The sequence below is a fragment of the Rana temporaria genome, chromosome 1 (assembly GCF_905171775.1).
Source record: "Rana temporaria chromosome 1, aRanTem1.1, whole genome shotgun sequence".
Lineage (NCBI taxonomy): Eukaryota > Metazoa > Chordata > Amphibia > Anura > Ranidae > Rana > Rana temporaria.
The window spans coordinates 105,243,179-105,315,267 of NC_053489.1; the positions used below are offsets into that span (position 1 = coordinate 105,243,179).

The 72,089-nt window shown below is 39.1% G+C and overlaps 1 protein-coding gene across 2 annotated transcripts; it reads left to right on the top strand.

The window, feature by feature from the left end:
* The first annotated feature begins 4,710 nt into the window (after positions 1-4,710).
* ZNF366 (zinc finger protein 366) lies at positions 4,711-34,833 on the top strand. 2 transcript variants are annotated; one of them, XM_040341461.1, is made up of 5 exons: positions 4,711-4,892; positions 13,054-14,335; positions 17,803-17,994; positions 30,189-30,363; positions 34,225-34,833. In XM_040341461.1, exons 2-5 carry the CDS (start codon positions 13,061-13,063, stop codon positions 34,695-34,697), a joined length of 2,115 nt encoding a protein of 704 aa, XP_040197395.1. In that variant the 5' UTR covers positions 4,711-4,892; positions 13,054-13,060; the 3' UTR covers positions 34,698-34,833. The 2 variants fall into 2 exon arrangements, with proteins under 2 accessions (XP_040197395.1, XP_040197396.1); XM_040341462.1 differs by lacking the exon at positions 17,803-17,994.
* The last annotated feature ends 37,256 nt before the right edge of the window (positions 34,834-72,089 follow it).

Here is a 72,089-nt window from a genome sequence, read left to right on the forward strand (position 1 = left end):
AAGCTCCAGCCTTAGAGCCGTAAAAACGGCAGACGTTAAACGCTCAAAAATGCAAAAAAAAAACGCGCAAAAATGCTAAAAACCGCTACCGTCGCGTTTTTGAGCTTGAGCTAAAAAAAAAAAAAAAAAAAAACAGGCGTTTTTAAGCTGTAAAAAAAGGCTAAAGAAAGTGGCTGTAAAAACATCCATGGAAATGAAGCCTTACTCTGAAATTTGTTATAAAAGGTAGGCAGGGCAATGGGGAGAAAAGGTTAGGATAGATTTAATTGTCAGTTAGTTAGCATTTCTTCTACTTCAGCTCTTAGCTGATCCAATGAATAGGCAGTTGGCGAAAGGATGGATATCAGAGTATGGTCGGAATTGGGGTTCATTTGGAACAGAAGCTAGTCACTAGTGGTATATCACAAGGCTCTGTGCTAGGTCCTAATCTGTTTATTCTGTTTGTACGTGATATACATTATCTCACAAAGTGAGTACACCTCTCACATTTTTGTAAATATTTTATTATATCTTTTCATGTGTACATTTTTTGTCCCCATAAAATAACTCAACACACAGCCATTAATGTCTAAACCGCTGGCAACAAAAGTGAGTACACCCCTAGGTGAAAATGTCCAAATTGGGCCCAAAGTGTCAATATTTGTGAGGCCACCATTATTTTCCAGCACTGCCTTAACCCATTTAGGCATGGAGTTCACCAGCGCTTCACAGGTTGCCACTGGAGTCCTCTTCCACTCCTCCATGACAACATCACGCAGCTGGTGTATGTTAGAGACCTTGCGCTCCTATCCTTCCGTTTGAGCATGCCTCACAGATGCTCATTAGGGTTTAGGTCTGGAGACATGCTTGGCCAGTCCATCACCTTTACCCTCAGCTTCTTTAGCAAGGCAGTGGTCATCTTGGAGGTGTGTTTGGGGTCATTATGTTGGAATACTGCCCTGCGGCCCAGTCTCCAGAGGGAGGGGAATCATGCTCTGCTTCAGTATGTAACAGTACATGTTGGCATTCATGGTTGTCTCAATGAACTGTAGATCCCCAGTACTGGCAGCACTCATGCAGCCCCAGACAATGACACTCCCACCACCATGCTTGACTGTAGGCAAGACACACATGTCTTTGTACTCCTCACCTGGTGGCCGCCACACACGCTTGACACCATCTGTACCAAATAAATGTATCTTGATCTCATCAGACCACAGGACATGGTTCCAGTAATCCATGTCTGTAGTCAGCCTGTCTTCAACAAACTGTTTGCGGGCTTTCTTGTGCATCATCTTTAGAAGAGGCTTCCTTCTGGGATGACAGCCATGCAGACCAATTTTATGCAGTGTGCGGAGTATGGTCGGAGCACTGACAGGCTGACCCCCCCATCCCTTCAACCTCTGCAGCAATGCTGGCAGCACTCATACGTTTATTTCCAAAAGACAACCTCTGGATATTTGACGCTGAGCACGTGCACTCCACTTTTTTGGTCGACCATGGTGAGGCCTATTTTGAGTGGAACTTGTCTTGTTAAACCTCTGTATGGTCTTGGCCACCCTGCTGCAGCTCAGAGAGTTTTTTGCCATGAGGTGCCATGTTGAACTTTCAGTGACCATTATTAGAAAATGGCTAATTGGGTCCAATTTTGAAAAAATTTCCACTTAGGGGTGTAATCACTTTTGTTGCCAGCAGTTTAGACATTAATGGCTGTGTGTTGAGTTATTTTAAGGGGACAGCAAATTTACACTGTTATACAAGCTGTACACTCGCTACTTTACATTATAGCAAAGTTTTATTTCTTCAGTGTTGTCACATGAAAAGATATAATAAACTATTTACAAAAATGTGAGGGGTGTACTCACTTTTGTGAGATACTGAAGGTTTGGTGGTTAAGGTTAGTCTTTTTCTGATGACACAAAGGTGTGTAATAAGGTTGATATTCCTTAAAGGGTTTGTAAAGGAATTTTTTTGTTATCTTAATAGCTTCCTTTACCTTAATGCAGTGCTGTTTTCATGTCCTCATTGTTTGTTTTTGATCTCAAGTTGCTGTAATTCTTCTCTGATCTCCACACTTCCTGGTTGTCTGTTTCCTGATAACCACAGTACTGGGAGCTTTCTCTCTGTGGTCACTAATCAAGGATTATGATAGGGATGGAAGCATATGTTGGTTCATCATATGCCTCATTCAAAGTCCCAACCCAATCCTCCTTTCATTATTTTAATAACTGTACTGCAGTTTCCGCTGATTTGACAAATATTCCAGCAATGCCAAATTATGTTCCATATTAAGGACACCTTCAGGAATATCAACCTTATTGCACACCTTTGTGTCATCAGAAAAAGACTTACCTTAACCTCCCTGGCGGTATGATTCTGTCTGAAAAAACATGCTGAAAGCGGTACAATTATTTGCAAGGAAATTTGGCTTTTTATATTGTAGGCCTGTGATTTTTAGGAATAACTCACTTAAATCTGACCAAACAAGAATCTAATAGGCATCTCGGGTATGACATTTTTTTAAAAACAAAATTTAAAATTATAATATAATAAATAATTATAAATAATTATAGAAAGTAATAATATAATAAAAATAAAAATTATTCAATAATGTAATCAACTCAAAATCACTGACATTTTCTCAGTTGCAGAATTGTTGCTGTCATTATTTTTGCTATCGCACAATTCTGCAAGTGATTATAATTTATTATCGCTGTTTTCTAGCTGATCTAAAACCATTTTTGACATAAAAAGACACTTTTGGTTGCTATGGACAATCTACAGTTTTCAGGCAGAAAAAAAGGTTTTTATTATATAAAATGACATGCAGGGCACTGGGCAGACCACTAGGGACAAGGGGGGGTGTTTTTTTTTACATACAGTACTGTAATCTATAAGATTACAGTATACTGTATGTAATGTGTTTGTTTACTTTTTTGAATTTGGCGCCGATCTCCGCTCCCGTGCGTCGTAACGTCGCAGGGAATGGAGATCGGCGGCACAGGAGGACGCTGTGTGAATCGAGCGAGGTCCCGCTCGCTCACACAGCGTGGTGACATCGCTGGATCCAGGAGAACGTAAGCCAGAGCACGCTGCAGGCTCTGCACATCTACCCCGAGCGTGACTCGGGGATACCGATCGCAGCAAGAAAAACCCACCCCGAGTCACGCTCGGGTTACCGCCAGGGAGGTTAACCACCGAACCTTCAGTATCTCACAAAAGTGAGTACACCCCTCACATTTTTGTAAATATTTTATTATATCTTTTCATGTGACAACACATCTCATTCAAAGTCCCAAACCCCCCTCCTTTATCCAGTTATTAAAATAATTCCCCTAGGCAAAAAAGGATCTTCTGAATAATACAATACAGTCTATATACATGGGATACAATGTTGACCATAACTAAATAAAAAAAATATTTTGTGGTGCTTATTTCAGACCATTGCAAAATGAGCAATCACTGAGGCCTGGTAGTGAGGACAGCAAAAAGAATTCCAGGGTTTCACTAGTGGTATAACAATCTGAAAGAAGATGGTACTCATTCCCCTTAATTGATCCTTAGTTGGACCTCATTTTTAATACTGTGTCCAGTTCTGTAGCCCTCACTTACAAAAAGATTTTTATAGGATGGAAAGAGTTCATAGACATGCAACAAAAATGGTGAAAGGTGGTCTGAGGGATGAAACACATCAGAAGAGACTACAGGAACTTAATATGTACAGTCTGAAGAAAAGAAGGGAAAGAACGTGACCCAAATTAGTCGGAAGAAAGTTCAAAACGAATCTTAGAAATAACTATTTTACCAAAAGAGTAGGCGATGCTTGGAACAAACCTCTGGAGGTAGTGAGTCAGTCAACATCAAGTGAATAATAGGCAATAGCGTGGTCTGGTTACAAGCCGGGTCAGGAGCCTATTGGTGCAATAGAAGCCAATGGAGAAGACAAAAGTAGAGGTCAAGGACAAGCCGTCGTCAGAGCAGACAGAGTCCAGAGAGTGGTCAGACAAGCTGGGTCAGCAACTGGAATCAGGATAGAGGATAACAGGAGCACAGGATGCAGGGGAAGACTGAAAGACAAAGCATCTCTGAAGCTGAGCACTGGCTGAGTTTAAATCTGATTGGCGCCAACATCAGTCACAGGTGCACGCGTGATGGCTCGTGTGCGAGCGCAAGTTTTAGCCTGTGCACAGACAGCAAAGTAATAGAGAGATGAGCTTATCACAGTGCTGCTTCTCTATTCCCTGTCCATTAAATGGTTGGGACAGGGCCAGGATGACATGGGCTCAGAAGAAGTGGGTTGATTGATGCTGGCCATCAGACTGAGGACATCTAGCAGCAGAAAAATAATACTTCAGGGAAAATCTCTGGATTGATGCTAAATAATGTAGCAAAAGTTGCAATATTTTTGGCTTGGACAGGTTACTATACATGATTTGGGTTTGCAATCCATAGTGTTTGTTAGTTTTAAGGACAGTGGCAGGGTTTCGAAAGAAATGACCTTTAAATCCAAGGATTCCCACAATATAGTTGTAACGTCTGCTTGTCTTTGTGCTTGTTCCTCAGTACTAAGGACTGGAATGTCACTGGAATTTCTTTTCAGTTCTCTTCTTCTGCCAAAAATTTTTTTAGAAGAAAAAGATGTCTATCTGATGTTTCCTTATTTTTTTGCAGGAAAACATAGGGTTGTTGACTTCCTCTCCCCTCCCTTCCTTCCTTCTTTGCGAAGGTACTCATCTGAGAAAAAGGAGAACCAAATGATTGTTCCTGTTCTCTTTCTTAAGTCACTTTAATGCACTGTCCATAGTACACTCAGTGCTAAACCTCACAGACAGGGAGAGCAAAAGGACACGAGATACATAAGAGGGCATTCAGAAAGCCAGGGAGAAGAAACGGCCCTCCCTTCTCAGTGATCAGTAAGTAGATTTCCTGCTTACTTTCTAATGACATCAAGATGATAAGTGATAGATAAACACTATACAAATATATATATATATATATATATATATATATATATATATATATATATATATTGTATATAATAGTTCTATGTATTATTGTTTGTGCAAATATTATTTTTACACTACATTTACATTAACTTTACATTACTGTGTATAGCACATTTCATGTCACATATAATAAATGTTAATTTGTTCCAATGTGCTTCTTACATTTTTAAAACCTCAGTGTGGTCTCAGGTTATGGATGATGTTAACTTTCTGCAAAGGTTTGTCCATGTTTGTGGCTTAATTAAAAAAAAAAAACACAAAAGAAAAAATGTCTAATTCGCATAGCAAGCAATAAGGCTTTATCTTTTACTATCTAATGTGTGCTGAAAAAGATATAACAATTGAAAATGATTAATTGCTATGGGCAATGGCTAAATTTTTTGTTCACGCTTTAATTAACTACTCTTCTAGGTACTTAATGATAACTAAGCTGGAGCTGTTGGTGGAGACATAGTAAATGGTGACATTGGAAAAAGAATATTCCAGCAATTGAGTTGATTTACTAAATCCAAATGGGTTGTTCATTTTGCAAGGGAATTTACCTTTAGCTTAGTGAATGTGGTAAAAATCTAGTTTGCTAAGAATTCACAATCATGTGCAAGCTGAATAAAATAAAAGCACATTATTGGATGATGGACGTCAGCAGACCTTTACCTCATTCATTAAGCCAAGTGAGATTTTGCTTGCAAAGTGCGCAGCCAATTTGTCTTTTAAATCAACCCAATCTTCAACTCTAAGGCCCCGTACACACGACCGAGTTTCTCGGCAGAATTCAGCCAGAAACTCGGTTCAGAGCTGAATTCTGCCGAGAAACCCGGCCGTGTGTACACTTTCGGCCGAGGAAGCCGACGAGGACCTCGGCGAGGAAATAGAGAACATGTTCTCTATTTCCTCGTTGTTCAATGGCAAAAGTCGGCCCGCCGAGTACCTCGGCGGCTTCCACACTGAACTCGACGAGGAACTCGATGTGTTTGGCACGTCGAGTTCCTCGGTCGTGTGTACGGGACCTTACACCACATCACAAACAATCTGCACAGGTAATGTGGGCAGCATTGGATCATTGAGTAGAATAAGGTAACCCATGGGAAACAAGCTTTCACTAAGAAAGTGTTGTGTGTGTTTGTGTGTAGCGTAAGCGTTTAATAAATCGATACATTAATCTAGTTATTGTCTTTTTTTTTTTTCTAAAACGATTAAACTATTTTATTTTTTAAATAAGCATAACATATGATATGCCTATGCTAAAAATTCCCAGACATCTGCATTCAGAGAACCGAGTCTGTGGCTGGTGCATAGCAGGTACTCATTCAGTTACAATTGGAAACATTTAGTAAAGGAACAGAGAATACAAATTTTGTAAATTGTTCACATAGCTTAGTGAATAAAGTGAAGCTGTGCTCATTTCAAACACGCAATCACGGTTAAGCAAAAAAAAAAAATGCACATAATTGTGTATTCAAAGTTAATGCAGCTTCAGCTTACTAAGCTAAATTAACACACTGTTTGCAAAACAAACATTTACTATGCTAAATCTGGCCATACACAATTCAAAATTTAGCTAGTTCAGCAGGGACTGGTGAACTTCGATCCTTGTATGGGCACTGAGGTTGTACAAAAGTTGATCTACCACCTAAAAATAATGTATTGGCTGCCTAATTAAACAGCCTCTTCTCATTTAGAAAATTCAACCTAATAACTGGCCATACATGGGCATAGATGATCAAACTTTCTAAACCCAGTTCACTGTCCTTCTGCCTTTAAAGGGGCCAGAATGGGGCATCAATGAAATTAAACAATACCCAGGCTTGATGGTCAGTGGAAGTAAAAGATGATCTAGCGCCTGACGTCAGTGAAGGGAAGGAAAAATGCCACATTGTTGGTGCCAAGGGAAGGATCAGTGCCCTATCGTTGGTGTCAGTGGGAGGAATAGTGCTCCACCATTGGAGTCAGTGAGAGGAACAGTGTCTCATGATTAGTATCAGTAGGAGAAATAGTGCCCCATCATTAGAGTCAGTTGAGAAATAATGCCTGTTCCTTGGAGTCAGTAGGAGGAATATTGCTCCATTGTTGGTGTTAGTGGAGGACATTATTTTTATTGGTATCAATGGGATGAATTTTGCCTGTCACTGGTGTCAGTGGGAGTAATTGTGCCCCTCATTGTGTCAGTTGGAAAATGGTATCCCTTAGCAGGTGTGAGTGGGAGATATTGTGCCCCATTGCTGGTGTCAGTGAGAGAACATATGCCCCATTTTTTGTGTCAGTAGGAGGAATAGTGTTCCCAGTTATGCAAGCAAAGGGCTGCAGTTTGAGCCACTGTTCTAAACCTGCCACCTTATCTACATTTTAAAATTCCATAGAGGGCCATGTGATTTAATTACCCCCTGTGAGACATCTCTCCAAAGTTTCCACTTTTTTTTTATTAGAATTTTTTTTTTTAGGGTTCATTATTGATTGTAATAAACAAGCACAGTTAGACAATTCTCATAAAAAATAAATCCTTCTTGTGCTACATGTTAAATAGTCATAGTGCATATAAAAAAAGTAACTGAAAGACAAAGATCTAGTTACATTTTTCACCATTCTGCATCTACCTATCTATTCCATTCTGCGTAGATCTATCTATCTTTCTACCTATCTACTTTTTCTGCCTACAAATACAACGTAGAAAACACCTTTTCGGGAATAACATATCACAATTAGATAATGCACAGCGAAGAAAAAGAAAAAAAAACATTTGGCTAAAGGTAATAAAATATATGAACCTATATTTGACAAGTGGAAGGTGACATTTTAGTGTTACTTTTTTCTTATGCCATAAAATACAGTGTTAATGTGACCTACATCTGGACACCTGTCATAGCACTTCCTACAGCTGCTGCACTGCTGTGTTTGGCAAATAGTATTTTAGAATTTTGGCAGATCTCTGCTTGCACGTTGAGCAGCTCTAAGAAACAGTTTGATGAAAATACGTGAGATAGCACAACGCATGTACATAAAAAAGACCTGTTTGCACAATTATCAAAAAGCTATACCAAAAAACATAGACAATTATATTTAATAAACTGCAACAGAATTACAATCTCAAATAGCAGTTTGATAAAAGATCACCAGAAGGCCTTACAGGATTTGTGTGCTTCTGCCTATGGTACCATTTGAATCTCTGATTCCAAGTATTTTCTTATAAGGTCATTTTCTTTTAATATTAATAATGATTGGGTGCCCTTTCCATACAGTCAAAGATGTTTATGAAAAGAGAACTAAGACGTAAACCAAAACGGATTAGGGAATATAGTGTTTTACTACATTCTTGAAGAAAGTGTAAATGTTTCAGAAAATTTATCAGAACAGAAGAAATGCAAATATGAATATCAATAATTATATGAACAAATGGCACCAAAGCTTAATTTTTGGACTGATGGGGGAAATAATATATGTGGGAATAATAATAATAATAATAATAATATAATAATTTATGTGGGAATATATATTTTGCAAAAGCCTCATCAAATGAAAACAGTTTTCTGTTTTCTCACATTTGATTAGTTATTATAGGTTACAGTACAGCAATGTTCACATCTGTGCGGTGTGATTTTTCCGTATTACATTTTTATGAGAGTTACACGCGCATTTTTAGGTGTGCTGCCATTAAACTGTATTAGAACACGTGTTTTTATGGAAGTGCATCAAAGATGACGCGCTTTATTGAAAGGGGCATTCTAATAGAGTTTAATGGCAGTGTACCTAAAAACGTGTGGAAAATGGCCATAGGCATGCAACATGGAAAAACCACACGAGTAAATGTGAACAGCTTCATTTCACCTTATCCTTAACTTTTACACTGCCTCAATCAATATACAGTATCAGCTGACATATAAAGGTCCAAAAAGCACATGTTCCAACATCATGTAGTTTTATTGCCATACTTGCAATGCCTAGAGTTTTCCACAGGCAGGTGAATTTAAAGAAAAATTACAATATCAATATCAGGAGAACTTTTATTTTTTTTAAACATATACTGTATGTTATTAGTGGGAAAAAAATATTCTTATCTCACATATAACAAAAATAGACTTTTCACTCTGCAATAGCCTTTTCCCTTAGTTTAGTGAATGTGGTTAAAATGTACATTCCAAAGAATGCAAGGATAAGAATATATATATATTTTTGCTTGCACATAATTGGATGATGGAAGTTAAGTAGAGATTCACCTCATTCTCTAAGCTAAGGAAACATAACCTTACAAAGTTAAATTCCGTCGCAAAGTGAACGGCCTGTTTGCCTTCAGTGAATCAACCATTTGGTTGCTGCAGCTATCTAACACTTCTGGGTGTGCCAGATTGCATGTCCCCCACTAGGCAATATTCTCCCGCTGATCCCTATGTCACTACTGTGTCCGCCTGAAGTGTTAAGTATCAGCACTGTCCGCAACTCTTTGAGAGTGTGAAGTACTGTCTTCCAGAGAAGTTAGAAAAAAGATTCTTCATTTATAGAGGACTACATTTTTCCACCTGGCAAAGGGATTCCCAACAGGTGCATTTTAGACAACAGCAGGGTAAAGCGTATACATTTTTTTTTTAGACTCATAAGTTGCAAGAAAAACAGCCACACTGCAAAAACATATATATATATATTATACATCAAACTGTAAAATCAATACTTCCATAAATATCAAGCAAGTCACCATACATTAATTCTGCAATTATTATATTACACAATACTCAGGTGGAGAGCATCTCCATTGGCATTCAGTATTAATAACTAACACAGAGATAAAACCGGTCCAAAATTTGCAGAGTAAATTCTAGACCGAGTCCTCCAGACATCAGATATGCATACTTACATCAAGCCAAGCTGGTGCAAAGTAAATATGCAAAAATATTAAATTAATTACATTTTTGGAGTACATTTTTGGAGTTCAGTTTTAAAAATGTTTATTAATGAACGTGTAGGAAGGAACCAGGGAATTTAACATATAAGCAGATTATATAAGGTTCTCACAGATATTAAGAATGCTTTTTTGGTGAAATTATAATTACCGGTAAACGCATTTTTATGCCATAAACCAGCATGCATTTTTTTTCTTGTATAATTAACGGGATAGCCATGCCAAGTGGAACAATGTTCCAATACGTTTCAGCACTCATTAATAAAGTTTCCATCCCAAGAACTTAATGTTACTTTCATTTCCTGTTGCTCATCTGAGGCTTCCTGGACCTCAAACTATTTATGCAGCTTGAAAATAAAGGCATGTGGCCAAAACCAAATACAAAACCTCTAATATGTATTTTCTTTTACCTGGAATCTAAACTGGCACAAAACACTGGAACATGAACCTGATTTGTGAGCGTGAGACTCTGGGGTTTGCAAATTAACATAACATGAACATAAGTAATGTAAAATAAATATTAAAAACTATTATCTGCAAGCTTTTTTTTTAAGGTAACTTTTTTGTACAGTATATAAAACATACACGTATACATAGAAAACAAAGTTGCAAACTTTTTGATATCTGATAGGCAGCATCAATTTGTCAAATAATTTTCAAATATGCATACCTGCAATGCATTTTATGTGGGAAGGTTCTTGACAATATGTAGTTGCATTTTTGAACTATACACCCACAGCATGAACATAAACCCAACAAATTAATTAATGTCAAGGCAGTGAAAAGTTAAGTCTTTGAGGCAAAATCAACTTGTGGGTAGCTAGCTCTTACCAAACCAGCGGTTCAGGTAGCATTGTTCTGCAGTGGTTGTCATTTGCAGTCATTGCCCCTCCCATGTTACATTAGCAATACAGGTCTGTGACATTTACTGTTTGTTTGGTTTGTATTTATTATAAGGCCCCGTTTGTCTTTTTATAGCTTTTTTGACATTTTGGTTAAAAAAAAAAGAAGAAAATTTGCTTTTTGGGTTTCAATACTGTAACCATTTTCTTCTCTTTGTCCCCAGATGAAAATGTTCTATGTTCGCAGCATACTTTTTTTTATTTTAAGTTCTTGTATTCTGACAATCAGATTCCCCCACTGTCACAATACGCTGATCAGCACTGCAGCCGATTGGGTGCATGTGCCGATTAAAATTAATATTTACCAGTTCTGATGGAGTTAATCTAATGATTGTTTCCTTTCGAATGGGAATGGCCATAGATGAATTTAAATCTCGACTGAAATGCCAAATTTCAATCCATCTAGCCAGCTTTCGACAAGTGTCCCCATCAGAACACCTCCTTTCATGTTCTAGAACAACTCAAATGATTGAAATTCCTTTATTCTCAGCCCAGGTGACAGTGGTTACTAGGAGACACAGCAGTAAAAACTCAGACAAGTTTTGTAGCCCTTTGCTATGCTATCCTTTTTATCATGTTCTATAACAACTCAAAATATTGGATTTCCTTCCAAAACTAGAATAATTTTAAATATTCCACACACAAGGCAACCAGTCAGAATCCATTTTTTAGCAATTTCTTATTGGAAGACAAGCCCATAAAAGCTGTAATTGTTGGAATGCCATAGGGTTGGTGGCAGTAGCTCATCATTCTCTAGCCTGTTTTATAATGAAGGTCTGTGGACATCTTTTCTTCTCATCTAAAAACTTTATAAATCTAATTGGCCTCTTTTGGGTAACATTTTCACGTTTGCCTATTCATTGTAAGGCATATATGGCAGTCTGAACGCACATAATTTAGAATATATAATGGTCACAAGGGGTTGGTACAATACCAGAAGAGATTAGGGAGTTTACAAGAGTGCATCATAATGCATTTTGCTTTGTATAAGCTACATTTTATCATATTGTAAAGAGCAGTGCACTATATTTCTCTGTATGACTCAATAATCTAAAGAATACAACATTATACTGTAGACTTCATCTCTTTTCTCCCATGACTGTGTTGTATAACATTGGCAGCAGACTCAGCCTTATGCCGCGTACATACGATCAGAAATTCCGACAAGAAAAGTCCGATGTGAGCTTTTTGGTTCCTATCAGAAATTCTGATCGTCTGTATGCAATTCCAATGCGCAAAAAAACACACATTCTCAGAATCAAGCAGAAGAGCCAAACTGCCTATTGAACTTCATTGTTCTCAGCTCGTCGTACATGTTGTATGTCACCACGTTCTTGACAGTCGGAATTTCCGACAAGATTTGTGTGACCGTGTGTATGCAACACAAGTTTGAGCCAACATTGCGTCTGGAAAAATAACACGGTTTTCTTGTCGGAATTTACGATCATGTGTACGCGGCATTAGAGTATATGTCAACCCCATCTCCCTGCGCCATTGGGATCATTATAGTGCTCTGTGTCTAGGAGTGAACACATGCACAATACTGTAAAGCCAGCTGGCTGGCAAAAGAGTGAAATGCTGCCCAACGTAGGCTCAGTACTTTGGTGAGCAAGGGGCAATGGGTTTTGGTTACTTTTAAGTTCACATATATAAAAAGGAAATGTATAGGTTGTAAATGCTAGTAGCCTATTTCCCTTGCTAATCATCTGGCTCTATCTCAGAAATGCTTGAATCTAACATTATCAGGTGTTCAGCAATTGCATCCTGTGTTTCAGGTTTACTTTAAAGGATGTCTATTTACTCTTGCACTGTACATTATATTTTGGACTTAACAATAGGCAGCTCCAAGTGTTAAATTTCTGGTATTTCTACTTGCCTTTGCCATTTCTTGAATTTTCTGGAGTATTTCATTTTATAGCCTACTATCTTGATTGACCTAAATTACCAAATTTGTGCTGATACAAATTTGTTGTTGCTATTTTATGTAATAGCAGTGGAATCTTTCCTTATTTATATAAAATGGGATTGATTTACTAAAGCCAATTAAGCTTTGACAAAAAAATCTAGAAGCTGTGCGGAAATTTTTTGCACTCTCCGGTGTTAGTAAATCAACCCCAGTGTGTGTTTGTATATATATATATATATATATATATATATATATATATATATATATATATATATAATACACATACACACGTACAGATTACGTATAATATATTTGAGTGACTCAAATGTCCTGTAGTTACATATTCATCATATGTTTGTATATTTTTCTCTGCAGTTGAACAATGCAGAAAGACTCGTATGCCATAAAGGACTATACTTCATGTTTCAGACAACCAATGCCTTCTTTTCTAAAATGTAGTAGACTGTCTCCTTTAATTGAGGAATACAAGCCCCACTTTCCACATTACCAGTATGACCACCCAGTGGACAACCTGCATCGTTTTCATGAAGCTTTCGCAAGTGGGTCACACAGAAGAAAGAGTGCTCCTTCCAAAATGCCCAATGATATTGACGCCAAAGACATTAATGACCAAGTAGAGTCAAGCAATGAAGACAAGCATTTTCTTTCATCTCCTATTCATTTACTTTGTCATTTACCTCCTTTGTCAACTTATGATGCCAAAATGATTGAGTTGTCAAACATTGGTCTACAGTACTGCAGAACAATGGATCCCTTCTGGCCAAACTCTTTAAAACAAGAATCTATTAGGACTAATATAATGTGGCCACCTGGACACCTGTATTTACACCCATCATATCCCTATTTTCACAAACACTATCCTGAAACAATGTTCCCTTTTCAAGTACCCACCCAAAGCTTTCACATGTATCGAAGCCTTAACACTGGTCTCCCAGACAAAGGAGTCATAAGTAAAACCCAAATTGATGAAAGTGAGGACCCTATGCAAACGGTTGAGAGAGTAGACATCAACATTCAAATTGACGACAGTTTCTATGTGGAGGTTGGAGATCAGAAACGTTGGAAATGCCCTATGTGTGAAAAGTCATATACATCGAAATACAACCTGGTGACGCACATTTTGGGACACAATGGCATTAAGCCCCATTCTTGTGCCCATTGTGGCAAGCTGTTCAAACAACTGAGCCACCTGCATACTCACATGCTAACTCATCAGGGCACCAGGCCCCACAAGTGCCAAGTCTGTAATAAAGCTTTCACCCAAACCAGTCATCTAAAGCGACATATGATGCAGCACAGTGATGTGAAGCCATACAACTGTAGGATATGTGGCAGGGGGTTTGCTTACCCAAGTGAACTTAAAGTTCATGAAGCAAAACACAAGAGCGGCAGAGAGAACATTTGTGTGGAGTGTGGACTAGACTTCCCCACACTTGTACAGCTTAAAAGACATTTGACGGTACATCGTGGCCCTGTGCAGTATAACTGTACTGAGTGTGATAAGACATTCCAGTACCCAAGCCAACTTCAGAATCATATGATGAAGCACAAGGACATCCGGCCCTATATCTGCTCCGAGTGTGGCATGGAATTTGTACAGCCGCATCATCTCAAACAACATTCCCTGACTCATAAGGTCAGTTACACGCATGACTATTTGTAACGCTGACAAAGATCTTCTTCTATCACTTGTCACTCTAAATGCACTTTTAGCACCATTTGCAGTTTCACTTGTATTGGGCTTATTACCTGAAGTTTAACAGACCTGACACCACAAATTGGGGTTTCACGTTTCACGGAAAGCAAAATCCATTAATGTAAACCATGAAGTGGAACTCTTGCCAAAACTGTTTTCGTACTGCTTTTCGATACAGTGGCAGAGGGTAAAAAACTCTAAGTTTTTTTTTCTGTTTAATTAAAAACAACACTTTTGCCAGCTTTCGTTTGCTCTGTGCAAAGTCGTTCCAAATGCACCTAACTTTAAAAGCTAGTTATAAATTGGGGCAGTTGCCATTTTTGTTGGGATTTTTTTCTATCTGTGTTCCCATTGGGGGATTTTCTCCTCATTTCCTGTTTTGGTAACCATACAGGATCTGAAGGAAATCTCCTCACCGGGGACATAGCCATCAATTATTAAAAGCTGTTGTAACCCCTACTCACATGATTAAAATTCTTGCTTCTGTTGCTCTCCTTGTCTTTTTTGAAGTAGATATCTCACTTCCCTTGTGGTGTCTGAGACAGGAAGTGTGAGTTGTCCCCATGAGGACATAGATGGCAATAGATTTTTTAGGCTTTCTTTACTCTTCCTAAAACTTTTAAAATCATTTAAATAGTTTCACTTTGAGGAGCTAAAGCCCAATATACTGTATGTTGACTGTTAAAAGTATAAATGTAGCTATAAAAATACTACAAACTTCTCAGTTTGATTAAAGTTGGAAAAACTGTTTGCTTATTCAGTCCATCCAAACCTAGTATTTTAGATATTTGTGGATGTTAAAGAGTCAACCACTGGCTTTGTAATAATTTGGTGGCCTCTTTCTGAAGATGCCAACATTTTTCCTCCCCCTACACCCTTTGTTTTTTTTGTTTGTTTTTGTTTTTCAGCCAGTGGGCTAAACGAAAAGAAAAATAACATATTCCTCCATCCACACAAGGTGGTTGAAGATATCCCCCTCTCCAGTTTATTATATTCTGACAGTACAACAGCCACTGATTGACAAAAGTTTTCCAACATTCCAGTTCGACAGAAGAACATGTGGATTGAAATTCATCTGGTGCCTACTTCACCCGCAACATTTCGATCCATCTATGGCCAGATTTACTCTGATGCATATTTTATTAATGTTAAAGGAAAACCATTAAGAGTCAGGCCCCGTACCCACGACCGAGTTTCTCGGCAGAATTCAGCCAGAAACTTGATCGGAGCCGTATTCTGCCGAGAAACCCGGTCGTGTGTACACTTTTGGCTGAGGAAACCGACGAGGAACTTGTCGAGCCAAATAGAGAACATGTTCTCTATTTCCTCGTTAGTCAATGAGGAAACTTGGCTCGCCAAGATCCTCGGCGGCTTCACAAGGAACTCGACGAGCAAAACGATGTGTTTTGCCCGTCGAGTTTCTCGGACGTGTGTACGGGGCCTAAGGGTCATGTAACAATAGCAACATTGGTAGCAGTTACAAACCTCTTGGTTTATTTTTCCAGTGATTTGTAATTAGCGCACATCAGCAACTGTAAGGCCGCGAACACACGGGCAGCGGGACATCGGTTCGATTTTAAAGCATGTTTTAAAATTTTGGACCGAAGGACAACAGACCGATGGGCTATACACACGATCGGTTTGGACCGATGAAACTGAACCTCGGTCCATTCTCATCCGTTTTGTCCGACCGTGTGTACGCGGCCTCACTGCTACAAATGATTTGTGAGACAATATCACTAGAGTCTGCTCTTGATAATTTTAGTAGATACTAAAGCTGGCATTTCTGCAGATAGCTTCAACACTACACAAAGTCAAACACTTAGCAACTGAGCTAAAAATTATGGCAACACAGGTTTTTCATTGACTTCATCAATTTTTTTTTTTTTAAGTGCTAAGGAGAGCAGCTCTATAGCAGCTACCAATCACTGGTAGCACAATCTGCTACCAAAATCAATTGTGTGTCATGATACTAATGATATCAGATTGGCATAGAAAGCACAGACTTTAATGGCACCACAAACACATAAACTGTTTAAAATGTACATATTTTATTCACCATAATACAGCACAAACAAAACAAGGTTAAAAATGTCATGCTCATTTGCATAATATGCACAAACAATTCTGGTACACGTTACAGCCCTGATAAAGAATATGCCCCCCCAATTAGGGTAATAGATGAGAAATGTACTATACCCTAAACACTACACTCTCGAGGTCAGGGGGGGGGTGTGGCATCATTCAGGGGTGATGGGGTCCAGCTTACGGTCCTGCTCAACATGTTTTGCGACAAATGTGCTTTCTCAGGAGCTTATTCAAATTCTTCTATATGAATAAAGATTGAAAAAGCAACATCATATAAAAAAAAGTCATTCATAAAACTACATAAACAATTTAATCAACAAAAGGCCATTAAAACACTTACAATCTATGTATGTAATGAAATCCTAAGGCAGGTGGAAAGTAGCGGATAAGGTGGAGCAGCCCTCTGGGTCCCAAAGAAAGGTGGATATTGGGGTACATCTAAACGCACCAGAAAATTTGGGGTAGAAGAGGTAAGTATAGGACATAAAGGTGTTAAGAGGTCCAAGCAATAAAAACAATCCCGCTTACATAATGTCCAATATATAATTCCTTGTTGTGGATATAATGGAGTAAATTCAATCACAAAGTGGGTGGGATCCTAGGAGTAATAATACAAGTCATGGCCATAAGAGCTAGCACTGGAATCATTACACATCATAAAACAGAATGTACAGTTTATATCAGACACCAGGAAGCGCAGCCTATGGGGTAGCCTCCAAGTACTAGGGATATATACAGATAACCATATTCACCTGAAAAGTATGTTTTTTCAATCTTTATTCATATAGAAGAATTTTAATAATCTAAGGAGGTGCAAAATGTACATTTTTCATCTATTACCCTAATCGGGGGTATATTCTTTATCAGGGCTGTAATGTGTACCAGAAATGTTTTGGTATATTATAACATTTTTAACCTTGATTTGTTTGTGATGTATTATGTTGAATAATATATGTACACTGTAACAGTTTGTGTTTGTGGTGCCATAAAAGTCCATTATTTCTATGGCAATCAGATATCTTCGAAATTAGGACGAGACACAGATTACCTATTTATGTCCACAGCGCTATCCTATGTTGACAAAAAAAAGAACTCTTCATGATACTAATGGCCATGCTGGGTGACTAAATCTGGAAATTCAAGCACAGATGTCTTTTCTATGCAATCTCCAGTGTATAAGAAGCCAATGAGTAAGTGAACCGGCCAGCATCTATCCAAACTTACAATCAAACATCATTAATGACTGTTCAACAAATAACTACCATAATAATCTAGGAAATGCCATATAAACGATATTCATATGTTATTTCTGAACGTAGGGTGTGAAAGAGCACAAGTGTGGGATCTGTGGTAGAGAATTCACCCTTCTGGCCAACATGAAGAGGCACATTCTAATCCACACCAACATCCGAGCCTACCAGTGTCACCTCTGCTTCAAAAGCTTTGTCCAGAAACAGACTCTGAAGGCACACATGATTGTCCACTCCGATATCAAACCATTCAAGTGCAAGGTGAGAGAGTGTGTTTATCCTCTCTATTCATTACAAGGCATTTATGGTTACGAACAATGCCAAATGGAAATTTTAAGATTATTAAGTCAAATGAAAATGTACTCTGTGTACATTTTCAATTGGTGGCATAGTGTACTGTACATTTATAGTTCACCCACTCTATAACAAGGATCAAACTTCTAGCAGTGTAGAGAGACAGTTTGGCCAATTATTTTAGTTGTCGATTCTAGGTATACTGATGCAGAGTGAGGAAACTGTAACTTTTAGCCTATCCAACCCCAGTCTTGGTATGGCTTGTGTGGCTATGTTTTATCCTGATAATGTTATACCAAGGCTACAGTAGAAAGAGGGACAGCTGAAATGACACAGTTGGCCAGGGGGGGCAGGAAGTTAAAATAAGGCTCTGCTCATACATCTCACTGCTAGAGCTGTCTTTGTCCATCACGTTTCCCCTAAAAGGGACACAAGTGTAGAAAGGCTATCTAATCCAAAGTTAAAGCGGAGCTCCACCCTATTTTTAAACATTTGTTTAATCAAATAGCATACTCTAATGCAGTACAAAACGGACATTTTTATTTATTTTTTCTGTGACAGTACCTTTGATTACAGCACCTGTCACTCGGCTTCCTGTCCTCTCTTCTGCGGGTATTCTGCGGGTAGGGCGTCATATCCTTCACCCGCACTGTGTCCTGGGAGCTTTTCTCATTGCTCCCAGGAGTCATTGCAGATCCTCGCCGCCATCTTGCTACACCCCACACTCCTGCACAGTAATGGTAGAGTGAGAAGGGGCAAGTGGACATCTTGTTACACCCACCAGAGTTTTAGATTTCACAGTTATTTTCGACACAAAACGGAGCTTATATGCTAAAATACAGTATCCGTTTTGTGTTTAAAATAACTGAAGTCTAAAACTCTGGTGGGTGTAACAATATGTCCGCTTGCCCCCTTCTCACTATCATTACTGTGCAGGAGTGTGGGGTGTAGCAAGATGTCGGCGACGGAACTGAGCATGTGCGGGAACGAGAGGCAGTGAATGCTGGGAGTTCAGCATTCACCAAAACAAGGAAGTAAGTGCTTGTGGGTTTCTCATGCCCACAAGCAAAATAGAAACGGCTTTCCTGACAAAATAAAAGTTATCATTCCAGACTAAATCGCTGTGCGGAAGATTAGAAACGGCAGAGAAGTGGGTAACTCATTTGATATGCTTTCAATAATATAGTACCAAAAAAAAAAAAAAAGGGGGGGGTCCGCTTTAAGCATAACAGCATTTTTAGGGTAGTGGAGAAGGTTAGGGTGTTCTTATCTTCTATTAATATTTTATAAATGTTGCTCTTATATTAGTATGAAAAATGAAGCAATGAGCCATTCATTTTTAATATCCAAGTTCAGAGGGCAAAGGTGTAGTGCAGTTAGAGTTATCAGCCATCCTGTTTTGAAAAGGATAGCCTGGTGTTTGGCCTTGCTGTCCAGTGGTAATGTCTTGTGACATACCCAGACTGGTACTTCACAATAGAAGAGAGGAGCCATAAGCCATTCTATCCAGTTCAAGATGACTGAAGGAATCACAGAATGTGTATGAAAAAATACAGGTGTCAAAGAAAATTATAATGTTGTTGTGCCTATATTATTAGATTTTTTCCATTTTATGTGTTTTACTATTTCTACAACAACCCTATTTTATAAATGAATGTTTAATATGGGGTGCGCCCATAGCCAATTGTGTCACAGATAGACTTATGCACAATAGAAAATTTTGTTTAGTTTAGTATCACTTTCATTCGTAAAATACATAATTTCGTTCTGTGATATGTTACGTTAATTCGTTTTCGGATAATGCGTTATTTACGTAGTGTCGATATTCGTTATACCGAATAGATTAGTTTTGTATATATATCGATTTGATTCGATATTTATGTATGTATATATAGTATCTCACAAAAGTGATTACACCCCTCACATTATTGTAAATATTTTATTATATCTTTTTATGTGACAACACTGAAGAAATTACACTTTGCTACAATGTAAAGCAGTGAGTGTACAGCTTGTATAACAGTGTAAATTTGCTGTCCCCTCAAAATAACTCAACACACAGCCATTCATGTCTAAACCACTGGCAACAATAGTGAGTACGCCCCTAAGTGAAAATTGTCCAAAGTGTCAATATTTTGTGTGGCCACCATTATTTTCCAGCACTGCCTTAACCCTCTTGGGCATAAAGTTTACCAGAGCTTCACAGATTGCCACTGGAGTCTTCTTCCTTCCCTCCATGACGACATCACGGAGCTAGTGGAGGTTAGAGACCTTGCGCTCCTCCACCTTCCGTTTGAGGATTCCCCACAGTTGCTAAGTAGGGTTTAGGTCTGAAGCCATACTTGGCCAGTCCCTCACCTTTACCCTCAGCTTCTTTAGCAAGGCCGTGGTTATCTTGTAGGTGTGTTTGAGGTTGTTATCATGTTGTAATACTGCCCAGTCCCCAGAGGGAGGGGATCATGCTCTGCTTCAGTATGTCACAGTACATGTTGGCATTCATGGTTCCCTCAATGAATTGTAGCTCCCCAGTGCGGGCAGCACTTATGCAGCCCCAGACCATGACACTCCCACCACCATGCTTGACTGTAGGCAAGACACACTTGTCTTTGTACTCCTCACCTGGTTGCCGCCACACACGCTTAACACCATCTGAACCAAATAAGTTTAAATTGTCTCATCAGACCACAGGACATGGTTCCAGTAATCAAGAGAAAAGAAAACAAAGGCGCACCAGCCTAGTGTATTACTGTTAAAAGATTTTAATAGAATTAAAATATATACAGGGCCTACTCACAAGTGTAGAAGAAAGAATCGCAGTAAAGCTTAATCGACATTAGCTGCAGTAAGAAGACCTCGAACCACACTCCGATCAGTAATGGAGAAAGTGAAGGGGGTCACCGCCGTCTGACGCATTTCAAAGCTCTAAGCCTCTTCATCAGAGCCCAGCAGTGAAGACATCCCTCAAAAGACCTCCCTTATATACACAACATGACCATGCACCAAGTCATGCACACGAGTCATGAGGAACCTCCCAGACTCCTCCCGCTGTATGTGGGTGGTCTTGCATACCTACCACTAAACATAGTTGTACATGAAATAATCTAAAATAAAAAATACATAAAAAATATATAATATAAAATAAATAGCAATGATGATCCAGTAATCCATGTCCTTAGTTTTAGTCTGCTTGTCTTCAGCAAACTTTTTGCAGGCTTTCTTGCGCATCATCTTTAGAAGAGGCTTGCTTCTGGGTCGACAGCCATGCAGACCAATTTGATGCAGTGTGTTGCGTATGGTCTGAGCACTGACAGGCTTACCCCCCCCACCCCTTCAACCTCTGCAGCAATGCTGGCAGCACTCATACGTCTATTTCTCAAAGTCTCTGGATATGACACTAAGTCACCTGACAGGTGACCTGACACCTGTGTGAACCAGCACTGATGCCGGGTACACACGAGAGGATTTATCCGCGGAAACGGTCCTCCGGACCGTATCCGCGGATAAATCCTCTGGCGGATTTTGATCTCCTGGTTGTACTAACCAGGAGATCAAAATCCCCGCGGAATTCCGTCCGCGGTGACGTGTCGCGCCGTCGCCGCGATGATGACGCGGCGACGTGCATGACGCTGTCATATAAGGATATCCACGCATGCGTCGAATCATTACGACGCATGCGAGGGAGGGAATCGGACGGATCGATCCGGTGAGTCTGTACAGACCACCGGATCGATCCGCTGAAGCCGATTCCAGCGGATAGATTTCTTAGCATGTTAAGAAATTTTTATCCGCTGGAAATCGGTCGGCCCGAAAAAAATCAGCGGAAAAATATCCGCTGGGTTGTACCCACCAGCGGATCTATCCGCTGGAACTGATCCGCAGATCAATTCCAGCGGATAGATCCTCTCGTGTGTACGGGGCCTAAGACTTACTCTGAGTTGATCTTTTGTTTCATTAGATCTTTAACAAATGAACGAATCATGTCAAATCCATTTGTTATTTTCGCTATAAGTTCTTTCGTATTAGTTGAAATTCTTTATTTTTTCGTTGGACATTCAGAATGTCCGAAAGATGCAAAATTTGGCTGAATTTCGATTTGTTATGAAACAAATTGCACATGTATAGTCACAGAGCATTATAGGATTTCTAAATAAAGAGCATAGCTGCATCTGTTTTCCTTCAGACTGTCTCTGTGACTGACTCTTCAAATGACTATTAAAACAGAGCAGTAAGGGAATGAGGGATAAGTCATTTATTCCGCTGTAACTTTAAGCTTGAGCTATTGAGCTTTGCAAACAACAGACTTTTTTCTTGTACAAAGGGTTTTATTGAAAAAAAAATGCACATCATAAAAAAGTACAAAAACAGCGATAAAGAAAGGACTAACAGGTATAAAACTTCAGGCATCAGGAACGTTAAATTGGGACACTGAAATCCAAGCCAGCCATTAGAGGACCAAGGGCAAGCATAAGTGACCAGCGAGAGGAAGTCCACTCCACTGAAGTCCTGGTAAAGAGGCATTATACTGGTCTGGGATTATAAACTGGAACCCATGACCAACAGACTTTTTTCAATGGAGCAGCCAACAATTAACATGTAAAAGTTTGCCTAAGGCCTCATTCACACTATGGACCGTTCAGGTCCGCCTGTCAGTTTTGACGGCGGACCTGAACGGCAGCTCCATGCATCCCTATGGAGCGTCGGATGTCAGCGGAGACATGTCCGCTGACATCCGACCCTATCCGATCCGCTAAAAACAGACGTATGGGGGCCACGTCCCCATCCGTCCATGCGGATCGGATCAGGTAAGATCTGATGAAAACGGACATGCTGTCCGTTTTCATCAGATCGCTCCATAGGGAGACAGCGGTGCCCGACAAGCCCCTCCCCGCTCAGTGAGCAGAGAGGAGCTTGTCATCCGTCGGCTCAGCAGAGATCTGTGGACTGATCTCCCGCTGAGCCGACGGGAGCAGGCGGACTCCGTAGCGACGGAGTCCGCCTGTGTGAATGATGCCTAATACTCCACCTGATGGATGGAAATAATTACTTATAAACAATAGCACAAAATACACGATTAAAAAAAGGAAAACATATTTGTAAACATTTGTTAGTCCTATGAAAACATATTTAATTTTTTTTAGTTCTAAACATATTAGGGAAAACAGAAAAGATACATGTAGGTGGATTCAGGTACATTGCCGCATCTTTGCGGCGGCGTAGCGTATCGTATTTACACTACGCCGCCGTAGGTTAGCTAGGCAAGTACTGTATTCACAAAGTACTTGCCTGCTAAGTTACGGCGGCGTAGCGTAAATGCGGCCGGCGTAAGCGCGCCTAATTCAAATTAGGCTGAGGGGGCGTGTTTTATGGTAATGGGGGGTGACCTGACGTGATTGACGTTTTTTACGAACGGCGCATGTGCCGTCCGTGTACATATCCCAGTGTGCATTGCGGCAAAGTACGCCGCAAGGACGTATTGGTTTCGACGTGGACGTAAATTACGTCCAGCCCTATTCACGGACGACTTACGCAAACAATGTAAAATTTTCAAATTTCAACGGCCATACTTAACATTACTAGTCCAGCTATTTGATGGAATAACTTTACGCCTAAAAATGCCTTACGTAAACGGCGTATCTATACTGCGACGGGCGCGCGTACGTTCGTGAATAGGCGTATCTAGTGATTTACATTTTCTACGCCGACCGCAATGGAAGCGCCACCTAGCGGCCAGCCTAAATATTGCACCCTAAGATACGACGGCGCAAGCCGTCGTATCTTAGATAGGTTTAAGTGTATCTCAGTTTGAGAATACACTTAAACTTAGGACGGCGCAGATTCCGAGTTAGGTCGGCGTATCTACTGATACGCCGGCTTAACTCTATGTGAATCTAGCTAATGGACTTTAAACTGATTACCACAATCAGATTTTAATTGATGCTCATTTTCTGCTTGCCTGGCATAGAGTGCCTCCTACTGGACTAACTCTATTACATGTAGATAATACTTGATTGTCTGTCTGTTTTCAAGTACTACATACATGAGTCATCCTTTTCAGGCCAATAAATTATTACACAGTGAAAGGGATTTTTTTCTTCCTGTTTCTCATTAAGACCAGCTTGTGCACTAGCACTGCCGGTGCTCCCCAATGCTTTGTGAATATAAATGATTAGAAGGAAACACTGAGGGGACATGAACAGGCTTTAGTTCCCACATTACACTTGTCTGGTGAGATGTTAACACTTGATTTGTCAGACTCTGCATGCGTCGCTTTCATCTTCAATAATGGAAAAAGAACAAATAAAATGTGTTTTGGCTTTGATATACCCCCTGCCAACATGGCAGAGAACTCAAAGTGATCTAGGTGGCGCTGACTCTCTTTATCTGGCCTGTGTTCAGTAGGATTAAGGCAATGACCAGATAGCAGCATTCTGGCATACAGCTCCTCCTCAGGAGAAGGAAGGATATAAGTGCCTGAACTGCCTTCATAACAATAGTTCACATGTCCCCTGAGACTGGTTTGCAAAGAGATTTCATCTTGCTTTCTCTTATACATCTCAAGGCTTCCTGTTTTCTCACGGTCCTTTTTGGACAATTTACAGTCATTCTTATTCTGGTTTTCTCTATCTGGCTCTCTGAGGAAAGAAACACCCCTCTTATAAGGGAAGACGGCTCAGCAGCGGCCTTTGTAGCTCTCTGCGGGCCTCTGGTTTCCATTGCTTGGATCTCATACTGAATGTGAGATGCCAAAGGAAGAACGATGCTGTGCGGAACATTTATGTTAGTTGTAAGCCATTGTTTTACATAACATTTTTTGCAAGTATTTCAGTTTTGTATGTTATTTAGTCCTTTTTTTTTTTTTTACATACACAGTGCAATGATCAGACCAAATTGTGGATAGCCATATAATTCTAACTGTCTGGAAGATTCAAATGTATCAGTGCAGGCTATATAGAGCTGCTGTTTAGTTGTACATCCACAAGTCAAATTCCCAAACAGAGACAAGAGATGTTTTAAATTAATGGAATACTTGAACTGCAGGGTGTCTTGTCATCCATAGCCAAGAAAATGTTAGCTTTAAATGAAAAACATGAAAAATATAACAGTGATTACAAATGCAGAATTTAAGCTTCTCAGAGCAAAAAGCATCAATGTTATGAACAGTTTCACTAATACTAATGCATCTGTGGTATCACACGCTAAAAAAAACCTTAGCAGATCAGAACCAGCCTGACAGAGTTTGAGCGTCTTTGGGCGTCTGAAGATCCAGAGCCCCATTTGATCTCGGTACTATACCGGCTGTTGGAGGACGCTTCTCCTAATCCCCGTCCTTACTTTGTTAGAGAATGGGAGAGGGACCTACAGACTGACCTTACGGATGACCAACTTTACCACCTATACCGCCTGACTCACAAGAGCTCAGTTGATGCCAAAACCCAAGAAAATAATTATAAGTTACTGACGCGTTGGTACAGGGTGCCGGCCTCATTGGCTAGAGTCTTCCCTAATGTATCTGATAGGTGCTGGAGGGGGTGTGGACAGAGGGGCACACTCCTCCATATTTGGTGGGAGTGCCCGGTGCTTCGCCAGTTCTGGGATATGGTTGCCAAACATGTGTCTGAGGGCCTGGGCATGGATATCCCGGCCCAACCCAAACATTTCCTGCTCCATGTCCCCTCCATCTCCCTGTCACGGTATAAACGTAGTGCTCTCCCCCACCTCCTCAATGCGGCAAAACGACTTATCCCGATTCATTGGAAAAGCTCACACATTCCCAGTGAGCAAGACTGGTTGGGGAAGGTGAGGGAGATCATGGAAGCGGAGGATTGGCTGGCCACTTGCAGGGACACCCATGAAAAATTCGAGGTCATCTGGGCAGAGTGGAAGGCCCACGTACATGACACGGCTTTGCTCTCCTCCAGTCTGGATGAGGCTCTACTTGTGTTGGCTGACCCCTCCTTTGGGGAACTTGTCCGGGCGCATCGTCAGTCTGTCTCCTGAGACCCCAGGTTAATGGGGGTCCTTTAAGTCAGCGAGTATGGTGAGTGCTGGTCCATCTGTCTTCTCAGTTCTCTTCTCTCCACTCTTTCTGTCCCTTTTTTCTGACTTTCACTCTGTTCCTCTATTCCCTGCCCCTTTCCCCCCTCCCAACTGTTTAATGCATAAATATTTGTTTACTATTGGGACCATCGATGCAACCCCCAACCTGTTTGACTAGTCCCGTTATCTCAGGTCTGTTATAATTGGCATGAAGTAAAGGGAGCCACCTTGTTGCCTGGGGGGGGGGGAGGAGACACGAGGATACACACCCTCCCCCGTTATTTTGGGGGAGACCTGCCCATGAGGATCGAATGTCTCGGGCGGGCGGTGGGTCCTCCTGTCCCTGCTTTATGGCGGGCTATTTCTCCCGGTTTAATGTTTGCCTGAGCTCGGACCAGATGCACTCTCCCTTAGAGTCCCTTCTCTTCCCCTTCCCTTCTCCCTCCCTCTTGCCCACTATCCCAGATCCCTCCCCTCCTTTACCGTTACCCCCTACTCTGGTTATTGTTATTATTTTGTATTGGCTTTCTGTCTGATTGATAATGCCGCATTGTACAACTGTCAATACCTTTTTGAAAAATGAAAATAAATATTTTACAAAAAAAAAAAACCTTAGCTTTGGCCAGACCATTAACTGTATTTTCAATTGAGAAATGCCTTTGAAAGAGTGAATTGCCCATAAAACTGGCACTTAAATTGGATGTTTAGGCATTACACCAATTAACCCCCTGACCTGCCCCGTGTCCTCTAGAGCAGTGGTCATCAACCCGTTCCTCAGGGCCCACTAACAGGCCAGGTTTGTAAGGTAATTGAAATACATCACAGGTGATATCATTTGCTGCTCAGTGATTGCAGTATTCTAGTCTGCATCTCCCCAAGCTAATACATAAAATCTGGCCTGTTAGTGGGCCCTGAGGACAGGGTTGATGACCGCTGCTCTAGAGCATGTCCTGGCATTATACAAATTGATTTTACCTTGATTCTGGTAGTGAGAAAAATCTTTCACTACTCCCTGTGACATAATTACCAAGGACAGCTACCAGGAGCTCATTTTCTATTGATATAGTCATGCACCTTAGAACCACATTTCCCAAGAGCCCTTGTCCTACACACAGTAGGAAAAGGGCTCTTGAGAGTCAGGGCTAGGAAAGAGGTCAACATGTAGGTGGGGTGGTGCAGCATGGCGCAGCTGCAATAATTCACACAGTCAGGTGCAATAATAAACTTGTATTGAAGCAATGCAGCAACAGTTCACAACAAACCTGGTTGTAAGACAGCCCAACTAGGTCCACTCATGTTTACAGCAACATAAACAGAGAAGGTCCCAGCTGAAATGACAGCATCTGTAGAGAGGGCTTAATTTGGCCCGGCCATTACGTGCCCGATCGGCAAGATGCCCAGAAGAGATGCGACCCTATGGTTTCCCTCCTTGTCAGGAACCTTTACCTAACGCTAGTGCTGTCCCTATCAGATGGGGTACCTTTCCCTGCACTACCCACTCACAAAAGTGCACCAAACCCGGGAGACAGGGCCTTGAATCGGCTCTGCCTGACTTAAGATGGTTGCCAATGTCACCTGGGGTAACATCATCCAACCTGATCACTTCCCCAGTGACCCAGAAAACCATAGTAGAACCAGATTCATCCCGAATTCCTCTCCAGCTGCAGAGCTGCTTCCATTGAACGCCACCTGCAGTGGAGAAAATCTACCTAGGGGCAAGTTGGTTGTACAGATATTGGTCCCTCGATTGACTTCTATACAACCAGCCCGGTGGAAAATGTTCGCTCGATCAGTGCCGCTGGTTATAGCCGGTGGTGCTGATGAGTGTATTCTGACAGCGGGGAAGCCTCCCCACTGCCAGAATACAATAGCTCAGCAGGAGAAATTCCCCCACCCACCTCAAATGTGTGGATGGGGAATTCAATACATGTTCTTATGTGAAATCCACCGGTTGAACAAAAGAAAATAAATTATGTAGGGCCAGCATATACAATACTCACAACAGTGGTTGGCATTTCAGGTTAGCTGGGGCTCCCAATCCTGGCTTCCTCACCTAAGTATAAGTAATCTTGGACAAATATTTGCATATATGTTGTTCCAACAATTCTCTCCTTGTGTGGGAGTTCTGGGTTATTAAAGTTGAAGTCCAGTCAAATACTATTTAAACTCAAACCTGCTCCCACCTTTATCCCAAGCTTATAATAACTACCCTGTAAGGGAAAGCTGTCTATACCTACCTATTCAGGTTTTTTTGCAGGCAATTTATTGGGGAAATGGCTGGTGTTGGCGCTTTAATCATCAGGGCACCATGGTTGTTATGGTGTCAGGATGATTGAAGCGCATTATTTCTATCATTACATTGGAAAATAAAATAGTTCAACTCAACTTAATGTAGAATCATTGGGAGCCCTGAGTCACCTGCCACAAGTTGCGGATTGTCACTTGCCACGTCACCTGCCACCAGAAGCAGATTGTCACTTGCCACCAGGGGCGGACTGACCATTTGGGCAGTCGGGCACTGCCCGAGGGCCCCATGCCACTAGGGGGCCCCATCAGGGTTGCCAGCCTCAATAAAACCAGGGACAGTATGTAAAAATCTGTGTTTAAAAAAAAATCCCAAGATTATAGCTTCCCCGCCTCTCCAGTACCTTTTCAGTGTGTGTATGTATACTGTGTGTCTACTGTGTGTGTGTGTATATACTGTGTATGTATACTATATGTGTGTGTGTATGTATATACTGTGTATGTGTACTATATGTGTGTGTGTATACTGTGTGTCTGCATACTGTGTATGTATAATATATGTGTGTGTGTATACGGTGTATGTATACTGTGTGTGTATATTGTGTGTGTATACTATATATGTGTGTGTGTATACTGTGTATGTATACTATGTATGTGTGTGTGTAAACTGTAAATGTATACTATATGTGTGTATACTGTGTGTGTATACTCAGATATATACTATATGTGTGTGTATACCGTGTATGTATACTATGTGTGTATACTGTGTGGCCCCATAATCTCCTATTGCCCGTGGGCCCCATAATCCTCTATTGCCCGGGGAAGCCCTAATCTTCTATTGCCCGGGGTCCCATGAGTTGTCAGTCCACCCCTTCTTGCCACGTGACCTGCCACAAGTTGCCACAAGTTGCGGATTGTCCCTTGTCACAAGTTGCGGATTGTCCCTTGTCACAAGTTGCGGATTGTCACTTGCCATGTCACCTGCCACACTCTGCGGATTGTCACTTTCCACGTCACCTACCATACGTTGTGGATCGTCACTTGCCACATCACCTGCCACACATTGCGGATTGTCACTTGCCATGTCACCTGCCACAAGTTCCGGATTGTCACTTGCTGTGTCACTTCCCTGCTACAAGGTGCGGATTGTCAATGGCCACGTCACCTGCCATACGTTGCCTATTGTCACTTGCTGTGTCAAGAAATGAGTCAAATAACTGCATGTCTTTGAAGTGTGGGAGAAAACCTATGCAAGCACTGGGAGAACTTTCAAACTCCACGCAGGAAGTGTCCTGATTGGGATTCCACATAAGAACCCTAGTGCCACAAGGCAGGAGTGCTAACCACTAAGCAGCTGTGCAGCATTGTGACTTTAAAACCCTGATCAGGATTCTATGTATAAATTGCTCATGTTTCAGGTTTTTTTTTTAACATTGAAAGTGCTTTATTCAACAAAGAAATTACATTACAGGATAAATATAGATCAGGCAATGTCATTAACATACAATGCAGATGCAATGTGAATAAACAAAAGCTCATGTTTCAGTTTAGTAAAAAATCTGCAAATTCAAAATCTTAATAGTGATAAAATGATCATAGATGCACAACCAATACTGTTTTTACATTTATTGATTATTTTGTTTGTCTCATATGATTGCATGTCAAATCCATCTTTGCTTCTACATCCAATAGACTATCTACAGTTGGAATCTTTGGAAAATAATTTCATTTTCAGAAATTTGTGTTATTTCTTGTGTTCTTTGAATAATGTTCCCATTTGTGCAGTTGTACTGATAATTAGGACTGCTTTACAGGTGTTCATTTATGTGTAACGTTTTTCTTCAGTATGACGTTTCATAATGCTTATAATGTTTTCACAGCTGTGTGGAAAGGAGTTTAACCGAATGCACAACTTAATGGGCCACATGCACCTTCATTCAGACAGCAAGCCCTTCAAGTGTCTCTACTGCCCCAGCAAATTTACTCTGAAAGGAAACCTCACCCGGCATATGAAGGTCAAACATGGTGTCACCGAAAGAGGATATCACGCTAGAGGTGAGATCACACACCAATAATCATCTTGTCTTTGGATTTTACTAGATATGATATGATCAGTGGTTATTTGCAGTAATAAGACAATAAAAGCAGTTGGGGAAAAAAATAAAGGTTGAACTGGATGGAAAAAAATGAAAAGGTCTCCATTTAATGTTTAATGTAGTTCAGTGTTTCTTAACTACCCCAATACCAGCATGTTACCCCCCTTTATTGTAGGCCTTTTTTTAATCTTCAATGCTGTGATAGTTTACTGATAGTTTCCTGTACCCAAATAAATGTCATATATATTTTTTTAGACAGATAGGGCCGGATTCATAAAGAGTTACGCCGGCGTATCAGTAGATACGCCGACGTAACTCGGAATCTAAGCCCGTCGTAAGTTTAAGTGTATGCTCAAACTGAGATACACTTAAACCTAGCCTGCGCCGTCGTATCTTAGGGTGTAATTTTTCCGCTGGCCGCTAGGTGGTGCTTCCGTCGTTTTCGGCGTAGAGTTTGTAAACGACTAGATACGCCGATTCACGAACGTACGCTTGCCCGTCGCAGTAAAGATACACCGTTTCCGTAAGAGATACGCTGCGTAAACATAAAGCTGCCCCCTAGGTAGCGTTGCCAATGTTAAGTATGGCCGTCATTCCCGCGTCGAAATTTGAAAATTTTACGTCGTTTGCGTAACTCGTCCGTGAATGGGGCTGGACGTAATTTACGTTCACGTCGAAACCAATGACGTCATTGCGGTGTACTTTGGAGCAATGCACACTGGTAAATTCCACGGACGGCGCATGCGCCGTTCGGGAAAAACATCAATCACGTCGGGTCACCAATAATTAACATAAAACACGCCCCCTCATGCTCATTTGAATTAGGCACGCTTACGCCGGCCCCATTTACGCTACGCCGCCGTAACTTAGGAGGCAAGTGCTTTGTGAATACAGCACTTGCCTCTCTGACCTACGGCGGCGTAGCGTAAATACGATACGCTGCGCCGCCTTAACAATGCGTGGATCCCTAGCGCTTTCCCCTAGAGCTTTCTAGGGGAAAGAGCCCCTAGAGCTTTCTTTTGGTGGTATTTCATAAAAACCCCCCTAAAACAGCTTTCCTTATTTTTGCTATAAAACATATCAAAGAAATAGTCTTTCTTCAAGTATTTAGAGCAAAATGTATTCTGGGGTATTATAAGAATGCACCCAACTCAATAGCGCCACATAACACTAGCTCCTCCTATCATACATGGACAATCTAGGTGGTGGCTACAATAGCTCATCATCTCCATGCGCCATCAAAGATAGGAAAAATTATCAGCCACACTCTTCAAAGTGACTGCATGAAACATTTTTCCCCCTGAAAACCAACCTTCCTTAGTGCATTTCACCACTTCTGGCTTGCTTAAAAGAATAGGGAAGTGTGCTGTATCCTTGTAAGTAAGCCAGGAGTGGTGAAATGCATCATGGAAGGTTGGTTTTCGGGTGGAGATGTGTGTAGTCACAAAATACAACAAGAGGAGCTACAGTAAGTTTGGAGTGCAGCTGATATTTTTTCATATCTTTGCAGAGGGTGTCATAGTCACACATATACAGATAGAAGGGGAGCTCCTTATGACATCTGCAGACATTCCTGGTCGAGAATTTAAAATGGATCAGCCAGATGCTAAAGATCCAAGCCTCTGCAACTCCGTTTTATCCTTGCCCCTTGGCAAAACCAACCAGTTATTGTAGGGACAGAAAGTATACCACACCACATTTCCAATGGTTCTAAAAGTGATTGGTGGGATGATAAAAAATGAGTGTTCCTAAGGGACATAGTTCATTTTTCATATTCTCCAGCAACATCTTCTTTTTCTGCTCTCAGCAGGTCTGAATAAGGAGTAGGTAGCTAAATGATGTCTGATATGTGTAACCAACTACAGATATTATTGTAATTAATGTCTGAATGGTGAAGTATCTCCACTCAGGGACACCAGCCAGACATATGGGGCCAGATTCTCGTACCTGCGGCGCAGCGTAACGCAACCCGTTTACGTTACACCGCCGCAAGTTTTCAGTCTAAGTGCCGGATCCACAAAGCACTTACCTGGAAACTTGCGGCGGTGTATCGTAAACACGTCCGGCACAAGGCGGCCCAATTCAAATGGGGCGGATACCATTTAAATTAGGCGCGCTCCCGCGCCGGACGTACTGCGCATGCTCCGTTCGCAAATTTCCCGACGTGCTTTGCGCGAAATTACGATGCGCCGACGTGTTGAGAATCGCGACGTGTGTAACGTACTTAAGCCGGGAAAACAAAAAAATTCAAAAGCAACGCGGGTAAGACGAGCATACTTTAACATGGTAGAGTAATTTTACACCATGTTAAAGTACCCCTATCTTTGCGACGGGAATCTAAAACTTGCGACGACGTAACAACGGGAAAAACCTTCGTGGATCGCCGTAACTGCTAATTTGCATACCCGACGCTGGTTTACGACGCAAACTCCCCCCAGCGGCGACCGAAGTATTGCATCCTAGGATCCGACGGTGTAATTTAATTACACCTGTCGGATCTTAGGGCTAGCTATGCGCAACTGATTCTATGAATCAGTCGCATAGTTAGAACGGCCCTAAAACAGAGATACGACGGCGTATCAGGAGATACGACGTCGTATCTCTTTTGTGAATCTGGCCCATGGTATCTTACTAGTACTGGTCTAGGGGAGCAATTGCATTTTAGCCTCCCAGCCCAGACCCCCCTGATGCTCATATCTATTAATTTCCCTCAAATTACTCATAATTAGTTAATGCACCATTTAAACCATACCTCCCAACTTTTTGAGATGGGAATGAGGCACACCTATCAGTAAAGTTATGCAGGCATAGGACACACCCCTTGCCATGCCCCCTTAAAGGAGAATTTTTACAAAAAAAACAAGATTGGTTAAACCCACAAGTGCTCGTTTTACCACTACTATACCTTTATATTGGCTTTTAGAATTTACAAATGCAACAATTTAGAAATCAAATGACATGTTTAGGGCTGGAAAACATTTTTTAATAGATGAAAAGTGCATTTTATATACAACTCTAAAGATCAGACCAAAGTGAGGGACAAATGAACAGGAATGAGGGACAGAGGGACATTGCTCAAAATCAGGGACAGTTGGGAGCTATGTTTAAACTAGAAGTATGATTCATTTAAAAAAAACATATGGACATGTGAGGTGGTGAGTATAAAAAATTCATATTCTTCCAAAGAGGGGCATGCCGAAAATGTTTTGAGGTTTAGGCCCGGTTCACACTGATGCGGTGCAGGAACTGCATGTGATTTGGACTGAAATTGCACTACATTCTTGTTAAAATCACATGCGATTTTTCAGCAGTGAGATTTTATACATTATTCTGTATGACTCAAAACACACCAACAATTTTTTTGTTCACACCAGAATTGGATAGCATAGGTCCACGTTTTGCGAACCAATTTTGTGGTGATGTTACCTTAACATACACATCCGCAGTGGTTTGCATGAGTGGGGTGCGATTTGGATGTGGTGCGGAATCCGCATAGAATTCTCAGCGAATTTGCACCGCATCAGTGTGACTCGAATAGATGAACTTTTTTTTAAATTACTGTATGGGCTGTGTTGTCTTCCTGCCAGCTCAAAGTAATTTTCTTTATTCAGGTTTCTTCATTGACATCTTTCTTATCTTTCTGCTCTGTGATATACATGAGTAGAAAGGACATTTTTGTATTTCTAACATGTCAATGAGAAATGGTGAAAGTGTCAGTGTCTACTTGCAACCTCTGTATATTTCTGGAATGAATTCCAATGCCATATAGAAACAGGCCCACCATAAAACTTGGCTTGATCTCAGTTTCTTCTACCCCTAGGTCTGAGCAGAGGAAGAGCGGGCCTCTCCCACTCAATTGTCTTGCGGAGTCTGGAACAGAAGGAGCCTTTTGATTTGTCTAGAAAGCGAAGGGTTAAAGAATTAAGTCGCAGTTTAGATGGGGAGGGGATAAAGGGTAATTATTTCCAAGAAGAGGAGGAAGAAGACCGGTCCAGCATTTCGACAATACACGAGCAGGATGTTCACTGTGAATCAGAACATGGATTTGAGGAACATCATAATGTAATGAAGGTGAAATGTAATAAAGAGAAGTACAATCTCCATATAGAGAGAGATGCAGAAAAGACAAGTCACCACCACCACAAAGAGGAAGAAGAAGATTTTACAGCTCGGTATGAGGGAACTTTAGGACTATCTGTTCCTGATTACTTATATTTCAAGAAGCGAAACACAAGCTTAAATAATCTACAGGTGGACAGAATTCATAAACAGAGCACTGACAAAATGGATTGAGTATATAACTACCTAAAACTAAATTAACAAAATAGCAATTGTGTTATTTGGGCACATTCAGGTGTAGTTATTGGACAGCGCTAATAACAATCAAGATGTGCAAAGTCTAAGGCCACGTACACACGTCCGAGAAACTCGACAAGCAAAACACATCGTTTTGCTCGTCGAGTTCCTTGTGAAGCCACCGAGGATCTCGGTGAGCCAAGTTTCCTCATTGACTAAGGCCCCGTACACACGACCGAGTTTCTCGGCAGAATTCAGCCAGAAACTCGGTCGGAGCTGGATTCTGGCGAGAAACTCGGTCGTGTGTACACTTTTCAGCGAGGAACCCGTCGAGGAACTCGTCGGGCCGAAAAGAGAACATGTTCTCTATTTCCTCGTTGTTCAATGAGGAAAGTCGGCCCGCCGAGCTCCTCGGCGGCTTCCACACTGAACTCGACGAGGAACTCGATGTGTTTGGCACGTCGAGTTCCTCGGTCGTGTGTACGGGGCCTTAAGGCCCCGTACACACGTCCGAGAAACTCAACAAGCAAAACACATCGTTTTGCTCGTCGAGTTCCTTGTGAAGCCACCGAGGATCTCGGCGAGCCAAGTTTCCTCATTGACTAAGGCCCCGTACACACGACCGAGTTTCTCGGCAGAATTCAGCCAGAAACTCGATCGGAGCCGTATTCTGCCGAGAAACCCGGCCGTGTGTACACTTTCGGCCGAGGAAACCGACAAGGATCTCGTCGGGCCAAATAGAGAACATGTTCTCTATTTCCTCGTTAGTCAACGGGGAAACTTGGCTCGCCGAGATCCTCGGCGGCTTCACAAGGAACTCGACGAACAAAACGATGTGTTTTGCTTGTCGAATTTCTCGGACGTGTGTACGGGGCCTAACGAGGAAATAGAGAACATGTTCTCTATTTGGTCCGACGAGATCCTCGTCGGTTTCCTCGGCCGAAACAGTACAGACGACCGGGTTTCTCGGCAGAATACAGCTCTGATCGAGTTTCTGGCTGAATTCTGCCGAGAAACTCGGTCGTGTGTACGGGGCCTAAACTTTCATAGCAAACAATCAGAAACATCTCTTATGCTGGTCATAGATTTTGCTAACAGCGGGTTTCCCCGCTCTCAGAATACAATGGTCACTGCTGGCGGCTATAGTATAAAAAAAACTGACAGGCTGGTTGTACATCCCGCGTGCCAAAAGATGGACCGAAATTTGTCTGGTTCCTGCTAAACTAGCAGAATTTAGAACAATCTGAACTTTGCGCACAATCATTGTTCTTTGCATTGGCTGCAACCTTCCACATTTACAGCTCTGTACATGTATTTAATAAAGGAATTCTATTTTGGATGCCTTCATGAGTGCCGACCATCCCTTTCCTTATTCTAATACTGCATGGAGCCTGGGTAAAGTGACAACTTTGAGTACCCTTTAAATCCCAACGCCAGATCAGCAACTGAATAACAGCTTGAGGTTGTGTACAAAGATCAGTACCAAGCATATTAAGTAGCACAGTTACAAAAATATGTTCATTTTTAATTTGGATGATTGGATCTGCATGCCTTTATAGAGTCTGGAACCACAACACAGACACAAGACATGTATTGTTCCTTGATTGGCCATTTTTTGCGTTACGGCATTGTGTTGCTTTAACTGACAATTGCGCGGTCGTGCGACGTTGTACCCAAACAAAATTGACATCCTTTTTTCCCACAAATTGAGCTTTCTTTTGGTGGTATTTACTCATATCTGTGGTTTTTAGTTTTTGCGCTATAAATAAAAAAAGAGCAACAATTTAAAAAAAAATAAATTATCTTTTAATTTTTGCTATAATAAATATCCCCCCCAAAATTTTTAAAAAAATACTAATTTCTTCATCAGTTTAAGCCAATACATATTCTTCTACATATTTTTGGTAAAAAAAAAAATCGCAATAAGCATATATTAATTGGTTTGCGCAAAAGTTATAGCGTCTACAAAATAGGGAATAGAATTATGTATTTTTTTTTTACTAGTAATGGCAGCATTCTACGATTTTTAGCAGGAATGTGACATTGCGGCGGACAGATTGGACACTTTTGCCACTTTTTTGGGACCACTGACATTTATACAGTGATCAGTGCTATAAAAATGCACTGATTACTGTGTAAATGGGAAGGGGTTAGCGGTGATCAAGGAGTTAATGTGTTCCCTAGGTGTGAGGGGATAGTTCTGACTAGAGGAGGAGCCAGATCGCTGTTCCGATTTGGTAGGAACACAGAATCTTAGTAGGAACACACGATCTGTCTTTCCTCCCCTGTCAGAACAGGGATTTGTGTGTTTAATCTAATGCCGCGTACACACGATCATTTTTCAGCATGAAAGAAAACGTTGTTTTTCAGCATGTCCAAAAAACAACGTTTTCCCAACTCCATCATTAAAACGACGTTGCCCACACACCATTGTTTAAAAAAAATGATCTAGCAAAGCGCGGTGATGTACAACACGTACGACGGCACTATAAAGGGGAAGTTCCATTCGCCTTTGGGCTGCTTTAGCTCATTCCGTGTTAGTAAAAGACGATTCGCACTTTTTTGTCTGTTACAGCGTAATGAATGTGCTTACTCCATTATGAACGGTAGTTTTACCCAAACGAGCGCTCCCATCTCATAACTTGCTTCTGAGCATGCGCGGGTTTTTTACGTCGTTTTTGCCCACACACGATAATTTTTTACAACCCGAAAAACTTCATTGTTTAAAATGACGTTTAAAAATGCAGCATGTTCAATTTTTTTTTTTCATTGGGCTCAACTGAAAAGAATGCACTTTTTTTGAAAATAAGGATACTTATTTTGGTGTGTTAGTGTTGTATTTGTATTCGCTCCAAAAACCTGCAATAATTTACAAGCAAACTATCATAAAACTACTGAAGGTATTCCGGTGCAGTTCCCATATTTTGTAAGCGTTCTAGCACTTTTCTATTACTCTGTGATTGTCTATGTCACAAAACATCTGCCTACACTGTAATGCCCTGTACACACGATCGGTTCATCCGATGAAAACGGTCTGATGGATTTTTTCATCAGATATCCGATAAATCTGACTTTCATCAGTCTTGCCTATACACCATCAGTTAAAAAAACGATCGTGTCAGAACGCGGTGATGTAAAACACGACGACGTGCTGAGAAAAAAGTTCAATGCTTCCAAGCATGCGTCGACTTGATTCTGAGCATGCGTGGATTTTTAACCGATGGACGTGCCCACAGACGATCGTTTTTTTCTATCGGTATTTTAACCATCAGATAATTTTAAAACAAGTTCCTATTTTTTTCACTGGTGGATAAAAACCGATGGGGCCCACACACGATAGGTTCGTCTGATGAAAACGGTCCATCAGAACGTTTTCATCAGACGAATCGATCGTGTGTACGCGGCATGAGTGACAAAATCGCCTAAACTATTGCACTTTAAGCCACACTCTGCACAAATATGCAACTTTTTATAATACCTTAATAATAGCCCTGGGATTTTAGTGTTCTACAGGAAGTTTAAGCAATCCTGAATGTAGTAATATATTCAGAATGCCTTATCAGTATGTAATATTTGCAATACAAATAAATATATTCATTTTAAGCTTATTGTCATGTGTTTCATTAGTTAATAAATAAACAAAAAATCCTCTATTACATAGGCTATTTTATTTATAGTAAACCAAGGATTTAGACTATGTGCATTATTCATATATGGTCTTCAATGCACAACCATGTTTAAAAAAAAAAAAAAAAAATTTGACCCTAACATATCTACAACACCTGTAGACACATGACATGCGCTATGTTGGGGTGTGCTAAAAGAACAGAGTCCAGTGCCTTCTTTAATGTGTGGCTGTGCGTATTTTTAAACCCACAGGAAATGGTGAGTGCATGCAAAAATGCATTCACATATGTCAATTGATATCAGTACATCCAAATGCACTTTGCATGCACAGGTGCATATATAGTAAATGTGAGCATGGTAGTTCCCTGTTGCTGTTGGCTTTATCAACTTTGGCCCCGGACCATTTGGCTGTCAAATGACCGGGCCCATTTTTGCGATTCGGCACTGTGTCGCTTTAACTGACAATTAAGCAGTCGTGCAACGTGGCTCCCAAACAAAATTGATGTCTGTTTTTCCCCCACAAATAGAGCTTTATTTTGGTGGTATTTTATCATCTCTGCGATTCTTATTTTTTGCGCTATAAACAAAAATAGAGTGACAATTTTGAAAAAAAAAGCAATATTTTGTACTTTTTGCTATAATAAATATCCCCAATGTTTTTTTTAAAAAAAGCAAATTTTTTGCTCAGTTTAGGCCAATATGTATTCGTCTACATTTTCTTGGCAAAAAAAAATCACAATGGGCTAGATTCATGTAGCATTTACGGCGGCGTATCTCCAGATACGCCGCCGTAATTTCAAATCTGCGCTGGTGTATCGTTACGCCGATGCTCAAAGGCAGATACGCTCCAAAAATGGGCTTCCTCCGCCGACGTAACTTGAATGCGGCGGCATATAATTGTGTGCAATATTACGTTGGCCGCTAGAGGCGATTCGGTTGTTTTCAGCGTAGAATATGCAAATTACCTAGATACGCCAATTCACAAACGTACGTACGGCCGGCGCAATTTATTTACGTAGTTTATGTTAGGCTTTTTTTGGCGTAAGGTTGTTCCTGCTATTAGGAGGCGCAGCCAATGTTAAGTATGGACGTCGTTCCCGCTTCGAAATTTGAATTTTTTACGTCGTTTGCGGAAGTCGTTCGCGAATAGGGCTGGACGTAATTTACGTTCACGTCGAAACCAACACGTTGTTGCGCCGTACTTGGGAGCAATGCACACTGGGATATGTACACGGACGGCCCCCCTTCCACATTTGAATTATGCGCGCTTACGCGGCCCCATTTACGCTACGCCACCGCAACTTACGGAGCAAGTGCTTTGTGAATACTGCACTAGCTCCTGTAAGTTGCGTCGGCGTAGCGTAAATACAATACGCTGCGCCACCGTAACTATGCGTGCCCCTACCTGAATCTAGCCCAATAAGCGTATATTGATTTGCCCAAAAGCTATAGCGTCTACAAAATAGGGGTAGTTTTATGGCATTTTTATTATTATTTTTTTTTTACTTGTTATGGCAGTGATCTGTGATTTTTATCGTGACTGCGACATTAGGGCGAACACATATTTTGGGAGCATATACATTAATACAGCGATCAGTGCTATACAAATGCACTGATTACTGTGTAAATGTGACTGGCAGGGAAGGGGTTAACCAGTAGGGAGCGCTGAAAGAATTAAGTGTGTCCTAGGGAGTGATTCTAACTGTTAGGGGGCGTGGCTTACTGTAAAACGTCACTGATTGCCGCTCTGCGTTGCTTTGCCTGCCTGTGCCATTCTGCCGACGTATATCTAAGTGAGGTGGTCAGCAAGCGGATAAAGAGAATCTGAACTATGAAAGCTGTGCCCAAAAACAACTAGCAGAGAGTAAAAGACTAGTATTGCCTGTGACCTCTCTGCAGCTGATATTCCCCCATTTCAATAATTTTTTTCTGAATGTTTGCCAAAATGACAAAGATATGATAAAAATCCCAGTTACATAAGTTCATAGGACATTTGCACCAGTAGAAATAAATACATCTCGAAAAAACAGGAGCACCAGTCTCCTGGCCTTTTCTATTTCAACTAGTAGTTAGCATCAGAAGCTATATTCCTTTGTCTGGGGGGTAAGATCTCGCGCCAAACCTAAATTAAATAATAGTGTATATATAGATAATGTATAACCTGAGCTGCAGTCCAAGTGATTGCAAAGAATTCCTGCAATAACGTGAATATGTGAAAAAGGAACGGATGCGCTAGGAAAATTGAGCAATTAGATAAATTAAATAACCAATTGGTCAAGATAATAAAATTGTTTTGAATAACCAGCAATCATATGTGAATGAAATAATTCATGTAAAGGTGAATGGTGAGATAATAAACATAGTAATAAATAATACTATAAGAAAGGTTAATGTCCATCAAAAGTGCAAGCCTCCTTATAAAGGGAGATCATAAACAACTAGAAAATGCATTTCCTGAGGAAAATGCGAGTGGGAATGCTGAATAGCTGAGCCTGCACCAAAGCCATTCACCATAACCACTACACTATCTTTAGGACACACAGCTCCTTTCTCTATCTGCAAAGTAGAGAGTATGCTGACTTCCTGGTCGCCCCTCCCCCCTCAAGAGGTTTCCCCCCCTCCCCCCAGGTCAGTGAGGAGGAATATTGCACTGAGGTAGAAAGCTATTTATGGAAAGAAATTCCATTACAAACGCTTTTTAATTCACAGACCAATACATGAATTACGCCTTCAAACAAAACGTAATAAATTCACAACCGTACATGCGATCGATACAGCGACTTCACCGTTTGAAAGACACGGCCCTTGTGAACGCATCGATATGAAATTTATGTTGATAAACTTAAAATTGTGGCCATGCCAGCGATTTAGAAAAGAGCGTCTTTGTGTGTTTTGCAGGAAAATTTTTAAAATTTTTAACATGACGGTCAATGAGAGTGGTTTTGTCGCTCTTGTCCTTTAGAAGCTCCTGGAACTAAAACTAAAATACGTATCACAAAACTGATCACATTGCCTGAAACCAAACAAGCATACCTACGTTTTGATATATAAATTGTGTATGACAAGTAGATCTTGTGGGCGTGAGAGCAATTTGTTCCCCCTTTTTTTAAAGATAATATTTTTGGTGGATGATCTCCACTCTAAAGGTCACATGACACACTCTAAACCTGCTCCATAGGATTACATTATAACCGATAAAAAAATCACTAAACGTAAATTGCGTTTTCACAAAAAACGTAAAAGATATCAATCTGAAAAGTCATGTTTGGATAGCTGAATATTTTGTGACCGCTTTAAAGTTTGTTTGGTGTCTGTAAGTGAAAGTATGAAGGAGCTGAAACTTTTGGCAGAACGTGTGTTTTGAAGCAGGAAAAAGGATGTTCTCATTGACTTCAATGTTAAAAAAAAGTGTCTAAAAGCTTAATATTTTAAAAAGTATAAATAGTACAAAAAAACTTGAAGAAGTCCCATCGTTAGCTGAATGAGACGAACATTTTAAAAGTTAAATGGTCTCAATAGCTGAAAGTATGCAGAAGTTACGCAGAGCCAAAAAACGTACGGAATAAAATTAAAATTAAGAACTAGAAAATGCATTCCCTGAGGAAAATGCGAGTGGGAATGCTGAATTGCTGAGCCCGCACCAAAGCCATTCACCATAACCACTACACTATCTTTAGGACACACAGCTCCTTTCTCTATCTGCAAAGTAGAGAGTATGCTGACTTCCTGGTCGCCCCTCCCCCCTCAAGAGGTTTCCCCTCCCCCAGGTCAGTGAGGAGGAATATTGCACTGAGGTAGAAAGCTATTTATGGAAAGAAATTCCATTACAAACGCCTTTTAATTCACAGACCAATACATTAATTACGCCTCCAAACAAAACGTAATAAATCCACAACCGTACATGCGATCGATACAGCGACTTCACCGTTTGAAAGACACGGCCCTTGTGAACGCATCGATATGAAATTTATGTTGATAAACTTAAAATTGTGGCCATGCCAGCGATTTAGAAAAGAGCGTCTTTGTGTGTTTTGCAGGAAAATTTTAAAATTTTTTAACATGGACGGTCAATGAGAGTGGTTTTGTCGCTCTTGTCCTTTAGAAGCTCCTGGAACTAAAACTAAAATACGTATCACAAAACTGATCACATTGCCTGAAACCAGACAAGCATACCTACGTTTTGATATATAAATTGTGTATGACAAGTAGATCTTGTGGGCGTGAGAGCAATTTGTTCGCCCTTTTTTTAAAGATAATTTTTGTTTTCAAAGATCTCCACTCTAAAGGTCACATGACACACTCTAAATCCCTTCCATAGGGTTACATTATAACCGATTCCATTTTCTGAAAAAATCGCTAAACGTAAATTGCGTTTTCACAAAAACCGTAAAAGATATCAATCTGAAAAGTCATGTTTGGATAGCTGAATATTTTGTGACCGCTTTAAAGTTTGTTTGGTGTCTGTAAGTGAAAGTATGAAGGAGCTGAAACTTTTGGCAGAACGTGTGTTTTGAAGCAGGAAAAAGGATGTTCTCATTGACTTCAATGTTAAAAAAAAGTGTCTAAAAGCTTAATATTTTAAAAAGTATAAATAGTACAAAAAAACTTGAAGAAGTCCCATCGTTAGCTGAACGAGACGAACATTTTAAAAGTTAAATGGTCTCAATAGCTGAAAGTATGCAGAAGTTACGCAGAGCCAAAAAACGTACGGAATAAAATTAAAACTAGACAATGCATTTCCTGAGGAAAATGCGAGTGGGAATGCTGAATAGCTGAATTGCTGAGCCCGCACAAAAGCCATTCACCATAACCACTACACTATCTTTAGGACATACAAGCAGTGTTCCTTCAGTACTTATAAAGCCTAATATCACACAGCTCCTTTCTCTATCTGCAATATAGAGAGTGTCCTGACTTGACTGGTCGCCCCTCCCCCTCAAGAGGCTTTCTCCACATGAGGTGGGGGAGGAGGACTGCACTGAGGTAAAGAAAGCTATTTAGGGAATCAAAATACCATTAGAAACGCTTTCATCCACACACAAAATCAGTTATCGAAGCCTTCAAACAAAACGTAATAAATCCACAACCGTACATGCGATCGATACAGCGACTTCACCGTTTGAAAGACACGGCCCTTGTGAACGCATCGATATGAAATTTATGTTGATAAACTCAAAAATGTGGCCATGTCAGCGATTTAGAAAAGAGCGTCTTTGTGTGTTTTGCAGAAACATTTTTTAGACTTTTTAACATGACTCTTGTCCTTTAGAAGCTCCTGGAACTAAAACTAAAATACGTATCACAAAACTGATCACATTGCCTGAAACCAGACAAGCATACCTACGTTTTGATATATAAATTGTGTATGACAAGTAGATCTTGTGGGCGTGAGAGCAATTTGTTCCCCCTTTTTTTAAAGATAATATTTTTTGTGGATGATCTGCACTCTAAAGGTCACATGACACACTCTAAACCTGCTCCATAGGATTACATTATAACCGATAAAATATCACTAAACGTAAATTGCGTTTTCACAAAAACCGTAAAAGATATCAATCTAAAAAGTCATGTTTGGATAGCTGAATATTTTGTGACCGCTTTAAAGTTTGTTTGGTGTCTGTAAGTGAAAGTATGAAGGAGCTGAAACTTTTGGCAGAACGTGTGTTTTGAAGCGGTAAAAAGCATGTTCTCATTGACTTCAATGTTAAAAAAAAGTGTCTAAAAGCTTAATATTTTAAAAAGTATAAATAGTACAAAAAAACTTGAAGAAGTCCCATCGTTAGCTGAACGAGACGAACATTTTAATAGTTGAATGGTCTCAATAGCTGAAAGTATGCAGGAGTTACGCAGAGCCAAAAAACGTACGGAATAAAATTAAAATTAAAATTAAGAACTAGAAAATGCATTCCCTGAGGAAAATGCGAGTGGGAATGCTGAATTGCTGAGCCCGCACCAAAGCCATTCACCATAACCACTACACTATCTTTAGGACACACAGCTCCTTTCTCTATCTGCAAAGTAGAGAGTATGCTGACTTCCTGGTCGCCCCTCCCCCCTCAAGAGGTTTCCCCTCCCCCCAGGTCAGTGAGGAGGAATATTGCACTGAGGTAAGGAAAGCTATTTATGGAAAGAAATTCCATTACAAACGCCTTTTAATTCACAGACCAATACATTAATTACGCCTCCAAACAAAACGTAATAAATCCACAACCGTACATGCGATCGATACAGCGACTTCACCGTTTGAAAGACACGGCCCTTGTGAACGCATCGATATGAAATTTATGTTGATAAACTTAAAATTGTGGCCATGCCAGCGATTTAGAAAAGAGCGTCTTTGTGTGTTTTGCAGGAAAATTTTAAAATTTTTTAACATGGACGGTCAATGAGAGTGGTTTTGTCGCTCTTGTCCTTTAGAAGCTCCTGGAACTAAAACTAAAATACGTATCACAAAACTGATCACATTGCCTGAAACCAGACAAGCATACCTACGTTTTGATATATAAATTGTGTATGACAAGTAGATCTTGTGGGCGTGAGAGCAATTTGTTCGCCCTTTTTTTAAAGATAATTTTTGTTTTCAAAGATCTCCACTCTAAAGGTCACATGACACACTCTAAATCCCTTCCATAGGGTTACATTATAACCGATTCCATTTTCTGAAAAAATCGCTAAACGTAAATTGCGTTTTCACAAAAACCGTAAAAGATATCAATCTGAAAAGTCATGTTTGGATAGCTGAATATTTTGTGACCGCTTTAAAGTTTGTTTGGTGTCTGTAAGTGAAAGTATGAAGGAGCTGAAACTTTTGGCAGAACGTGTGTTTTGAAGCAGGAAAAAGGATGTTCTCATTGACTTCAATGTTAAAAAAAAGTGTCTAAAAGCTTAATATTTTAAAAAGTATAAATAGTACAAAAAAACTTGAAGAAGTCCCATCGTTAGCTGAATGAGACGAACATTTTAAAAGTTAAATGGTCTCAATAGCTGAAAGTATGCAGAAGTTACGCAGAGCCAAAAAACGTACGGAATAAAATTAAAATTAAAATTAAGAATAATAAAAAACGAATATCAATACTGGGAATGCTTATGAAAGCATTCCCACTAATAAAAAACGAATATCAATACTGGGAATGCTTATGAAAGCATTCCCACTAATTAAGAAGAAGAATAATAAAAAACGAATATCAATACTGGGAATGCTTATTAAAGCATTCCCACTAATAAAAAACGAATATCAATACTGGGAATGCTTATTAAAGCATTCCCACTAAAAATGCATTTCCTGAGGAAAATGCGAGTGGGAATGCTGAATTGCTGAGCCCGCACCAAAGCCATTCACCATAACCACTACACTATCTTTAGGACACACAGCTCCTTTCTCTATCTGCAAAGTAGAGAGTATGCTGACTTCCTGGTCGCCCCTCCCCCCTCAAGAGGTTTCCCCTCCCCCAGGTCAGTGAAGAGGAATATTGCACTGAGGTAGAAAGCTATTTATGGAAAGAAAATCCATTACAAACGCCTTTTAATTCACAGACCAATACATGAATTACGCCTTCAAACAAAACGTAATAAATCCACAACCGTACATGCGATCGATACAGCGACTTCACCGTTTGAAAGACACGGCCCTTGTGAACGCATCGATATGAAATTTATGTTGATAAACTTAAAATTGTGGCCATGCCAGCGATTTAGAAAAGAGCGTCTTTGTGTGTTTTGCAGGAAAATTTTTAAAATTTTTAACATGACGGTCAATGAGAGTGGTTTTGTCGCTCTTGTCCTTTAGAAGCTCCTGGAACTAAAACTAAAATACGTATCACAAAACTGATCACATTGCCTGAAACCAGACAAGCATACCTACGTTTTGATATATAAATTGTGTATGACAAGTAGATCTTGTGGGCGTGAGAGCAATTTGTTCGCCCTTTTTTTAAAGATAATTTTTGTTTTCAAAGATCTCCACTGTAAAGGTCACATGACACACTCTAAATCCCTTCCATAGGGTTACATTATAACCGATTCCATTTTCTGAAAAAATCGCTAAACGTAAATTGCGTTTTCACAAAAACCGTAAAAGATATCAATCTGAAAAGTCATGTTTGGATAGCTGAATATTTTGTGACCGCTTTAAAGTTTGTTTGGTGTCTGTAAGTGAAAGTATGAAGGAGCTGAAACTTTTGGCAGAACGTGTGTTTTGAAGCAGGAAAAAGGATGTTCTCATTGACTTCAATGTTAAAAAAAAGTGTCTAAAAGCTTAATATTTTAAAAAGTATAAATAGTACAAAAAAACTTGAAGAAGTCCCATCGTTAGCTGAATGAGACGAACATTTTAAAAGTTAAATGGTCTCAATAGCTGAAAGTATGCAGAAGTTACGCAGAGCCAAAAAACGTACGGAATAAAATTAAAATTAAAACTAGAAAATGCATTCCCTGAGGAAAATGCGAGTGGGAATGCTGAATAGCTGAGCCCCCACCAAAGCCATTCACCATAACCACTACACTATCTTTAGGACACACAGCTCCTTTCTCTATCTGCAAAGTAGAGAGTATGCTGACTTCCTGGTCGCCCCTCCCCCCTCAAGAGGTTTCCCCTCCCCCCAGGTCAGTGAGGAGGAATATTGCACTGAGGTAGAAAGCTATTTATGGAAAGAAATTCCATTACAAACGCCTTTTAATTCACAGACCAATACATTAATTACGCCTCCAAACAAAACGTAATAAATCCACAACCGTACATGCGATCGATACAGCGACTTCACCGTTTGAAAGACGCGGCCCTTGTGAACGCATCGATATGAAATTTATGTTGATAAACTTAAAATTGTGGCCATGCCAGCGATTTAGAAAAGAGCGTCTTTGTGTGTTTTGCAGGAAAATTTTTAAAATTTTTAACATGGACGGTCAATGAGAGTGGTTTTGTCACTCTTGTCCTTTAGAAGCTCCTGGAACTAAAACTAAAATACGTATCACAAAACTGATCACATTGCCTGAAACCAGACAAGCATACCTACGTTTTGATATATAAATTGTGTATGACAAGTAGATCTTGTGGGCGTGAGAGCAATTTGTTCGCCCTTTTTTTAAAGATAATTTTTGTTTTCAAAGATCTCCACTCTAAAGGTCACATGACACACTCTAAACCTGCTCCATAGGATTACATTATAACCGATAAAAAATCACTAAACGTAAATTGCGTTTTCACAAAAACCGTATAAGATATCAATCTAAAAAGTCATGTTTGGATAGCTGAATATTTTGTGACCGCTTTAAAGTTTGTTTGGTGTCTGTAAGTGAAAGTATGAAGGAGCTGAAACTTTTGGCAGAACGTGTGTTTTGAAGCAGGAAAAAGGATGTTCTCATTGACTTCAATGTTAAAAAAAAGTGTCTAAAAGCTTAATATTTTAAAAAGTATAAATAGTACAAAAAAACTTGAAGAAGTCCCATCGTTAGCTGAATGAGACGAACATTTTAAAAGTTAAATGGTCTCAATAGCTGAAAGTATGCAGAAGTTACGCAGAGCCAAAAAACGTACGGAATAAAATTAAAATTAAAATTAAGAAGAAGAACTAGAAAATGCATTCCCTGAGGAAAATGCGAGTGGGAATGCTGAATTGCTGAGCCCGCACCAAAGCCATTCACCATAACCACTACACTATCTTTAGGACACACAGCTCCTTTCTCTATCTGCAAAGTAGAGAGTATGCTGACTTCCTGGTCGCCCCTCCCCCCTCAAGAGGTTTCCCCTCCCCCAGGTCAGTGAGGAGGAATATTGCACTGAGGTAGAAAGCTATTTATGGAAAGAAATTCCATTACAAACGCCTTTTAATTCACAGACCAATACATTAATTATGCCTCCAAACAAAACGTAATAAATCCACAACCGTACATGCGATCGATACAGCGACTTCACCGTTTGAAAGACACGGCCCTTGTGAACGCATCGATATGAAATTTATGTTGATAAACTTAAAATTGTGGCCATGCCAGCGATTTAGAAAAGAGCGTCTTTGTGTGTTTTGCAGGAAAATTTTAATTTTTTTTAACATGGACGGTCAATGAGAGTGGTTTTGTCGCTCTTGTCCTTTAGAAGCTCCTGGAACTAAAACTAAAATACGTATCACAAAACTGATCACATTGCCTGAAACCAGACAAGCATACCTACGTTTTGATATATAAATTGTGTATGACAAGTAGATCTTGTGGGCGTGAGAGCAATTTGTTCGCCCTTTTTTTAAAGATAATTTTTGTTTTCAAAGATCTCCACTCTAAAGGTCACATGACACACTCTAAATCCCTTCCATAGGGTTACATTATAACCGATTCCATTTTCTGAAAAAATCGCTAAACGTAAATTGCGTTTTCACAAAAACCGTAAAAGATATCAATCTGAAAAGTCATGTTTGGATAGCTGAATATTTTGTGACCGCTTTAAAGTTTGTTTGGTGTCTGTAAGTGAAAGTATGAAGGAGCTGAAACTTTTGGCAGAACGTGTGTTTTGAAGCAGGAAAAAGGATGTTCTCATTGACTTCAATGTTAAAAAAAAGTGTCTAAAAGCTTAATATTTTAAAAAGTATAAATAGTACAAAAAAACTTGAAGAAGTCCCATCGTTAGCTGAATGAGACGAACATTTTAAAAGTTAAATGGTCTCAATAGCTGAAAGTATGCAGAAGTTACGCAGAGCCAAAAAACGTACGGAATAAAATTAAAATTAAGAACTAGACAATGCATTTCCTGAGGAAAATGCGAGTGGGAATGCTGAATAGCTGAATTGCTGAGCCCGCACCAAAGCCATTCACCATAACCACTACACTATCTTTAGGACACACAGCTCCTTTCTCTATCTGCAAAGTAGAGAGTATGCTGACTTCCTGGTCGCCCCTCCCCCCTCAAGAGGTTTCCCCTCCCCCAGGTCAGTGAGGAGGAATATTGCACTGAGGTAGAAAGCTATTTATGGAAAGAAATTCCATTACAAACGCCTTTTAATTCACAGACCAATACATTAATTATGCCTCCAAACAAAACGTAATAAATCCACAACCGTACATGCGATCGATACAGCGACTTCACCGTTTGAAAGACACGGCCCTTGTGAACGCATCGATATGAAATTTATGTTGATAAACTTAAAATTGTGGCCATGCCAGCGATTTAGAAAAGAGCGTCTTTGTGTGTTTTGCAGGAAAATTTTAAATTTTTTTAACATGGACGGTCAATGAGAGTGGTTTTGTCGCTCTTGTCCTTTAGAAGCTCCTGGAACTAAAACTAAAATACGTATCACAAAACTGATCACATTGCCTGAAACCAGACAAGCATACCTACGTTTTGATATATAAATTGTGTATGACAAGTAGATCTTGTGGGCGTGAGAGCAATTTGTTCGCCCTTTTTTTAAAGATAATTTTTGTTTTCAAAGATCTCCACTCTAAAGGTCACATGACACACTCTAAATCCCTTCCATAGGGTTACATTATAACCGATTCCATTTTCTGAAAAAATCGCTAAACGTAAATTGCGTTTTCACAAAAACCGTAAAAGATATCAATCTGAAAAGTCATGTTTGGATAGCTGAATATTTTGTGACCGCTTTAAAGTTTGTTTGGTGTCTGTAAGTGAAAGTATGAAGGAGCTGAAACTTTTGGCAGAACGTGTGTTTTGAAGCAGGAAAAAGGATGTTCTCATTGACTTCAATGTTAAAAAAAAGTGTCTAAAAGCTTAATATTTTAAAAAGTATAAATAGTACAAAAAAACTTGAAGAAGTCCCATCGTTAGCTGAATGAGACGAACATTTTAAAAGTTAAATGGTCTCAATAGCTGAAAGTATGCAGAAGTTACGCAGAGCCAAAAAACGTACGGAATAAAATTAATATTAAGAAGAAGAACTAGAAAATGCATTCCCTGAGGAAAATGCGAGTGGGAATGCTGAATTGCTGAGCCCGCACCAAAGCCATTCACCATAACCACTACACTATCTTTAGGACACACAGCTCCTTTCTCTATCTGCAAAGTAGAGAGTATGCTGACTTCCTGGTCGCCCCTCCCCCCTCAAGAGGTTTCCCCTCCCCCAGGTCAGTGAGGAGGAATATTGCACTGAGGTAGAAAGCTATTTATGGAAAGAAATTCCATTACAAACGCCTTTTAATTCACAGACCAATACATTAATTACGCCTCCAAACAAAACGTAATAAATCCACAACCGTACATGCGATCGATACAGCGACTTCACCGTTTGAAAGACACGGCCCTTGTGAACGCATCGATATGAAATTTATGTTGATAAACTTAAAATTGTGGCCATGCCAGCGATTTAGAAAAGAGCGTCTTTGTGTGTTTTGCAGGAAAATTTTTAAAATTTTTAACATGGACGGTCAATGAGAGTGGTTTTGTCACTCTTGTCCTTTAGAAGCTCCTGGAACTAAAACTAAAATACGTATCACAAAACTGATCACATTGCCTGAAACCAGACAAGCATACCTACGTTTTGATATATAAATTGTGTATGACAAGTAGATCTTGTGGGCGTGAGAGCAATTTGTTCGCCCTTTTTTTAAAGATAATTTTTGTTTTCAAAGATCTCCACTCTAAAGGTCACATGACACACTCTAAGCCTGCTCCATAGGATTACATTATAACCGATAAAAAAATCACTAAACGTAAATTGCGTTTTCACAAAAACCGTAAAAGATATCAATCTAAAAAGTCATGTTTGGATAGCTGAATATTTTGTGACCGCTTTAAAGTTTGTTTGGTGTCTGTAAGTGAAAGTATGAAGGAGCTGAAACTTTTGGCAGAACGTGTGTTTTGAAGCAGGAAAAAGGATGTTCTCATTGACTTCAATGTTAAAAAAAAGTGTCTAAAAGCTTAATATTTTAAAAAGTATAAATAGTACAAAAAAACTTGAAGAAGTCCCATCGTTAGCTGAATGAGACGAACATTTTAAAAGTTAAATGGTCTCAATAGCTGAAAGTATGCAGAAGTTACGCAGAGCCAAAAAACGTACGGAATAAAATTAAAACTAGAAAATGCATTCCCTGAGGAAAAATGCGAGTGGAAATGCTGAATTGCTGAGCCTGCACCAAAGCCATTCACCATAACCACTACACTATCTTTAGGACACACAGCTCCTTTCTCTATCTGCAAAGTAGAGAGTATGCTGACTTCCTGGTCGCCCCTCCCCCCTCAAGAGGTTTCTCCTCCCCCCAGGTCAGTGAGGAGGAATATTGCACTGAGGTAAGGAAAGCTATTTATGGAAAGAAATGCCATTACAAACGCCTTTTAATTCACAGACCAATACATTAATTACGCCTCCAAACAAAACGTAATAAATCCACAACCGTACATGCGATCGATACAGCGACTTCACCGTTTGAAAGACACGGCCCTTGTGAACGCATCGATATGAAATTTATGTTGATAAACTTAAAATTGTGGCCATGCCAGCGATTTAGAAAAGAGCGTCTTTGTGTGTTTTGCAGGAAAATTTTTAAAATTTTTAACATGGACGGTCAATGAGAGTGGTTTTGTCGCTCTTGTCCTTTAGAAGCTCCTGGAACTAAAACTAAAATACGTATCACAAAACTGATCACATTGCCTGAAACCAGACAAGCATACCTACGTTTTGATATATAAATTGTGTATGACAAGTAGATCTTGTGGGCGTGAGAGCAATTTGTTCGCCCTTTTTTTAAAGATAATTTTTGTTTTCAAAGATCTCCACTGTAAAGGTCACATGACACACTCTAAATCCCTTCCATAGGGTTACATTATAACCGATTCCATTTTCTGAAAAAATCGCTAAACGTAAATTGCGTTTTCACAAAAACCGTAAAAGATATCAATCTGAAAAGTCATGTTTGGATAGCTGAATATTTTGTGACCGCTTTAAAGTTTGTTTGGTGTCTGTAAGTGAAAGTATGAAGGAGCTGAAACTTTTGGCAGAACGTGTGTTTTGAAGCAGGAAAAAGGATGTTCTCATTGACTTCAATGTTAAAAAAAAGTGTCTAAAAGCTTAATATTTTAAAAAGTATAAATAGTACAAAAAAACTTGAAGAAGTCCCATCGTTAGCTGAATGAGATGCACATTTTAAAAGTTGAATGGTCTCAATAGCTGAAAGTATGCAGAAGTTACGCAGAGCCAAAAAACGTACGGAATAAAATTAAAATTAAAATTAAGAATAATAAAAAACGAATATCAATACTGGGAATGCTTATTAAAGCATTCCCACTAACTAGAAAATGCATTTCCTGAGGAAAATGCGAGTGGGAATGCTGAATAGCTGAGCCCGCACAAAAGCCATTCACCATAACCACTACACTATCTTTAGGACACACAGCTCCTTTCTCTATCTGCAAAGTATAGAGTATGCTGACTTCCTGGTCGCCCCTCCCCCCTCAAGAGGTTTCCCCTCCCCCCCAGGTCAGTGAGGAGGAATATTGCACTGAGGTATGGAAAGATATTTATGGAAAGAAATACCATTACAAACGCTTTTAATTCACAGACCAAATACATGAATTAAGCCTTCAAACAAAGCTTAATAAATCCACAACCGTACATGCGATCGATACAGCGACTACACCGTTTGAAAGACACGGCCCTTGTGAACGCAGCGATATGAAATTTATGTTGATAAACTTAAAAATGTGGCCATGTCAGCAATTTAGAAAAGAGCGTGTTTGTGTGTTTTGCAGAAACATTTTTTAGATAATTTAACATGAGAGTCTATGAGAGAAGATTTCAGGCACTTGTCCTTTAGAAGCTCCAGGAACTAAAACTAAAATACGTATCACAAAACTGATCACATTGCCTGAAACCAGACAAGCATACCTACGTTTTGATATATAAATTGTGTATGACAAGTAGATCTTGTGGGCGTGAGAGCAATTTGTTCGCCCTTTTTTTAAAGATAATTTTTGTTTTCAAAAATCTCCACTGTAAAGGTCACATGACACACTCTAAATCCCTTCCATAGGGTTACATTATAACCGATTCCATTTTCTGAAAAAATCGCTAAACGTAAATTGCGTTTTCACAAAAACCGTAAAAGATATCAATCTGAAAAGTCATGTTTGGATAGCTGAATATTTTGTGACCGCTTTAAAGTTTGTTTGGTGTCTGTAAGTGAAAGTATGAAGGAGCTGAAACTTTTGGCAGAACGTGTGTTTTGAAGCAGGAAAAAGGATGTTCTCATTGACTTCAATGTTAAAAAAAAGTGTCTAAAAGCTTAATATTTTAAAAAGTATAAATAGTACAAAAAAACTTGAAGAAGTCCCATCGTTAGCTGAATGAGACGAACATTTTAAAAGTTAAATGGTCTCAATAGCTGAAAGTATGCAGAAGTTACGCAGAGCCAAAAAACGTACGGAATAAAATTAAAATTAAAATTAAGAATAATAAAAAACGAATATCAATACTGGGAATGCTTATTAAAGCATTCCCACTAATAATAAAAAACGAATATCAATACTGGGAATGCTTATTAAAGCATTCCCACTAACTAGAAAATGCATTCCCTGAGGAAAATGCGAGTGGGAATGCTGAATTGCTGAGCCCGCACCAAAGCCATTCACCATAACCACTACACTATCTTTAGGACACACAGCTCCTTTCTCTATCTGCAAAGTAGAGAGTATGCTGACTTCCTGGTCGCCCCTCCCCCTCAAGAGGTTTCCCCTCCCCCCAGGTCAGTGAGGAGAAATATTGCACTGAGGTAAGGAAAGCTATTTATGGAAAGAATTACCATTACAAACGCCTTTTAATTCACAGACCAATACATTAATTCCGCCTCCAAACAAAACGTAATAAATCCACAACCGTACATGCGATCGATACAGCGACTTCACCGTTTGAAAGACACGGCCCTTGTGAACGCATCGATATGAAATTTATGTTGATAAACTTAAAATTGTGGCCATGCCAGCGATTTAGAAAAGAGCGTCTTTGTGTGTTTTGCAGGAAAATTTTAAAATTTTTTAACATGGACGGTCAATGAGAGTGGTTTTGTCGCTCTTGTCCTTTAGAAGCTCCTGGAACTAAAACTAAAATACGTATCACAAAACTGATCACATTGCCTGAAACCAGACAAGCATACCTACGTTTTGATATATAAATTGTGTATGACAAGTAGATCTTGTGGGCGTGAGAGCAATTTGTTCGCCCTTTTTTTAAAGATAATTTTTGTTTTCAAAGATCTCCACTCTAAAGGTCACATGACACACTCTAAATCCCTTCCATAGGGTTACATTATAACCGATTCCATTTTCTGAAAAAATCGCTAAACGTAAATTGCGTTTTCACAAAAACCGTAAAAGATATCAATCTGAAAAGTCATGTTTGGATAGCTGAATATTTTGTGACCGCTTTAAAGTTTGTTTGGTGTCTGTAAGTGAAAGTATGAAGGAGCTGAAACTTTTGGCAGAACGTGTGTTTTGAAGCAGGAAAAAGGATGTTCTCATTGACTTCAATGTTAAAAAAAAGTGTCTAAAAGCTTAATATTTTAAAAAGTATAAATAGTACAAAAAAACTTGAAGAAGTCCCATCGTTAGCTGAACGAGATGAACATTTTAAAAGTTGAATGGTCTCAATAGCTGAAAGTATGCAGAAGTTACGCAGAGCCAAAAAACGTACGGAATAATAAAATTAAAATTAAAATTAAAATTAAGAAGAAGAATAATAAAAAACGAATATCAATACTGGGAATGCTTATTAAAGCATTCCCACTAACTAGAAAATGCATTCCCTGAGGAAAATGCGAGTGGGAATGCTGAATTGCTGAGCCCGCACCAAAGCCATTCACCATAACCACTACACTATCTTTAGGACACACAGCTCCTTTCTCTATCTGCAAAGTAGAGAGTATGCTGACTTCCTGGTCGCCCCTCCCCCCTCAAGAGGTTTCCCCTCCCCCAGGTCAGTGAGGAGGAATATTGCACTGAGGTAGAAAGCTATTTATGGAAAGAAATTCCATTACAAACGCCTTTTAATTCACAGACCAATACATTAATTACGCCTCCAAACAAAACGTAATAAATCCACAACCGTACATGCGATCGATACAGCGACTTCACCGTTTGAAAGACACGGCCCTTGTGAACGCATCGATATGAAATTTATGTTGATAAACTTAAAATTGTGGCCATGCCAGCGATTTAGAAAAGAGCGTCTTTGTGTGTTTTGCAGGAAAATTTTAAATTTTTTTAACATGGACGGTCAATGAGAGTGGTTTTGTCGCTCTTGTCCTTTAGAAGCTCCTGGAACTAAAACTAAAATACGTATCACAAAACTGATCACATTGCCTGAAACCAGACAAGCATACCTACGTTTTGATATATAAATTGTGTATGACAAGTAGATCTTGTGGGCGTGAGAGCAATTTGTTCGCCCTTTTTTTAAAGATAATTTTTGTTTTCAAAGATCTCCACTCTAAAGGTCACATGACACACTCTAAATCCCTTCCATAGGGTTACATTATAACCGATTCCATTTTCTGAAAAAATCGCTAAACGTAAATTGCGTTTTCACAAAAACCGTAAAAGATATCAATCTGAAAAGTCATGTTTGGATAGCTGAATATTTTGTGACCGCTTTAAAGTTTGTTTGGTGTCTGTAAGTGAAAGTATGAAGGAGCTGAAACTTTTGGCAGAACGTGTGTTTTGAAGCAGGAAAAAGGATGTTCTCATTGACTTCAATGTTAAAAAAAAGTGTCTAAAAGCTTAATATTTTAAAAAGTATAAATAGTACAAAAAAACTTGAAGAAGTCCCATCGTTAGCTGAATGAGACGAACATTTTAAAAGTTAAATGGTCTCAATAGCTGAAAGTATGCAGAAGTTACGCAGAGCCAAAAAACGTACGGAATAAAATTAAAATTAAGAAGAAGAACTAGAAAATGCATTCCCTGAGGAAAATGCGAGTGGGAATGCTGAATAGCTGAATTGCTGAGCCCGCACAAAAGCCATTCACCATAACCACTACACTATCATTAGGACATACAAGCAGTGTTCCTTCAGTACTTATAAAGCCTAATATCACACAGCTCCTTTCTCTATCTGCAATATAGAGAGTGTCCTGACTTGACTGGTCGCCCCTCCCCCTCAAGAGGCTTTCTCCACATGAGGTGGGGGAGGAGGACTGCACTGAGGTAAGGAAAGCTATTTAGGGAATCAAAATACCATTAGAAACGCTTTCATCCACACACAAAATCAGTTATCGAAGCCTTCAAACAAAACGTAATAAATCCACAACCGTACATGCGATCGATACAGCGACTTCACCGTTTGAAAGACACGGCCCTTGTGAACGCATCGATATAAAATTTATGTTGATAAACTTAAAAATGTGGCCATGTCAGCGATTTAGAAAAGAGCGTCTTTGTGTGTTTTGCAGAAACATTTTTTAGACTTTTTAACATGTCTCTTGTCCTTTAGAAGCTCCTGGAACTAAAACTAAAATACGTATCACAAAACTGATCACATTGCCTGAAACCAGACAAGCATACCTACGTTTTGATATATAAATTGTGTATGACAAGTAGATCTTGTGGGCGTGAGAGCAATTTGTTCCCCCTTTTTTTAAAGATAATATTTTTTGTGGATGATCTGCACTCTAAAGGTCACATGACACACTCTAAACCTGCTCCATAGGATTACATTATAACCGATAAAATATCACTAAACGTAAATTGCGTTTTCACAAAAACCGTAAAAGATATCAATCTAAAAAGTCATGTTTGGATAGCTGAATATTTTGTGATCGCTTTAAAGTTTGTTTGGTGTCTGTAAGTGAAAGTATGAAGGAGCTGAAACTTTTGGCAGAACGTGTGTTTTGAAGCGGTAAAAAGCATGTTCTCATTGACTTCAATGTTAAAAAAAGTGTCTAAAAGCTTAATATTTTAAAAAGTATAAATAGTACAAAAAAACTTGAAGAAGTCCCATCGTTAGCTGAACGAGACGAACATTTTAATAGTTGAATGGTCTCAATAGCTCAAAGTATGCAGAAGTTACGCAGAGCCAAAAAACGTACGGAATAAAGGATAAGAATAAAAAGAACTAGAAAATGCATTCCCTGAGGAAAATGCGAGTGGGAATGCTGAATTGCTGAGCCCGCACCAAAGCCATTCACCATAACCACTACACTATCTTTAGGACACACAGCTCCTTTCTCTATCTGCAAAGTAGAGAGTATGCTGACTTCCTGGTCGCCCCTCCCCCTCAAGAGGTTTCCCCTCCCCCCAGGTCAGTGAGGAGGAATATTGCACTGAGGTAAGGAAAGCTATTTATGGAAAGAAATTCCATTACAAACGCCTTTTAATTTACAGACCAATACATTAATTACGCCTCCAAACAAAACGTAATAAATCCACAACCGTACATGCGATCGATACAGCGACTTCACCGTTTGAAAGACACGGCCCTTGTGAACGCATCGATATGAAATTTATGTTGATAAACTTAAAATTGTGGCCATGCCAGCGATTTAGAAAAGAGCGTCTTTGTGTGTTTTGCAGGAAAATTTTAAAATTTTTTAACATGGACGGTCAATGAGAGTGGTTTTGTCGCTCTTGTCCTTTAGAAGCTCCTGGAACTAAAACTAAAATACGTATCACAAAACTGATCACATTGCCTGAAACCAGACAAGCATACCTACGTTTTGATATATAAATTGTGTATGACAAGTAGATCTTGTGGGCGTGAGAGCAATTTGTTCGCCCTTTTTTGAAAGATAATTTTTGTTTTCAAAGATCTCCACTCTAAAGGTCACATGACACACTCTAAACCTGCTCCATAGGGTTACATTATAACCGATAAAAAAATCACTAAACGTAAATTGCGTTTTCACAAAAACCGTAAAAGATATCAATCTGAAAAGTCATGTTTGGATAGCTGAATATTTTGTGACCGCTTTAAAGTTTGTTTGGTGTCTGTAAGTGAAAGTATGAAGGAGCTGAAACTTTTGGCAGAACGTGTGTTTTGAAGCAGGAAAAAGGATGTTCTCATTGACTTCAATGTTAAAAAAAAGTGTCTAAAAGCTTAATATTTTAAAAAGTATAAATAGTACAAAAAAACTTGAAGAAGTCCCATCGTTAGCTGAACGAGATGAACATTTTAAAAGTTGAATGGTCTCAATAGCTGAAAGTATGCAGGAGTTACGCAGAGCCAAAAAACGTACGGAATAAAATTAAAATTAAGAACTAGAAAATGCATTCCCTGAGGAAAATGCGAGTGGGAATGCTGAATTGCTGAGCCCGCACCAAAGCCATTCACCATAACCACTACACTATCTTTAGGACACACAGCTCCTTTCTCTATCTGCAAAGTAGAGAGTATGCTGACTTCCTGGTCGCCCCTCCCCCCTCAAGAGGTTTCCCCCCCTCCCCCAGGTCAGTGAGGAGGAATATTGCACTGAGGTAGAAAGCTATTTATGGAAAGAAATACCATTACAAACGCCTTTTAATTCACAGACCAATACATTAATTACGCCTCCAAACAAAACGTAATAAATCCACAACCGTACATGCGATCGATACAGCGACTTCACCGTTTGAAAGACACGGCCCTTGTGAACGCATCGATATGAAATTTATGTTGATAAACTTAAAATTGTGGCCATGCCAGCGATTTAGAAAAGAGCGTCTTTGTGTGTTTTGCAGGAAAATTTTTTAAATTTTTAACATGGACGGTCAATGAGAGTGGTTTTGTCACTCTTGTCCTTTAGAAGCTCCTGGAACTAAAACTAAAATACGTATCACAAAACTGATCACATTGCCTGAAACCAGACAAGCATACCTACGTTTTGATATATAAATTGTGTATGACAAGTAGATCTTGTGGGCGTGAGAGCAATTTGTTCGCCCTTTTTTTAAAGATAATTTTTGTTTTCAAAGATCTCCACTCTAAAGGTCACATGACACACTCTAAACCTGCTCCATAGGATTACATTATAACCGATAAAAAAATCACTAAACGTAAATTGCGTTTTCACAAAAACCGTATAAGATATCAATCTAAAAAGTCATGTTTGGATAGCTGAATATTTTGTGACCGCTTTAAAGTTTGTTTGGTGTCTGTAAGTGAAAGTATGAAGGAGCTGAAACTTTTGGCAGAACGTGTGTTTTGAAGCAGGAAAAAGGATGTTCTCATTGACTTCAATGTTAAAAAAAAGTGTCTAAAAGCTTAATATTTTAAAAAGTATAAATAGTACAAAAAAACTTGAAGAAGTCCCATCGTTAGCTGAATGAGACGAACATTTTAAAAGTTAAATGGTCTCAATAGCTGAAAGTATGCAGAAGTTACGCAGAGCCAAAAAACGTACGGAATAAAATTAAAATTAAGAATAATAAAAAACGAATATCAATACTGGGAATGCTTATTAAAGCATTCCCACTAACTAGAAAATGCATTCCCTGAGGAAAATGCGAGTGGGAATGCTGAATTGCTGAGCCCGCACCAAAGCCATTCACCATAACCACTACACTATCTTTAGGACACACAGCTCCTTTCTCTATCTGCAAAGTAGAGAGTATCCTGACTTCCTGGTCGCCCCTCCCCCCTCAGGAGGTTTCCCCCCCTCCCCCAGGTCAGTGAGGAGGAATATTGCACTGAGGTAAGGAAAGCTATTTATGGAAAGAAATTCCATTACAAACGCCTTTTAATTCACAGACCAATACATGAATTACGCCTTCAAACAAAAGTTAATAAATCCACAACCGTATATGCGATCGATACAGCGACTTCACCGTTTGAAAGACACGGCCCTTGTGAACGCATCGATATGAAATTTATGTTGATAAACTTAAAAATGTGGCCATGTCAGCGATTTAGAAAAGAGCGTCGTTGTGTGTTTTGCAGAAACATTTTTTAGACTTTTTAACATGTCTCTTGTCCTTTAGAAGCTCCTGGAACTAAAACTAAAATACGTATCACAAAACTGATCACATTGCCTGAAACCAGACAAGCATACCTACGTTTTGATATATAAATTGTGTATGACAAGTAGATCTTGTGGGCGTGAGAGCAATTTGTTCCCCCTTTTTTTAAATATAATATTTTTTGTGGATGATCTCCACTCTAAAGGTCACATGACACACTCTAAACCTGCTCCATAGGATTACATTATAACCGATAAAAAAATCACTAAACGTAAATTGCGTTTTCACAAAAACCGTAAAAGATATCAATCTAAAAAGTCATGTTTGGATAGCTGAATATTTTGTGACCGCTTTAAAGTTTGTTTGGTGTCTGTAAGTGAAAGTATGAAGGAGCTGAAACTTTTGGCAGAACGTGTGTTTTGAAGCAGGAAAAAGGATGTTCTCATTGACTTCAATGTTAAAAAAAAGTGTCTAAAAGCTTAATATTTTAAAAAGTATAAATAGTACAAAAAAACTTGAAGAAGTCCCATCGTTAGCTGAACGAGATGAACATTTTAAAAGTTGAATGGTCTCAATAGCTGAAAGTATGCAGGAGTTACGCAGAGCCAAAAAACGTACGGAATAAAATTAAAATTAAGAATAATAAAAAACGAATATCAATACTGGGAATGCTTATGAAAGCATTCCCACTAATAATAAAAAACGAATATCAATACTGGGAATGCTTATGAAAGCATTCCCACTAACTAGAAAATGCATTCCCTGAGGAAAATGCGAGTGGGAATGCTGAATTGCTGAGCCCGCGCCAAAGCCATTCACCATAACCACTACACTATCTTTAGGACACACAGCTCCTTTCTCTATCTGCAAAGTAGAGAGTATGCTGACTTCCTGGTCGCCCCTCCCCCCTCAAGAGGTTTCCCCTCCCCCAGGTCAGTGAGGAGGAATATTGCACTGAGGTAGAAAGCTATTTATGGAAAGAAATTCCATTACAAACGCCTTTTAATTCACAGACCAATACATTAATTACGCCTCCAAACAAAACGTAATAAATCCACAACCGTACATGCGATCGATACAGCGACTTCACCGTTTGAAAGACACGGCCCTTGTGAACGCATCGATATGAAATTTATGTTGATAAACTTAAAATTGTGGCCATGCCAGCGATTTAGAAAAGAGCGTCTCTGTGTGTTTTGCAGGAAAATTTTAAATTTTTTTAACATGGACGGTCAATGAGAGTGGTTTTGTCGCTCTTGTCCTTTAGAAGCTCCTGGAACTAAAACTAAAATACGTATCACAAAACTGATCACATTGCCTGAAACCAGACAAGCATACCTACGTTTTGATATATAAATTGTGTATGACAAGTAGATCTTGTGGGCGTGAGAGCAATTTGTTCGCCCTTTTTTTAAAGATAATTTTTGTTTTCAAAGATCTCCACTCTAAAGGTCACATGACACACTCTAAACCTGCTCCATAGGATTACATTATAACCGATAAAAAAATCACTAAACGTAAATTGCGTTTTCACAAAAACCGTATAAGATATCAATCTAAAAAGTCATGTTTGGATAGCTGAATATTTTGTGACCGCTTTAAAGTTTGTTTGGTGTCTGTAAGTGAAAGTATGAAGGAGCTGAAACTTTTGGCAGAACGTGTGTTTTGAAGCAGGAAAAAGGATGTTCTCATTGACTTCAATGTTAAAAAAAAGTGTCTAAAAGCTTAATATTTTAAAAAGTATAAATAGTACAAAAAACTTGAAGAAGTCCCATCGTTAGCTGAACGAGATGAACATTTTAAAAGTTGAATGGTCTCAATAGCTCAAAGTATGCAGAAGTTACGCAGAGCCAAAAAACGTACGGAATAATAAAATTAAAATTAAAACTAGAAAATGCATTCCCTGAGGAAAATGCGAGTGGGAATGCTGAATTGCTGAGCCCGCACCAAAGCCATTCACCATAACCACTACACTATCTTTAGGACACACAGCTCCTTTCTCTATCTGCAAAGTAGAGAGTATGCTGACTTCCTGGTCGCCCCTCCCCCCTCAAGAGGTTTCCCCTCCCCCCAGGTCAGTGAGGAGGAATATTGCACTGAGGTAGAAAGCTATTTATGGAAAGAAATTCCATTACAAACGCCTTTTAATTCACAGACCAATACATTAATTATGCCTCCAAACAAAACGTAATAAATCCACAACCGTACATGCGATCGATACAGCGACTTCACCGTTTGAAAGACACGGCCCTTGTGAACGCATCAATATGAAATTTATGTTGATAAACTTAAAATTGTGGCCATGCCAGCGATTTAGAAAAGAGCGTCTTTGTGTGTTTTGCAGGAAAATTTTAAATTTTTTTAACATGGACGGTCAATGAGAGTGGTTTTGTCACTCTTGTCCTTTAGAAGCTCCTGGAACTAAAACTAAAATACGTATCACAAAACTGATCACATTGCCTGAAACCAGACAAGCATACCTACGTTTTGATATATAAATTGTGTATGACAAGTAGATCTTGTGGGCGTGAGAGCAATTTGTTCGCCCTTTTTTTAAAGATAATTTTTGTTTTCAAAGATCTCCACTCTAAAGGTCACATGACACACTCTAAATCCCTTCCATAGGGTTACATTATAACCGATTCCATTTTCTGAAAAAATCGCTAAACGTAAATTGCGTTTTCACAAAAACCGTAAAAGATATCAATCTGAAAAGTCATGTTTGGATAGCTGAATATTTTGTGACCGCTTTAAAGTTTGTTTGGTGTCTGTAAGTGAAAGTATGAAGGAGCTGAAACTTTTGGCAGAACGTGTGTTTTGAAGCAGGAAAAAGGATGTTCTCATTGACTTCAATGTTAAAAAAAAGTGTCTAAAAGCTTAATATTTTAAAAAGTATAAATAGTACAAAAAAAACTTGAAGAAGTCCCATCGTTAGCTGAATGAGACGAACATTTTAAAAGTTAAATGGTCTCAATAGCTGAAAGTATGCAGAAGTTACGCAGAGCCAAAAAACGTACGGAATAAAATTAAGAAGAAGAATAATAAAAAACGAATATCAATACTGGGAATGCTTATTAAAGCATTCCCACTAACTAGAAAATGCATTCCCTGAGGAAAATGCGAGTGGGAATGCTGAATAGCTGAGCCCCCACCAAAGCCATTCACCATAACCACTACACTATCTTTAGGACACACAGCTCCTTTCTCTATCTGCAAAGTAGAGAGTATGCTGACTTCCTGGTCGCCCCTCCCCCCTCAAGAGGTTTCCCCTCCCCCCAGGTCAGTGAGGAGGAATATTGCACTGAGGTAGAAAGCTATTTATGGAAAGAAATTCCATTACAAACGCCTTTTAATTCACAGACCAATACATTAATTACGCCTCCAAACAAAACGTAATAAATCCACAACCGTACATGCGATCGATACAGCGACTTCACCGTTTGAAAGACGCGGCCCTTGTGAACGCATCGATATGAAATTTATGTTGATAAACTTAAAATTGTGGCCATGCCAGCGATTTAGAAAAGAGCGTCTTTGTGTGTTTTGCAGGAAAATTTTTAAAATTTTTAACATGGACGGTCAATGAGAGTGGTTTTGTCACTCTTGTCCTTTAGAAGCTCCTGGAACTAAAACTAAAATACGTATCACAAAACTGATCACATTGCCTGAAACCAGACAAGCATACCTACGTTTTGATATATAAATTGTGTATGACAAGTAGATCTTGTGGGCGTGAGAGCAATTTGTTCGCCCTTTTTTTAAAGATAATTTTTGTTTTCAAAGATCTCCACTCTAAAGGTCACATGACACACTCTAAACCTGCTCCATAGGATTACATTATAACCGATAAAAAAATCACTAAACGTAAATTGCGTTTTCACAAAAACCGTATAAGATATCAATCTAAAAAGTCATGTTTGGATAGCTGAATATTTTGTGACCGCTTTAAAGTTTGTTTGGTGTCTGTAAGTGAAAGTATGAAGGAGCTGAAACTTTTGGCAGAACGTGTGTTTTGAAGCAGGAAAAAGGATGTTCTCATTGACTTCAATGTTAAAAAAAAGTGTCTAAAAGCTTAATATTTTAAAAAGTATAAATAGTACAAAAAAACTTGAAGAAGTCCCATCGTTAGCTGAACGAGATGAACATTTTAAAAGTTGAATGGTCTCAATAGCTCAAAGTATGCAGAAGTTACGCAGAGCCAAAAAACGTACGGAATAATAAAATTAAAATTAAAATTAAAATTAAAATTAAGAAGAAGAATAATAAAAAACGAATATCAATACTGGGAATGCTTATTAAAGCATTCCCACTAATAACTAGAAAATGCATTCCCTGAGGAAAATGCGAGTGGGAATGCTGAATAGCTGAGCCCCCACCAAAGCCATTCACCATAACCACTACACTATCTTTAGGACACACAGCTCCTTTCTCTATCTGCAAAGTAGAGAGTATGCTGACTTCCTGGTCGCCCCTCCCCCCTCAAGAGGTTTCCCCTCCCCCCAGGTCAGTGAGGAGGAATATTGAACTGAGGTAGAAAGCTATTTATGGAAAGAAATTCCATTACAAACGCCTTTTAATTCACAGACCAATACATTAATTACGCCTCCAAACAAAACGTAATAAATCCACAACCGTACATGCGATCGATACAGCGACTTCACCGTTTGAAAGACGCGGCCCTTGTGAACGCATCGATATGAAATTTATGTTGATAAACTTAAAATTGTGGCCATGCCAGCGATTTAGAAAAGAGCGTCTTTGTGTGTTTTGCAGGAAAATTTTTAAAATTTTTAACATGGACGGTCAATGAGAGTGGTTTTGTCACTCTTGTCCTTTAGAAGCTCCTGGAACTAAAACTAAAATACGTATCACAAAACTGATCACATTGCCTGAAACCAGACAAGCATACCTACGTTTTGATATATAAATTGTGTATGACAAGTAGATCTTGTGGGCGTGAGAGCAATTTGTTCGCCCTTTTTTTAAAGATAATTTTTGTTTTCAAAGATCTCCACTCTAAAGGTCACATGACACACTCTAAACCTGCTCCATAGGATTACATTATAACCGATAAAAAAATCACTAAACGTAAATTGCGTTTTCACAAAAACCGTATAAGATATCAATCTAAAAAGTCATGTTTGGATAGCTGAATATTTTGTGACCGCTTTAAAGTTTGTTTGGTGTCTGTAAGTGAAAGTATGAAGGAGCTGAAACTTTTGGCAGAACGTGTGTTTTGAAGCAGGAAAAAGGATGTTCTCATTGACTTCAATGTTAAAAAAAAGTGTCTAAAAGCTTAATATTTTAAAAAGTATAAATAGTACAAAAAAACTTGAAGAAGTCCCATCGTTAGCTGAACGAGATGAACTTTTTAAAAGTTGAATGGTCTCAATAGCTCAAAGTATGCAGAAGTTACGCAGAGCCAAAAAACGTACGGAATAATAAAATTAAAATTAAAATTAAAATTAAAACTAGACAATGCATTTCCTGAGGAAAATGCGAGTGGGAATGCTGAATAGCTGAATTGCTGAGCCCGCACAAAAGCCATTCACCATAACCACTACACTATCATTAGGACATACAAGCAGTGTTCCTTCAGTACTTATAAAGCCTAATATCACACAGCTCCTTTCTCTATCTGCAATATAGAGAGTGTCCTGACTTGACTGGTCGCCCCTCCCCCCTCAAGAGGCTTTCTCCACATGAGGTGGGGGAGGAGGACTGCACTGAGGTAAAGAAAGCTATTTAGGGAATCAAAATACCATTAGAAACGCTTTCATCCACACACAAAATCAGTTATCGAAGCCTTCAAACAAAACGTAATAAATCCACAACCGTACATGCGATCGATACAGCGACTTCACCGTTTGAAAGACACGGCTTTTGTGAACAAATCGGTATAAAATTTATGTTGATAAACTTAAAAATCTGTGCATGTCAGCGATTTAGAAAAGAGCGTCTTTGTGTGTTTTGCAGAAACATTTTAAAGTCTTTTTAACATGACTCTTGTCCTTTAGAAGCTCCTGGAACTAAAACTAAAATACGTATCACAAAACTGATCACATTGCCTGAAACCAGACAAGCATACCTACGTTTTGATATATAAATTGTGTATGACAAGTAGATCTTGTGGGCGTGAGAGCAATTTGTTCGCCCTTTTTTTAAAGATAATTTTTGTTTTCAAAGATCTCCACTCTAAAGGTCACATGACACACTCTAAACCTGCTCCATAGGATTACATTATAACCGATAAAAAAATCACTAAACGTAAATTGCGTTTTCACAAAAACCGTATAAGATATCAATCTAAAAAGTCATGTTTGGATAGCTGAATATTTTGTGACCGCTTTAAAGTTTGTTTGGTGTCTGTAAGTGAAAGTATGAAGGAGCTGAAACTTTTGGCAGAACGTGTGTTTTGAAGCAGGAAAAAGGATGTTCTCATTGACTTCAATGTTAAAAAAAAGTGTCTAAAAGCTTAATATTTTAAAAAGTATAAATAGTACAAAAAACTTGAAGAAGTCCCATCGTTAGCTGAACGAGATGAACATTTTAAAAGTTGAATGGTCTCAATAGCTCAAAGTATGCAGAAGTTACGCAGAGCCAAAAAACGTACGGAATAATAAAATTAAAATTAAAACTAGAAAATGCATTCCCTGAGGAAAATGCGAGTGGGAATGCTGAATTGCTGAGCCCGCACCAAAGCCATTCACCATAACCACTACACTATCTTTAGGACACACAGCTCCTTTCTCTATCTGCAAAGTAGAGAGTATGCTGACTTCCTGGTCGCCCCTCCCCCCTCAAGAGGTTTCCCCTCCCCCCAGGTCAGTGAGGAGGAATATTGCACTGAGGTAGAAAGCTATTTATGGAAAGAAATTCCATTACAAACGCCTTTTAATTCACAGACCAATACATTAATTATGCCTCCAAACAAAACGTAATAAATCCACAACCGTACATGCGATCGATACAGCGACTTCACCGTTTGAAAGACACGGCCCTTGTGAACGCATCAATATGAAATTTATGTTGATAAACTTAAAATTGTGGCCATGCCAGCGATTTAGAAAAGAGCGTCTTTGTGTGTTTTGCAGGAAAATTTTAAATTTTTTTAACATGGACGGTCAATGAGAGTGGTTTTGTCACTCTTGTCCTTTAGAAGCTCCTGGAACTAAAACTAAAATACGTATCACAAAACTGATCACATTGCCTGAAACCAGACAAGCATACCTACGTTTTGATATATAAATTGTGTATGACAAGTAGATCTTGTGGGCGTGAGAGCAATTTGTTCGCCCTTTTTTTAAAGATAATTTTTGTTTTCAAAGATCTCCACTCTAAAGGTCACATGACACACTCTAAATCCCTTCCATAGGGTTACATTATAACCGATTCCATTTTCTGAAAAAATCGCTAAACGTAAATTGCGTTTTCACAAAAACCGTAAAAGATATCAATCTGAAAAGTCATGTTTGGATAGCTGAATATTTTGTGACCGCTTTAAAGTTTGTTTGGTGTCTGTAAGTGAAAGTATGAAGGAGCTGAAACTTTTGGCAGAACGTGTGTTTTGAAGCAGGAAAAAGGATGTTCTCATTGACTTCAATGTTAAAAAAAAGTGTCTAAAAGCTTAATATTTTAAAAAGTATAAATAGTACAAAAAAACTTGAAGAAGTCCCATCGTTAGCTGAATGAGACGAACATTTTAAAAGTTAAATGGTCTCAATAGCTGAAAGTATGCAGAAGTTACGCAGAGCCAAAAAACGTACGGAATAAAATTAAGAAGAAGAATAATAAAAAACGAATATCAATACTGGGAATGCTTATTAAAGCATTCCCACTAATTAAAATTAAGAAGAAGAATAATAAAAAACGAATATCAATACTGGGAATGCTTATTAAAGCATTCCCACTAATAACTAGAAAATGCATTCCCTGAGGAAAATGCGAGTGGGAATGCTGAATAGCTGAGCCCCCACCAAAGCCATTCACCATAACCACTACACTATCTTTAGGACACACAGCTCCTTTCTCTATCTGCAAAGTAGAGAGTATGCTGACTTCCTGGTCGCCCCTCCCCCCTCAAGAGGTTTCCCCTCCCCCCAGGTCAGTGAGGAGGAATATTGCACTGAGGTAGAAAGCTATTTATGGAAAGAAATAACATTACAAACGCCTTTTAATTCACAGACCAATACATTAATTACGCCTCCAAACAAAACGTAATAAATCCACAACCGTACATGCGATCGATACAGCGACTTCACCGTTTGAAAGACGCGGCCCTTGTGAACGCATCGATATGAAATTTATGTTGATAAACTTAAAATTGTGGCCATGCCAGCGATTTAGAAAAGAGCGTCTTTGTGTGTTTTGCAGGAAAATTTTTAAAATTTTTAACATGGACGGTCAATGAGAGTGGTTTTGTCACTCTTGTCCTTTAGAAGCTCCTGGAACTAAAACTAAAATACGTATCACAAAACTGATCACATTGCCTGAAACCAGACAAGCATACCTACGTTTTGATATATAAATTGTGTATGACAAGTAGATCTTGTGGGCGTGAGAGCAATTTGTTCGCCCTTTTTTTAAAGATAATTTTTGTTTTCAAAGATCTCCACTCTAAAGGTCACATGACACACTCTAAACCTGCTCCATAGGATTACATTATAACCGATAAAAAAATCACTAAACGTAAATTGCGTTTTCACAAAAACCGTATAAGATATCAATCTAAAAAGTCATGTTTGGATAGCTGAATATTTTGTGACCGCTTTAAAGTTTGTTTGGTGTCTGTAAGTGAAAGTATGAAGGAGCTGAAACTTTTGGCAGAACGTGTGTTTTGAAGCAGGAAAAAGGATGTTCTCATTGACTTCAATGTTAAAAAAAAGTGTCTAAAAGCTTAATATTTTAAAAAGTATAAATAGTACAAAAAAACTTGAAGAAGTCCCATCGTTAGCTGAACGAGATGAACATTTTAAAAGTTGAATGGTCTCAATAGCTCAAAGTATGCAGAAGTTACGCAGAGCCAAAAAACGTACGGAATAATAAAATTAAAATTAAAATTAAAATTAAAACTAGACAATGCATTTCCTGAGGAAAATGCGAGTGGGAATGCTGAATAGCTGAATTGCTGAGCCCGCACAAAAGCCATTCACCATAACCACTACACTATCATTAGGACATACAAGCAGTGTTCCTTCAGTACTTATAAAGCCTAATATCACACAGCTCCTTTCTCTATCTGCAATATAGAGAGTGTCCTGACTTGACTGGTCGCCCCTCCCCCCTCAAGAGGCTTTCTCCACATGAGGTGGGGGAGGAGGACTGCACTGAGGTAAAGAAAGCTATTTAGGGAATCAAAATACCATTAGAAACGCTTTCATCCACACACAAAATCAGTTATCGAAGCCTTCAAACAAAACGTAATAAATCCACAACCGTACATGCGATCGATACAGCGACTTCACCGTTTGAAAGACACGGCTTTTGTGAACAAATCGGTATAAAATTTATGTTGATAAACTTAAAAATCTGTGCATGTCAGCGATTTAGAAAAGAGCGTCTTTGTGTGTTTTGCAGAAACATTTTAAAGTCTTTTTAACATGACTCTTGTCCTTTAGAAGCTCCTGGAACTAAAACTAAAATACGTATCACAAAACTGATCACATTGCCTGAAACCAGACAAGCATACCTACGTTTTGATATATAAATTGTGTATGACAAGTAGATCTTGTGGGCGTGAGAGCAATTTGTTCCCCCTTTTTTTAAAGATAATATTTTTTGTGGATGATCTGCACTCTAAAGGTCACATGACACACTCTAAACCTGCTCCATAGGATTACATTATAACCGATAAAATATCACTAAACGTAAATTGCGTTTTCACAAAAACCGTAAAAGATATCAATCTAAAAAGTCATGTTTGGATAGCTGAATATTTTGTGACCGCTTTAAAGTTTGTTTGGTGTCTGTAAGTGAAAGTATAAAGGAGCTGAAACTTTTGGCAGAACGTGTGTTTTGAAGCGGTAAAAAGCATGTTCTCATTGACTTCAGTGTTAAAAAAAAGTGTCTAAAAGCTTAATATTTTAAAAAGTATAAATAGTACAAAAAAACTTGAAGAAGTCCCATCGTTAGCTGAACGAGACGAACATTTTAATAGTTGAATGGTCTCAATAGCTCAAAGTATGCAGAAGTTACGCAGAGACAAAAAACGTACGGAATAAAGGATAAGAATAAAAAGAATAATAAAAAACGAATATCAATACTGGGAATGCTTATTAAAGCATTCCCACTAATTAAGAAGAAGAATAATAAAAAACGAATATCAATACTGGGAATGCTTATTAAAGCATTCCCACTAATAAATAAAAAACGAATATCAATACTGGGAATGCTTATTAAAGCATTCCCACTAATAATAAAAAACGAATATCAATACTGGGAATGCTTATTAAAGCATTCCCACTAATAATAAAAAACGAATATCAATACTGGGAATGCTTATTAAAGCATTCCCACTAAAAACGAATATCAATACTGGGAATGCTTATTAAAGCATTCCCACTAATTAAAATTAAGAAGAAGAATAATAAAAAACGAATATCAATACTGGGAATGCTTATTAAAGCATTCCCACTAATCAAGAAGAAGAAGAATAATAAAAAACGAATATCAATACTGGGAATGCTTATTAAAGCATTCCCACTAATAATAAAAAACGAATATCAATACTGGGAATGCTTATTAAAGCATTCCCACTAATAATAAAAAACGAATATCAATACTGGGAATGCTTATTAAGCATTCCCACTAATAATGTGCAATAAACAGTCCAAACAGCAGTGAGAAAAACTTGCAGGATGTATCCACTAGTTCTAGTTATCCATGCTTATTTTGACCTCTTTTTAGTTAAAGAGGTCAACATCTTCTGGTAAGGTGCCATCCATGAGCACTTTTATTTGCAGTGATTATTTCCTTTATTTTTGGTGGAGGTGGAAGTCTGCACAGAACTAGTGGATACATCCTGCAAGTTTTTCTCACTGCTGTTTGGACTGTTTATTGCACATTATTGTTTATGATCTCCCTTTATAAGGAGGCTTGCACTTTTGATGGACATTAAGCTTTCTTATAGTATTATTTATTAATATGTTTATTATCTCACCATTCACCTTTACATGAATTATTTCATTCACATATGATTGCTGGTTATTCAAAACAATTTTATTATCTTGACCAATTGGTTATTTAATTTATCCAATTGTTATATTCCTTTGTCTACTAAGACGTTAAAGGTAGGAGATAAATGGGGGGAGGTCATTCGGGAAAAAAAGGGCACAGAAAAGAGTGGGGGATGGGCAGATCTGCACCAATCTGCGTAAATATTTAAAGGTGGCGTTTAAGATATTTACATAGTGTCCAATCCATGGGGTTCAAACCTTTTGACTAAGAATGATGTTTTTTTATTAATTTGTGTGATCATAGGGTTAGAGGACCACAATGCTTTAGCTAGCACTTGTTCTGCTTAGGTTTACAAGAATGTTAGAGGGCAAAACTGTAAATTGTGTACATTCTGCTGGTTTCAGGTTCAATAGTGCCTCTTTGGGTGATAACGTGTAAACCATTTGGTCACGTAACTCCTGATTTTAGGGCAGTCACAACAAATATGTAGGAGAGCCTGGGGATTGGCAGTCCCTGAAGCACTTGAAAGAGGAAGTGGGTATAAACATAATCAATCACTCCTGGAAGGAAAAGCTTTGGAGCTTGTGAGTCCATGTGTGAATTATAAATTAAAGATATAACTACTGTAGAAAGGGGACATATATGCTTGGAGATTGTCAAGCTTTGCACAGAATGAGTGATAACATTTTTGATCTGGAGGTATCAGAAAATTACAACTACAGGAGCTT

Bases quoted from the DNA above. Each gene is read 5' to 3' on its own strand.
- ZNF366 (XM_040341461.1), top strand. From the start codon at position 13,061: ATGCAGAAAGACTCGTATGCCATAAAGGACTATACTTCATGTTTCAGA. The intron at 14,336-17,802 runs GTCAGTTACACG...TTCTGAACGTAG, and splicing joins AACATTCCCTGACTCATAAG to GGTGTGAAAGAGCACAAGTG. The intron at 30,364-34,224 runs GTGAGATCACAC...TTCTACCCCTAG, and splicing joins AAGAGGATATCACGCTAGAG to GTCTGAGCAGAGGAAGAGCG.